At 39.7% G+C, this 72,089-nt stretch overlaps 1 protein-coding gene across 2 annotated transcripts; it reads right to left on the bottom strand.

Moving 5' to 3' along the window:
* Positions 1 to 27,630: 27,630 nt before the first annotated feature.
* GFPT1 (glutamine--fructose-6-phosphate transaminase 1) lies at positions 27,631 to 71,421 on the bottom strand. Of its 2 annotated transcripts, XM_069495318.1 has the most exons (20): positions 71,287 to 71,421; positions 58,987 to 59,094; positions 56,732 to 56,839; positions 54,246 to 54,371; positions 51,864 to 51,922; positions 49,917 to 50,051; positions 48,311 to 48,372; positions 47,245 to 47,324; positions 46,966 to 47,019; positions 43,744 to 43,849; positions 41,844 to 42,007; positions 40,493 to 40,588; positions 39,387 to 39,484; positions 36,459 to 36,579; positions 35,941 to 36,098; positions 31,136 to 31,250; positions 30,754 to 30,881; positions 30,003 to 30,170; positions 29,062 to 29,223; positions 27,631 to 28,435 (listed from the first exon to the last, which is right to left on the bottom strand). In XM_069495318.1, exons 1-20 carry the CDS (start codon positions 71,291 to 71,293, stop codon positions 28,391 to 28,393), a joined length of 2,100 nt encoding a protein of 699 aa, XP_069351419.1. In that variant the 5' UTR covers positions 71,294 to 71,421; the 3' UTR covers positions 27,631 to 28,390. The 2 variants fall into 2 exon arrangements, with proteins under 2 accessions (XP_069351419.1, XP_069351421.1); XM_069495320.1 differs by lacking the exon at positions 46,966 to 47,019.
* Positions 71,422 to 72,089: the final 668 nt, after the last annotated feature.

Below are 72,089 nucleotides of genomic sequence, written 5' to 3'. Positions count from 1 at the left end.
AAGTATCTCCAGAATTTGGCCAGAATCTTTTCGGGAAGAAGGAACTGGGCTTGTCTGATTATTAACTGGACAATTTCTGCTTAACAACCACCTTTCTGTTCTTATGCTGGAACGGAATCAGAATGCTTCTTCCCTGCCAATTCCAGGGGATGAGATCATCTTTTCAAGGTCCTTGGAGAGAGATTAAGTCAGGAGTCTTTTACAAAAGAATTGCATGTAGCATGTGAGACTTGAAGAAATTTAGCAGTAGATCCTCTACTAAAGGAAAAGAAAAAAAAACCATGGGGTTTTGTTGCTGTTCTTTTGGGAAGAAAGCTTCCCAGGTTTTTCTTTTTGTTTTTGTTTTTAAACAAAAATAGCAATGAGCCAGGGAGGTTGGCCCTTTATGGAAGGAACATATACCTTCGTGGGTAAGCTGAAGGGTCACAGCTGAACACACTGTCAGTGTTGAAAATTGGCTCTTTATAATAGGACTGGTATGCAAAGTCAAAAGGAAAGTCAGCAAGTATCTCAAGAAAGGAAAGTTATGGAAAACAGCCCAGATTTTAAAGCCTATGAGAAAGACATACACCTTACAAACATTCCAAGTGACAGCTTTCTTCTATGTAGATAGAAATGTTTATAAGGCCAGGAGGCACCATGACTATGCGCTCAGGCTTGAGAATAATCAGACCCAGGATAAGTGTGCAGAAATCTCCTCAGTAGAATTCCTGACCTTTGTCTACAGCCATACCACCCTGAACGTGCCCGATCTCATCTGATCTCAGAAGCTAAGCAGGGTCAACAACAGAAATGTATTGCTCACAGCTCTGGAAGCTGGGAAGTCCCAGATCCAGGCAGCAGCAGATTGGGTGTCCGGTGAGGGCTTGCTCTCCACTTCAAAGATGGCGTCTTGTTGCTGCATCTTCAAATGGCAGAAGGGGCAGGGCAGCTCCCTGCAACCTCATGTATATGGACTCTGATCCCATTCATGAGGGCTCTGCTTCCCAAAAGGCCTCACCTCTCAACACTATCACTTTGGATATTAGGTTCCAACGTATGAATTTGGGGGAACACCAACATTCAGGCCATAGCACATGGAAAGACCACCTGTTTGTTACCTCACCTTCCATTTTTCTCCAGACGTTTCTTATCTCCCTCCTTAAAACAGGTTTTTCTAAACTTCTTCCTTCCTCTTGCCCATTTACTTCCAGGGGGAGATCTGCCTCTTCTACCAGTGAAAGGATCAATTACTCAAGCAGAGTTCAGCCGGTGCCCCTCACTCTGCTAAGTCCTTGTTTCACCACCCAGACACCTTTCCTCCTATCTGTTACAAAGGAAACATGCCTCCCCCCCTACAAAGCTAAGTCTTCTACATATTATGTCACTCCTGAGGCCTTGGACCCCTGGGATCCCTCCATCCATCATCTACTCTCTCTTCTGTGTCTTCAATGTCTCTGTCTCTGACAGCGCCTTACTCTCTGCCTACAAATGTGCTCCAGGGTCTCCAATCCTAAATCTCCTTCTTCGATCCCAGTATTTACTCTGGCTTCTACCCTGTTTCTCTCACTCTCTTCACCTTCATAGACAAACTTTTTGGAGCAGTAGTCTAACACGTTCTCACATCTCATTCATCCCTCAACTCGCCATGCCCATCATGTTGAGAATACTATGGGAATGGCTTTGGGGAAATAAGGAGAGGTCTCAATCATAAAATTTGATGTCCTAGTTCCAAGTCTCCTCTTGAAACAACTAGCATTGCTGACCATGCCTTCTCTGTTGGTCCAAACAGAACACAGCACACACAAGCTGGTTGCCTTGCCCAAACCAGCCCACACCTCTGTAAATAGTCCCTTTACTAACAAGGAATGGTGCCGTGTACTGGAGCCATGACAGAGAGAAGAGCTATGAGAACCAGGGAGAGCAAGCTATGTGGGGAGACCTGCAGTGGAGGGTAAGAGTCGGGGAAATACACACCCTAATCTGCTCTCCTCTTTCCCAACAACCTCCTGCAGCGCCCCCCATGGGCTTGGACCCAACCAGGGTCCAGAAGGCAAGAGAGCCAGCTGCTGACAGTCCTGAGAGTTGCTCCTCTGAGGCGCAGAACACGGGGAGGAGAGCAGGGGGTGCTGGGTCTGGGGGCAAATGGAAGGACCCAACACTCCCTGCTCCTCCTCTCTGCTCTTCTCACTTGGTTTCATCACCCCAACACTCATCCTCCTCCCCTTCAGACTCTTGCCCATGTTTCTAACCTTCATTAACAGTGGCATCTCTGGCTTCTTCATTTCCTTTACAGTCTGGCTAGTCACATCCAAAACCTTGCAGTGGGGACATCTCCTGGGAGATTGTTAGAAATGAAGACTCTCAGGCCCTTCCCAGACCCACTGGATAAGAATCTACATTTTAATAAGATCCCCAGGTGGCCCATGTACACATTAAAATTTAGAAGTGCTAGTGTACAGTATTCTTTATAACTATTCTTCCTTTCAATATAACATTGTAAGTGTTAACATGTGCCAGACTTAGAGGCTTAATATTAAAACAGAAAGAAGTAAACTAGTAGGGACCTGTGAAATTCTCCACTATCCCCATGATTCATTGCTTTCAACTTAAAGGACGTGGCCTTAAGGAGGGCGGTGTGTTTGCAGACTTGACTTTGTGCCTTCTTGTTGTTTTAAGAAAACCATACCTGTTTCCTCAATCTTTCTTGCCTATACCCTTGGAGGATCATGAAAGGAACCTAGATTACCCTTTTTCTATTTAAAAAAAGAAGACAATTTTGGGTATTCAAAATAAGAAGCCCATCATCTGAAAATGCTTCAGTTGATGTTTGCCATATAGAAATATGACATCCAGTTCAATCTTATCAGAATTTGTATCTCTCTGAGCCTCAATTTCCTCATCTTTAAAATGGGGAGATGATAGTAACTCCCTTATAAGTTTCTAAAAGGATTAAATGTGGCAAAATACGTAAAATATGCCCTCCAAATGGACAGCGTTCAAATATTCGCTGAATGAAAAAAGGAAGGTATTTACCTTATCTGGGCTTCAGTTTACTCAAAGGTAAAATGAAGACTCCAGTGCCAAGTTCTGCAAATGTTGGCTCCCACAGCTCACGCACACACACACACACACACACGCGCGCACACACGTGCACAAACACGCACACACGTACAGCCACATGGAATTCTGCTGTCCCCTGCCGTCGCCCACCCGGCTTCCTGCTGTCTGGAATCCCTCCCCGGCGGGCCACCGCTGTCCAGGCCGCACCCACCCGCTTTCCACACCAGCCCAGTGATCTTTCTGAATACAAGTCTGATCGTATCCGGCCTGCTTGAAACCTTCACACTGCAGCAGGGCCACTCACTCTACGTCCCCGAACACACTGTGGTTTTATTCCTCCAAGCCTCCTGCACACTACGTCTCCTCTAGGGAAAAGTCTCTTCTCCCAGTGACTGCGTCCTATTTGTCCGGACTCAGGCCTCCTCCAGCCCTGCCTGAAGACTTCCGCCCCGTGCCCCTCCTCTGAGCACAGCGGGGGACGCAAACCTCTGACATCACTCTGTCCGTCTCCCTTTACACCGCAAGGGCTCCTCTGATGCTGCGGTTTCAGCGTCCACTACCCCAAAGCGTGCAGCGCAGACGGTGGTTACGAATGCGGGTTGCAGGAGAACGTGAGGAATGCTGCTCCCTTGGCAACCCCCTCCCTCGTCCCCCCATCAGTGACATCCACAGGGTCCCCGGCGCTCACAAGAGACGCGAGTTCCACCAGAAGGACCCCATCACCTCCTGTTCCCAGTGGCACACCGGGGCACCGGAACATTTTAGGTCTCATGCTCTGAGTTTGCAACCGCAGAGCCGAGCATAGAATCCGCGGGGTGATCCTGCCAGACGCGGCTGCCCTGTCGCAGCGGCCCTCGAACGTCCGCACCCTCAGCCCGAGCTCCGGGTCCAGCGCTGGCCGGGCCGTGCTGGGAGGCTCCGGAGCGATGCCCAGACTCCTCCCTGCGGATCTCACACGCATTTTCCTTCCCTTCCTTCAAAGCAGAAAAACAACTGTCCTTTCCAAGAGGCAGGAATGTAGTGCGAAGGGGGGTTGTTTGCCCAGAAATAAAGATCCAGATTCCCTGTCCCCACTGGCAGCACCTCCAGGCGCCCTGCGGGGAGCGAGTCTGACCGAGATGCCCTGCAGGTGCCAGCATCGCAGTGTCCGGCAGCGAACGGGCAGGGACGGTGACGTTAGCAGCGGGGGATGTGAGTGAAAGTGAGCTCTGTGCACAGCGTTGCTGCCTGCAGGAAGAGGCCACAGCCCTCTCCTCTCCATCAGCCTCCCCTCTAACAGGTCCTGTCTATGCAAATGCTGTAATAGCCACATAGAATTCCCACTTATGCAGGGAAAACCCGCCACGGCCAGGCACTGCGCAACAGGCTTGGGAGGGCGGTGGAGAGAGGCTCCAAATATAAGGCCTGACCCGGCCTCTGCCCCCAAATACCTATGAGCTCTACCCAGGGCAGGGTACCTGGCGGGTCTGAAAGATTTAGACACGACGGTCCTTGCCCTGGAGACTGGTACATCGCTCTGGAAGCAGGACATGAGGCGCACGCGAGGGGAAATAAGGACCCCCAGGAAGGGGGAGGTAACCAGGAGCTAAACTGTGTGGCACAGACATTACCTGCTCAGATTGCAGGGGAGAAAGGGCAAGAGCTGTGCAGACAGGAATAGCCAGGAAGGTCCATGAAGGGGCACCTGGAAGGATGGATAGGCAAGCAGGAAGGGCATTTCAGATGGGGGAATGGCATGTGCAAAGGCACAGAAGCCTGATTTACCACAGTGCGTGTCTGCAGGAAAGGCAGATCAGCCCTGCTGACGAGGACTTCTGCTCCTGACGTTGGTTAGGGCCGATGGTGACTGATGATCCACTTTGAAATCAGCCCTGCCAAGGCTCCATGTGGCTTCGGAGCCTGGGTGGGTGAAGTCATCTTCCTTGCTCAGCCAGGTAAACAAACCACAGAACAAGGCCAAGCCCCTGGACCGGGTCAGAGCGAGGAGAGGAAAGGCGGCCTGAGAACCACCGCTCTCTCCTTGGAAGTCCAAGACCTGGTCCTTTGAACCCGTGTGCGCCTTCACTGTTGGTGTTGGAAAATGCTGAAATCTACACTAGTGGGAAAGATATTAATAGCTACAGAGAAAGGTGGGAGGAACTACTCAAACATTTGTCAGCTATTTTTCCACCTCCCAACCTTTGAATGATTTGACCGATTTGACCAATTTATCAAAGTTCCCTGCGAGATGAAATATGTCCAGCCAAGAGAACTCTGTGGTCATTTGGCAGCTGCGGTGGGAAGGTTCTAAAATGGCTCCCAATGACCGCCACCTCCTGGTATTGATGCCCCTGTGTGGTCTCCCCGACCTTGCATGGGGGCTAGACCTAGGGACCTGCTTTTAATTAAGAGAATATGGTAAAACAGTGGCTAGGGTGTAAAAGACAGACTGCCATCTAGCTCACTCTGCCGAAGCCAGCTGCCCTGTGTGAGCTGCCCTGCAGAGAGGCCCACATGGCTATGAGCTGACTCTCACCAACATCCAGTGGGTGCACACAGAAGTAGGTCCTGCCCAGCTGAGCCTAGAGATGACCACAGCCCTGGCTGAGGCCTTGAGCACAGCTTGTGAGACCCTGAGCCAGAGGACACAGCCAAGCCATTCCATATTCCACAGAAACTGTGAGATAAATGTTGCCGTCTTGCACCACTGAGTTTGGGGTCATTTGTTACAGAGCAATAGATGACTAATACATTTTCCACTCAGGCTTTCAGCTGTAATGGAGATCACCTGTGTCTGCACCAATGCGCATGCCTGATGGAATCAGAAATGTCTCCTCAACAATCCCTTCCCCCACCCTCGCTGTTAATTACCATGTCTCCTGGTGAGGTGAGCAGAGGTTTTCAGGGTGTTCAACTTGAGAATTGCCTTCTTTTGTGTGTGTAGAAGTGCTGGGTGAAGGAGAAATTTTTACATGACACCAGACTCTTTCATACCTAAGCAGACACTTCCCAAGTTCCTCCGGAGGAAATATTTCTTTTCATAAGAGTCAATAGACCACCTGCTTGCAAAAGTTCAGAGAATAGGCACCCACAGTCCTAGGCTGGGGTAATAATCAACACATCCAACACCAGGTGTGGTAACAGCCAATATATTTAGCAACAGCTGACTAGAATGGACCTGGGCTAAAACGTCCTCCCCCAGGGAGCCCTGAGGAGGGGTGTGCCAGAACTCTGGGATGCTTCACAAGGTTTTCCCCTCCCTGAGACTCCCTGATAGGCAGGCTCTGGGAAAGGGCAGAGCTGTGTGTTGAAGGAGAGCCCAACTCCTTGTCCCAAACCTGGCAACAAGGACAGGATGCTCTTCACCCAAGACCAAAGCAGGAAAAGACACCAAGGGCTCCAAAGAGGAACTCATCAGGAAGGAAAGCCATCCTAATGAGTGTGAAATGGTATCTCATCATGGTTTTTATTTGCATTTCCTTAGTGACTATTTTTTAGTATTGTTTCATGTGCTTATTGGCCATTTGTATAAAAGATATGGATTTTTGAGTTATCAGCAGATAGAAGCTAATTAAAGTCATTAGCCACTGTTGCTTTCCCACTCACTATTTATCTTCTCTTTCTTTCTTATTAACACCTCCCAGTTTTGTTCTGGTCTGCACTGTGCCCAGCTAAATTACTAATTCCCTATGACATTTTCATAGCTAGGGCAGGCATGGGACCTTGTTCTGGAATGGGAGTGGAAGGCACTGAGGGGACTCTTGAGATAGACTTTTAAAAATGTCACATGCTCAGTTGACAGTCTCCTTTTGCTTTCTGCCCTCTGCCCCTCCCCTTCTTCCTGCTTGGAATGTAGGTGTGATGCCCAAGGGTGTGGCTGCCATCTTGCACTGTAAGGAAAAGAGCCACATGCTAAGGACGGCAAAGCAGACCTACAGAAGGACACTAGTCAGCCCTGTACCAATGGCTCACCCTAAAACTCCCTGTTACGTGAGAAAGATTAACCCTTTGTTTGTGTTGGCCACTATTTGCTGGGTTTCTATTACATGCAGCCAAACACAATCCTGACAGACTTATCATAGAGGTGGATCCACTCAGAATGAGTGTATATAGAGTAGGAAGAGAAAAGAACAAAAGAGAGTACCCTGGGAGATACTGAGAGATAACAGAAGGCAGAACAGGAGTCACTCATAGCAGGGATTGACTGGGAGTGACTAAGGTGAATGTGGAAAACATGAGATTATAGAATCAAATAAATGAAGAGCATTCAAGGAGAGAGTGTCAATGTGTCTCCCCTGCTGCAGAGACATCCAGTGAGGAAGCTACTGGAAAGCAGGAATTTGACCCCCAAAAAAGAAGAGGAGATGGGGAGTCTCCTAACAAGGAAAAGTGCAGCATGTGCAAAGCAGGTATTTTTTTAAATGAGAAGCACCTGAAATGCTGACAGAAGCCAGAAGAGAGGCAGAGAGCATATAATACTGTCTCCTTCTTTTGCTTAATAATAGAATCCCCCAGCTCAGCGCTTACCAGCTACAGTCTACATTCCCCAGCCTCCTTACAGTTAGATTTGGTCATATGACTTGTTTTGAGCCAGTGACATCTCAGCAAAAGTTAGGTGTGAAGTTTCTGGATTATTTCCTTACAGACACCTGCTGTGGACACAGTCTCTCCCTTCCCCATTGGCTGGGAAATTGCAGCAACTACTTTGGATCCTCAGATTTAATATGGATGAATTGTAGGAAAATAACACCTTAATTTAGAATAATTAAAGTGAAACAGTGATCCTTGTTTTATAAGAATATTAAGGAAAGTAAAGAGTGCTGGTCATTTTTGAAGACCTATTTTGCAAAATAAAAAGGTGACAACTTGGGCCAGGGCGCGGTGGCTCACGCCTGTAATCCTAGCACTCTGGGAGGCTGAGGTGGGCAGATCGTTTGAGCTCAGGAGTTCGAGACCAGCCTGAGCAAGAGCGAGACCCCATCTCTACTAAAAATAGAAAGAAATTATATGGACAGCTAAAAATATATATAGAAAAAATTAGCCGGGCATGGTGGTGCATGCCTGTAGTCCCAGCTACTCGGGAGGCTGAGACAGGAGGATTGCTTGAGCTCAGGAGTTTGAGGTTGCTGTGAGCTAGGCTGACGCCACGGCACTCACTCTAGCCTGGGCAACAGAGTGAGACTCTGTCTCAAAAAAAAAAAAAAAAAACAAAAAAAGGTGACAACTTTATATGAATCCCCAGATTGTTCAAGGCTTAGAAATTAACAAGTCTGAGAACCATTGTATTAGTTATCTATAGCTGTGTAATAAACTATTCCCAAACTTAGCTGTTGAGAAGAATAGGCATTTATTTTTTCACAGTTTGTGTGAGTCAGGAATCTGGACTGGTGTGGCTGAGTCATCTGGCTTGGGGGGGTCCCTGATAAGGCTGTAATCAGCATGTCAGCTGGGACTGTGATCTCATCTGAAGGCTCAACTGAGGGATCACTCCCAAGCTCATTCACATGTTGTTGGCAGGATTCAGTTCTTTACAGGCTGTTGAACTGGGGAACCCAGTTCCTTGCCTCGTGGTTCTTTCCAGCAGAGTGAGCCAGCTTCCAGCAGAGTGAGCAAGTCAAAGAGCAAGAGACACCAAGCAAGATGGAAGCAAGAGTCTTTTCAGAGGCTACCTACACAGCCATCACCCAGAATATAGGAGAGCCAGGTTTGGCTGGGTGGTGAGTCTTCCCCAGTGTGAGAGGAGAAGGGGAGACGCTGGGAGCCACCACACCTGCCTGTGTAGGTAAGCTGATGGGAAGCTAAGGGATGGTGGGCTGCTGGCTTCTGTTTTCTTCCCAAATTAGGGCAAAAATCCAGAATTGAGGGCAGATGGTGGGGTAGGAGATTTGACGGAAATGAGGAGCTTTCAGAGTTGTTATGGACTGAACATGGTGGCTCATGCTTGTAATCCCAGCATTTTGAGAGGCCGAGGTGGGATGGTTGCTTGAAGCCAGGAGTTGGAGACCAGCCTGGGCAACATAGTGAGACCCCACCTCAACAAAAAAAAAAATTTTTTTAATTAGCTGGGTGTGGTGGGATGAGGCTGTAGTCCCAGCTACTTGGGAGGCTGAGGCAGGAGAATCACTTGAGGTCAGGGGTTCAAGATTACAGTGAGCTATGATCATACCACTGCATTCCAGACTGGGAAACAGAGAGAGACACTGTCTCTAAAACAATAAAAATAAAGAGTGATCCTCTAAGAAAAAAAAAAAAAAGTGATGCTCTATCCGGGACCTGAGTCTGGAGAGTTTTTTAAACTATGCATAAGCTGCACTTCAAGGCACCAGGCAGTTTATGTCCATTACGAGTTGATAGTTAAATCCACCCCACGGGCATATTTGCCTTTTTCTAGAAAAACCATCTTGAATGAAGCAAATGCCCAGATTTTATCCCTGAAGGGAGCTGTGAAGCCACCAGGAACCTGAATGTAGATGTTCTGGACAGACATGAGCTCCTCCTGATCTGGTGGAGGGAAGGAGCTGGGCTAGACTCTCGCCGTCCTACCTGCACAGATGACACCAAAATGTGCTGATGGTGGCTGCAGCCCTGAGGGGCCCAGCCTGCAGGCCCAGGGAGCATGGCTACCCCTGAGGGGGGCGGCTGCTGTCCCTCTCTGGAATTGGATAAACAACCCCTCCGTCAAGTGTCCTAGGCAATGGCAGATCCTCGCATGGGAAATGAAAGGGTCCAAGTCCTGGGTTATAGTAAAAAGTCATTTCTTCTTCTCTCTAGGCCTGGGGACAAAGTAAAGTCTGTCCCAAAGGTGAATTCAAGTCTCCACCCTCTCTCCCATTTGGGACGCTTGGTATACAGAGGGTAGATAGAGTGCTTTCTTTGGGGAGAGATGATGGCAGTTACAACTCTGTGGGGGATGGAGGGTGTCCCCAAAGATGATCCTGTGCCCTAAGAGGCACCTCATCTGGTAGGTGGACACTCTGCATCTCACTGGCCTTCACTTGTCCAAGCTTCCAGGACAGTCCTGTTAAAAATCGCAGCCTAATCTCAGCTGCATTGCAGGGCCTTAAGGGAAAAGCTTACCCATCTCTCTGCCTGGAAGAGCGGAAGGGAGAGCAGTGTCCCTTTCCCAGGCAGGGGAAACCACGTGCTAACGTTAGGCAAAGGCCACAGCCCAGGACCACACGAGACCAGTTCTAAGACCGCCACTGGGTGAGGCTGGAGGGTTGCACGCTGGGGTGGGGGTGGAGGCGAGGGCATGGGCAGGGCCAGGTGAAGCTGACTGGAATGTGGGTTTATAACAGCGTGTGACCGCTAGGGGTCACACACACCGGCCAAGCACAGGCATTTGGGGCTTGGTGTGGCCGGCGCTCCCCACCCCACCCCCTAGCCCAGCTCCTCTCAGAACAGCTCTCCCGCCAGACCACAGACAAGCCACCAGTGCGGATTCACCGGAGACACGGCCACCTGAGGGGCTGCACATCCTCCCTTCCCTCCACCAGGGCCATCGCTCCTGGAGCAAGAGGCAGGCATGAAGTGGGACCCAGAGTTCCAAAGCTACCCTGACACCAAGGAATTCAGAATGGCTTTGCTAAAAATAAAAAATAAAAAACAGAATGGCTTTGAACAACCAGCTTCCAATTCAATGCAAAATCCCACCCACCTGGGACCCTCATGTTAGCTCAGCCTTTGTCACGCCCAGCCCAGCCAGGACTCTGAGGCAGACAGCACCTTACCTTAGAGACACCACCGACATTCTTTCCTGGTCCCTAATGGGCTATGAACTGGGAAACATCCCAGCTGCGCTGACCTCAACTGTGTTCCTTGTGCCAAAAGGGGGTAGAAGCCAAAAAGAAAAGAGGCAGGCGAGAACAATTTTTAAGGAGAAAGATATTCACAGATAGGTTCACTTTCTTGCTTTCAGCCCCTGAGCTATAAAAGCCTTGGGAAGTTGCAATTTGCAATCAAGTGTCAGACACAACCCTCTGGCTGGGGATGCAGTCGTGTCAGCTTCCTGAATTCTCTTCTCAAAATCGGCTCCACAGGGATTTCAGTGGTGGGCATGAGATGGGCTTTATCCACCAAAAAGCAGGAAGCAGCAAGGGCATGAGCCGCGCATAACTGTAGGAGGGCTTTGGGGGGTAAATCCTGCACCTAATTCCCCACGCCCACCTAGGGCAGTGGTCTACCGGCCAGGAAGCCCCTTCCTAGCTAGCTGCTCCTCCTCACACGGGAAGCCAGGACTCTCCCAGGCGACAGCCCTGTCCTGGCTCCAGTTATGGAGGCAGAACGAGAAGCCACAGAAACCTTAACGGGAAGAAAGGGAAACTGAGCTCTCGGAGTGGGTGCGGACGCCTGGGTGGGCGGCCGGTGGCCGGGGCTTGCAGGTGGCAGTTTCTCTCTGTGTCCTGAGCACTCCCGGCAATGAGCGGAGCGAGTCGGAGGGGAGGGGGCTGGTCCAGAGGAAAGCCCTGCTGGCCCTGCCATTGTGGCCTTATTGTGGCCCCAGAGAGAGACCGCTTGGTCCCCGTGACCACGGCCCCTGTGTGCCTGAGATGCCCCCTTGTGACCACCGCGCGCCCCGCAGCTTCACCGTCCCGGTCCGGGTTATCCCAGCCACACCCCGGGTGCGGCAGACTAAAGATGTCGCAAGGCTGGAGCCCTCTGACCGCTCCTTCCAAAGGCAGGTCTGGGGCGACTGCAGCGTCTTCCGCACGGGCTCGGGGGGCTGGGTCTGGGGCTCCAGCGCAGGCGGGGTGGTGGCCAGGTGGGAGGAGCTGCGGGCCACCACTGCCCCTCCCCTCCCGAAGGGACGCCCCGACAGCTGTGCCCCAGGGCCTAGAAAAGTGCCTGAAGCCCAGTGGCCGCTACTAAGGGAGGAGAGACCCACGAAGGGGAGCGATCGGCGGGTGGGCAGAAGGGACCAGCCCAGCCGCCCCGGCAGAGCGTCCCCTGGGTCCTGCTCTAGACGGCTCTGTGTGGATGCTGCACGCACCACACGCCCTGCCTCCCAGGGCCATTCACGCCCCACTTTTGCAGCATGGTGCGACTGCCCCGCAGAGAAAGAAAGAAATATAAAGGATAAAGGGCCTGGCCGCGTGGCCGCGTTCCTGGGCTGCTCGCGAGTCCCGCGGGGCTTCGCGGCGTGTGCGCCGACGGCCGGTGCGGCGGCGCCCCCTTGTGGCGGCTGCCCGTCGCCGCAGCTGCTGGGACGCGAGGCACCCGCACGTTATGTTAATAAGGTCGCCGCTCTGTCCGTGTGGCCCTGTGCTCCCCGCGGTCACACCCACCGGTGGATGCGGGAGGTTCACAATTACACCACAAAATAGCTTTTTTTCTGCTCCGGCCCCACGTGGAGAACTGGGGATTCCAACCAGTTACAGTTGTTTGAAAAGACGCGGGGAGTCTGGGCCTGTCTGTGATGGTCACCATTTCCTCTGGCCCAGGTGCGAGGTGACCGACCCACTCTCGCCCCGTTGCTTTCCCTATCCTCCCAGTACTCCCAGATCTGAGCTCCAGCGCAGCCCCTGCAAAAGGCCCTGGGCACAGCGTCCTGCTGCCCCGCGTCCTGCCGCTCCACGGCCTGTGAGCCCGGCCACGGCTGTCTCCAGACCGCGCGTGGGCCCGGAGGAGAGGGCACTGTGGGTGTGAAGGATGTCCAACCCAGACCTGGCAGAGGACATAATGGATTTGCTCCTAAACTCCTGGGGACTTTGAGAAGTGCCTGTGGTGGAGGAGGACACTGAGGTCCTGCAGTTATGAGGGACTTGAGTTGGGGGAACGAAGCTAATGTGGGAAGCCTCATATGGACCCATAAATCGGCTGCTGCTGGGGAGAGCCGGGGGGCGTAATCCGGACTCTGTCGGGGATCCCTGGAATCTGGTGCTGTGTGTACCTACATCATGCACATTTGATACCCTTGGAATAGAACCAGTTTATTCTTTAGGGGAACCCTGGAAGCGGCATCAATAGAGAATTCTGGTGCTTGCAGCTGGAGAGGGACCCTCGGTGCTTCCTGCTGGCTCTGAGGGAGACCCCAGAGGGCACCAATGAGGCAACAACTAGAGAGACTCGCCCCTACTGCCCTGAGCTCGAGGGCAGGTCTAGAGAGGTGCCTGCCTGTTCAGGAGGGAGAAGCATGCAACCGCCTTACCCAAGCGTGCTGAGATCTCTGATCCCTCTGGGTTCCTAGGGAAAGGATGCCTGAAAGCCCTCTAAGTTTCTTACCTCAGATACTCAGTGTCTAAAAGGACCGAGTCTTCCTAGAGACTATGAGGGTAGGGGGCTGGGGAGCAGGAGGGACCATGTCAGACGTGCCCGAAGCTGGGACCCTCTAGAGATAATGGGCACGTGAGCTGGATCCAGTGATTCCTGAAGCCAGACTACCTGTGCCTTCCCGGTTACACGGTCCCATAATAAATTCCCTTTTGTGCTTCAGTTCAATGGGATAGGGTTTTTGTTACTCATAACTAAATATATCCTCTTACAATACAGGAGCTTGTTAAGACTTCACAAATAATTAGATAGGGGCTAACAAGAGGGTGACATCTCCAGTAATGACAACATGAAGGCTGCCTTGGGGAGACAGAGGAGTTAGATAGGTGCAGGACAGGTTTTGTTGGGCTGAATTAAAGTAGCAGTCTACATACTGCTGAATGCTCAGTGTGGGTGGACTTTGGATCAGTAAGAAGACCGTTTCCATTTTCACACGCAGGACCATCACTCTTACAGTCTCCAAAGCACCTCTCATCCTGCACTTCAAGATGTTAGTACTTAACACTTATGTTGAAGTGTGTTTGGTGCCTGAAAACAACCGCACACAGAAATAAAACTCTCCCCAATTCCAAATGGCACGAACTAGCTACACACAGAGAGAGGGAAGAGGCTCCTGTGGATTGAGGATTATTAAATATGAAGAATGTTTGTCAGGGAAAAAACCTTTGTTTATATAAATAGTAGGAGCGCCACCATGGTAACTCTGCTTGGTTTGCTCTGCAGCCCAAAAGGCCCTCATAGCCAAATTACCACCTCCTTTTTCATTGCCAGCCCACATTTTTTAAAAAACATCTCCAGCCAAAATTCCATGATCTGCCTGCTTGGTTTCCAGGGTCAGAAAACATCATTTTAAAAGGACTTGGGACTCAGTGGAAGCCACTGCCAAAGCTTCTAAATGAAAGCTCATTTCTCTCTCACACACTCTCACACACAAAGACAGTTTGTTTGCCAAACTACAGTATGCTTTTCCTTTCTCACATAACCCAAGTTTCCTTGGACCTCACAAGCCTGCGGGGCAAATGAAATGACATTAACATGTGACCAAGAGTAACCCATATCCACGGCGCCCTGGGTGTTTCTCCCACCCTCACAAACACCGTGAGCCTCCTAGGAAGTGCTCCTGAGTCCTTTAGAGAGTGCTTAGATGTAGCCCTGAACAAACCCACTGCCAGATACAGTGGGGCCCCTCTCTGCACAGCGTCCACGGGCTTCCCCCGTCACCTCTGAGCGCTCCCTGGAAGTCAGGGCACTGGTGGTGTGTGAGGAGGCCATGGAGAACCCCTCACTTACCTTTGTGTTGCACTCAATTAATACACCCCAGACCGGGCTGCTGTGCCCACTATTTCGTTGGCATTGTTAGTGGGAGACCTTAGAGTTTACTCACAGGCCTGTCATCCAAAGAACCCAGCCACAGGTCCAAGGGCTGGTCCAAGTGGTGGCACGTGGCTCTTCTCAGGACTACGCTCCCCTCCCGTGGCCGAGGGCTAACTCATGTCTGCCCCGCCAAGAGGCTGCGCAGGCCCTCACCCAAGGAGTCTTCTGGGTGGCCCACCCGCCCCATCCAGACACGTCTAAGCATGTCTGTTCCCACTTAGCCCCAAGTGGGGACCCCTTATCCATCTGAGAGAGAACTGAGAGAATGCAGCAATGAGAGCCACCCTCCCGTGTGGCTGCCTGAGGCAGCTGAGAAACCGAGCTGGGCCCAAGAAGGATTGCTCCACTCCAGGGGAAAAGTAAATTGACATCAGATTATTTTCCTACATCTTGTCCCACTTCTTAATATTTGCCACATTGCATTCCACATTCCAATTTCCAAAAGGATAGGAGCATTAATAATATAAAGGAAAAGTGAAATTAACTGGAATCGAAAACGTCCATCATTTTCAAGTGTATAAAGCATGAGATTGGTGGCTGAGCATCAAGTATGGCTTTGCCCCGATATGTTCTCCTAGAGATACCAAAGAAACAGCCTGGCATGGAACCAGACCTGCACCGATGCAGTGATGTTGCAATAAATCAAGTTCAAGTTATTTAGTACGTTTGGTCAGTTTTTGGATTTCTGTTTTTCTTACTTGGCTTGCCATAGTTTTGCTTACATTTTAAAGTTTTTAAAGTTCTTCATTTAATAGAGAATAAGTAATGCCGTTTCTCTCTCAATTATCTTCTTCCCATTCAGATTTCTGATGAGTTTTGCCTTCTGTATGTAACATATATTACATCTTACACATATTATAGCATTAAAAGCCCTTTTATAGACACTCCTTTCGAGTAATACGTGTTTAAAAGCTTCAAGACCCCAGTGCATTGTCTTTCTTCATTTTCAACTCAGGCTTCAATTCACACATTTCCAACTCAGCCCAGGGTAGGTGGGAATTAAAAATGACTTTTAAGAAGGGCCAATTGACTTATCCTGGTGTTTCAATCCAAGCATCACACCAAGAAAATGATGACTCTCTTTAGCTCTAGCACCAGCTGAGGATCAGGGAGAGAGAAGCTAAACAATGTTTCAGCACAAATCAGGACTTTCACATCACTATTTTCTTCAAAGTATTATAAATATTTGAGCAACTATATGCAAGGTACTTGTGCTCTCATTATTTCACTGAGAGCCAGGTCTGCATGGGTACACAACTCTCTCTCCCATACCAAGGCTCAAACAGCAGATTTAAGTAGATCTGTCCATATATATAAAGAAATAAATGGTTCTTGAATATTTTAATGAACATTTTCCCTTCCAGGAAGACAGAAAGTCAATGAAGCTGTACGATGGACCCAATGAAACTATAAGCTCCAAAGATGATGTTTCTGAAAGTGTGTACCTCTGCCATCTAGATCATCTTTGGTGATTATTAAAAATGCAAATTCCTGGGCCACAGCTCCACCCACTGAATCATAATCTCTTCTGTTGGTGGGAGAATCATCACTTTTTAATAGGCTCCTCAGGCACATTAAAATTGGAGAGCTACTTCACCAAGGCCTAAAAGGAAACTAAGAAAGACTAAGTACTAGTTTCTTTTTGTAAGGTGGTACTCTGCTGGGAAACAGTGATGACCAGGATACCAATCAGGTCCTTTAGGAGTTATAGTTGTGCAGATTTAAGCCCCAAATTCCCATCACTAGATAGTACAAAACCTCGAGCCATCAATGCAGAAAGTGATTCTGGGACTAGTAGAGTCTTAGGCATCTCACAGAAACAAGTGGAAATTTTCTCTGAAGAAAGGCACCTTCAACGTAGCCTCAAAGAATTCAAGAAAAGTAATTTTCCAAGGAACTCACTGTCAAAACTAATAAAGCACACAGAGAAATAAGGCACCAGGAGTAAATGTTAACAGAAGCAAAAGACAATTCAGACGTTGGAAATATTAGATACAGACTTAAAAATAACTCTGCATATCCTATGTAAAGAAGTAAAAGATAAGCTTGAAAATAGCTTCAAAGAAGAGAAAATAACCACCAAAGTTGCAGATAACCAGAAAGAACTCAGCAGGAAAAAAAAAAAAACAAAAACGTAGTAATTAAAATTTAAAAGCCAGTGGACTGACTGCAATCAGGCACAAAGAAATTTTCTGGAGTGACAAAAGTGTTCTACAACTGAATTACGGTGATTGCTGTGCAACTCTATAAATTCACTAAAACTTAATGAATTGTACAATGAAAATGGTCAAAGTTTATGATATGTGAACCATTCCTCAATAGAGCTATTTAAAAAAATAAACTTACAGGTTGCTTTAACAAAAAATTAGACACAGCAAAGAAGAAACTAGTGAACCAGAAAACAGATTAGAAGAAATCATCCAGAATGAAACACAGCAAGACAAAAAGATGAAAAATATGCATGGGAGGTTGGGAGGCATGGAGGATAGGGTGAGATGGTCTAATATATGTCTAATCACAGTACCAGAAAGTAAGGAGAAACTAAATGGGGAAGGGGCAATATTCAAAGAGTTAATAGATGACAATTTCCCAATGCAAAATCCATAGGCCCAGTGAACCTCAAATGGGGTAAATAAAAGGAAATTTGCACGTAAGACTCAAAGGAGTGCCAGATGGCTGAAGCTTAAATACTTCAGAGAAGTGGGGGACTATAGGCAATCTTAGATGGGTAGGTAAATAATTTTTAGGGGAAATGACCTGGGAGGCAGACATTATCTTGTAAATGATTCTCTTAGAAAACCAAATGGGATTGGCAAATTATGGGAAGGTGAAGGGTGGAACTAAGTTGTGAACAAAGATTGTCTTATTATGTGAATAAATTTTCCCAGGTAATCTTTCCGAGCTGCTCTCAGAAGAATGGATGAAAGTCTCCCTGGGCGTGGTGACAACAGTTTAGTCTCTTTTCTCTTCTCCAGTGGTTTATCTTTCCTGAGTGTTCGACAGATTCCTAGGGATGGGCATCTTAAGTCAGATAAGGAGATTCCAGGGAGATTCCCTGCTCTTGGGGTTGGAAAGGGAGAAGAGAGGGCCAGAAAGTTCTTGGTTTTGAGGCAGCTTCAAAGATTTTTTTTTTTTTTTTCTTGATACAGAGTCTCACTCTGTTGCCCCGGGTAGAGTGGGGTAGAGTGCAGTGGTGTCATAATAGCTCACAGCAACCTCAAACTCCTGACCTCAGGGATCCTCCTGCCTCAGCCCCCCAAAGTGCTAGGACTTTCTATTTCTTTTCAAAGTGGTCGGCATGCCAAGCACCATATTTTGGGGTATTATTCTTTGTGCCCAAACAAGATAATTGAAAGCATACAGGAAGGTATGCATAGTTTATATGCAAATATGCCATTTTATACAGGGGGCTTGAGCATCCATGGATTTTGGTATCCACGAGGGGCCCTAGAACCAATCCCCTATGGATATCGAGGGACTACTTGATACAAAAATTGTACTTACAATTTCTGCAGTCTTTGCAAATTTGATCCTATTATTTGTCATTTCTTCTCTCACGATGATGTTTATAATTTTGGATTTTGAGTTTATGTTTCTTGGACTATTTGATGGAATGCTTTGAGGCTTATATTTAAAGTACATTCCTCCTGACTAGGTGCAGTGATTCATGCCTGTAATCCCAGCACTTTGGGAGGCCAAGGCAGGAGGATCATTTGAGGCCAGAAATTCAAGACCAGCCTGGGCAACATAGTGAGATCCCCATATCTATAAAAAAAATTAACAATGAACCAGGTGTGGTGGTGGACACACATCTTTAGTCCTAGCTACTTGGGAGGCTGAGGCGAGAGGATTATTTGAGCCCATGACAAAGTGAGACTTTGTATCACTCATAAATAAACGTACAGTCCTCCAGAGAGGATTTGGGTTTGCTTTGGCCAGATGCATGGCAGCAATATCAACTCAGGATCACTGTAAAATAAATTGTTTGAAACTTTTCAGGACATACAGATAGGGCAAACTTCTACACAAAATGTGCATGACAATTAGTTGTGATAAGGAATTCTTATGGAATTCTTTTTCTCCCATCCACAAGCAAGGCTGAGGCCTGCATTTTTCCTTATCATATCCATCTCTGACATGTTTTATTTCCTGGTTTACTCTTTTGCCAAGAATGTTATTTTCTACCTGCTCCAACTTCCCATCTTTCTCCAGCCTATGTCTATGTCCTGTCCCCTATATGCAGCTCATTAAAACTGAAAGGTCTAGTTCATGAGACTAGTGGATCCCCCTTCCAAGTGTAACTATCAGCTTCAGTACTTGCTACTTCTCTAACTAGTATTTTCTTACTTTTTGCTTCTGAGAATTTTCTTTCTTGACAATTCACCTATGTAATTAAAGAGAAGGTTAATTTTTTTTTTTTTTTTTTTTTTTTACATTTTTGTCCAGCATTGTTACGTTTTCTGTCCTAGGAATTTCCAAAGGTTATCTGGTCTACCGAATTACCAGAAATTCATCCTGTAGTTTGTATACATAAACATTTATGTACCCCCAGTTTATGTACAAGAATGGGAGAGGCAGGGAGGTTTCTCAACCTTACTAAAAGGGAAAGGAGAAGCAAAAAGTTCTGGCAAAGAATCACAACTAGTTGGATGCTGGCTGACAGCAAAGGGAGCACAAAATGGATGACGAAAGAGAAAAAATGTATATATGCATATACAATGCATATACTTGATGTATGTGCATATATGTGTATTTATATAAACTATGGACACTCGACAAATGAAGGCTTTAGTAGCAATGCGTAATTCTGTCCTTATTTGATATGTACACATTTATATACTAATCAACTTTTCCTCTCTCCCTTTCCAAATACCCTAACAGGACAGTAGTCCCTCCTTAGCTGCAGTTTCACTTTCTAGTTTCAGTTACCAGTGGTCAACCAGAGTCTGAAAATATTAAATGGAAAATTTCAGAATTAAACAATTCATAAGGTTGAAGTTGCACGCCATTCTGGGTAGCATGATTAAATCTTGTTCCATCCTACTCAGAACATTAATCATCCCTTCATCTAGTGTATCCGAGCTACGTACACTACCTACCCATTCATCACTTGGTAGCCATCTCGGTTATCAGATCAAAAAAAACAAAGTACACATAGGGTTCAGTACTATCCAGGTTTGAGACATCCACCAGGGGTCTTGGAATGTATCCCCCACAGACAAGGGTGGGGATCTCTGCATCAAGGGAGATTGTGATCAAGAGGAATGATTATCACACAGAGATGGATAGAGTCATTTGTGAAACTGTTTATCTCCTCTTCTTGGGAAGAGGGCAAGTGTGTCTTCATTTCAACAGGGATAGCTGCTGCATGTTGGTCAAACTCATGATTATCTTTTTGCTCTTCCTTGGGTTTTTTAACATAAGTATGAGCATAGATGCTGTGTACCGCAAAGAGTGAACTGTGCTGGACGATGTCTGTTGCATATTCTGTACTATCCCCACCCTTCTTCTGGATACTTATCCACAGAGGTCCAATTAGATTTCAGCTATGAGAGCCATTTGTACACAACTGGACGGGAAAGGGGGTACAAATAAGTATTCCCCAGTGGTAACTGCAATCAGGTTAATGGACATTAGACAGCTACTGTGGGATTTACCAACAGCTTCCAGGCATCTTTCTGAAAATCACTCAACCTGGTGCTACAGGCAGCTGAGATCACCAACAGTAGTTCCCTGTACTTCCTACCCTTGCAGAGTTCACAGCAGTCTCCCTGATCTGCATTTCCTCAGGCCTTCTAATGGCTATTAAGCCCAATTCTCCATATTAAATCCTTTCCTGGCCGGGCACAGTGGCTTGCACCTATAATCCCAGAACTATGGGGGGCTGAGTTGGGGGGGATCATTTGAGGCCAGGAGTTCGAGACCAGCCTAAACAACATAGCGATACCCCATCTCTACAAAAAAATCAGCCAGGTATGCTGGCACACGCCTATAGTCCCGGCTACACAGGAGGATCGCTTGAGCCCAAGAATTTGAGGCTGCAATGAGCTATGATGACGCCATTGCACTCTAGCCTGGGCAACAGAGTGAGATCTGGTCTCAAAAAAAAAAAAAAAAAAAAATCCTTTCCTACTGGAAATGCCAACAGTGATTTCTGATTTCTTGACCAAACTCAGCAGGTAAAGGCACTAAAAGAGAAAATAGGGAATAAAAATGCTATCTACAGCATAATGTCTGGCAGCAAGTACCCTATTAAGCACCTTCTACGGCAAAATCATTGTGCTTAGGCACTGAGAAATACATAGATTATTTAAGCAGAGTCCATTTTTCCACAGGTACTTCTCACATATCCTGTGTACCCCGTACACTGGATACTACAAAGTAAGAGAGTGGAAAAGCAAGAATTGGCTGTTAAAGTTTGTGAAGGGATTATCCAGTTAAATAATGATCCAAGTTTTGAGCCATCCATGGGCACAAACCAAGCCATGGTTAGGTTAATTTTAAAAACAATAAAATTAAAAATCAGCCCTATCGTCTGATAGGATGAGCCCTTACTTAGTTTCAGCAATATTAAGCCCAAAGGAGTTGAGAACCATTAACTCTGGAACATCACACTATTGGGAAGGTCAAGCTGTGGAGTCCAATGTGTCTGCAAGTCAGCTGGCTTTTCTCTGTCCTGGGGAACCCCAAGCACTCTCCTTCATTCTTGTGTCCCGTCCTAGGAAGAACCAGGAATGCATAAACAAATTTATGCAAATCTGTCCCTGCTGAGAAAACAACTCAAAACATTTAAGTTACTACTGTTGTGTCAGTGAAGTCAACTCTGTATTCAGAGGCCAGCATATTTTCCCACTTCACTTAAAGCACCAAAAAAAGACTACAGATATGAAGAAGTTTCAAAATTCATTTTTTTCAAACAAACAAATGCTTTAAACTTTAGTAACACCACATGGGTCCAAGTTAACAACCAAGAACAAAAGCTAGAAATCCTACAAAGATTTCCCACAGTTCCTAGGTTTCTACATAGCAGCAATGAAAGTAAATTAATAAAATATTCGGTTTACATTTTATTCAAAAGATAAATACAAAATTAAGAAAGCAAGAGATAAAGTTCAAAGGAAATATGTTTGGTATTTCAAAACAATTCTATATAACAAAGTATAATAGGAAAAAAACCAGAAGCTCCCATAAATCAAACTGGTCAGACACATTCAAATCTAACAGAAAGAAAACTTAATGCAACGTTATTTCTCTTGCCTAGAAACTAAGCCTTTATCATCTCAGATATCATCCATCCCATTACTTGAAAACAATAATGCATCACGCTTTCTAATGAGTTCATCTCACATTGAACTTGCCATAGTAAAACACCAATGATGGACTCAGACTAGAATGAGGACAACAATGTCACTGAAAGGGAGCTATTGGCAGAAACAAACTAGTGATCTTGATACATCTAGACTTTTGCAGACCTTTAGGTTATGTTATGACAATCTAAAATTCACAGATATCAACCTTAGGTCTCACAAATTAAGAACATACTAGTTAAGAATCAAGGGGTTATACCCAGTTTAAGATAGTGTTTCCTTCATTTGTCCTTTAGTATAATGGATCTGGAATTCTCAGTTGAGTATTATATACTTTAGGAATTCTGGAAATTTTCCTTTCAAGACTTCACTATATTTATCTCCATTTCAAAACATACAAAGCTGAGTGGCAGAGACAGAAACTAACTCCTTTAGGTGCCCATGATATAACTTATTTGGTGGTTCTGGTTTTTGGATTGTTGGATGCTTCTAAATCACTCAGCAGAAATTAAGAGCATATGAAAATATGCCAAATGCTTTCATCTTAGTAAGCATCAATAATTTTATAAATAGAGAGGCAGACTGATAACTGAATGGGAAGGAAATAACTATAATTCTTTTGAAAGACCATTTCTATAATTTCTTACAAGCTCCATTTTTGATTCTATATTTTCAATTATACATCCATACTTCATACTCAAAATCTCCTGAAGCATAAAAAGAGAAATATGGCTACATAACAGCATTCTCTATGAGAAAATACATAAGTGACCTTGGAATTTGAGTCAATGAATCATGTTAATATGAAGTTCACAAATGTGCCTTTTCAACCTTGGAAATAATCTGTTGTATACATGCTAACCAAAAAAAGAACAGTATAATTATCTTATTACATATATACTATCTGGGAAGGGGTCAGCTGATTTAAATAACTTATAAGCTGGTAACTTTTCTGTGTATTACTGCAAAATTAGTTCAAGCTCCATGCTTGTTAAGCTAATAGAGCTCGATCATCTAAAAAAAAAAAAAAAAAAAAGATGGAAACTATTAACTCTCAGATTGATGAGAAAAACTTAACCTTTACTTCTTTCCCTCTTCCAAAAAAGTTAAATTAATGTTTCTCTAAATGCCACTCCATTGAAAAACAACCTCTTAATTTTTAGGGAAATCATTTCTTGGCCTTCAGTAAGCACTCAGTAAGTACTTACTGATAGCCAACTGAGGAGAATTTAAAGAAAACTGTCACTAGAAGTAAAGCTGAATTTTAGGCCAAAAATGTAGCCTGTGGAAAAAATGATGCATGCTGGTGGGGCAGCCTTAGGCTTTGCCACAGAGCATGAGAGAGAGGGAGAGGTGGGGGAGGGAGAGAGAAACCAGAGACTGGGCTCAATTCTATGGGAAGGCAAAACAGCACATCTATTCATTCAAACCACCGTGGCCTGTCTCTGGCAAAACACAGCAAGTGCTGTAAGGTCTAGGGATAGAGATGCTAGCTTGATGTTTATAAATGGATTCTGTAAAGGGAATCTTTGTTTTATAATTAACGGATTGCCAAATACTACAAAAACTTTAAGATTGTCTTGCTACTTACTCACCTTAAATATCCTTCTTTTGTAACTATCAATTCACTTAAATCACTGCAAAATCTGGAAATAACATGCTACAAACAACAGGTTATTGCAAAAAATTTTAAAAGACTTGAGAAAATATAGTATCTATGGAGTGTGATATCAGATAGAGTAGAGCCTTTATCTAATGATCCTTTCCTAAACAACTGGGAAGTTGGGGTAGAGACATGTGGCTTTAGGCAATCATTTCTTATTTTTAAAAGCAACAATAATGAATAAATTTATGACAAGAGAAATGTTTACTAACAACTAAAGTAGGCATTGGCTACATTCTTAGTACAATTTTTAACACAACTACAAATATGTATATGCTTCAAATATTAACAAATTGCTTCAAAATGAAATTCTCAGCAAGTTTTTGGTAATTTATTCACAGTTCAGGCTTAGAGTCACTGGACTTAACAAGACATGAAGAAGAAATGACCAACTGGCTCAGTAACTAAACATTCATTTTAAAGAACACAAAACCAAAACAAAGCAAGGATGATTCTGAAATTTCCACCTCACAAGAAGTATAACTTAAAAAAATACCAAAAGTTGTATGTAAGCAAAATGCATTCAACCACAGAACATTCAAAAAGCTAAAAGGATCATTTCTATATTCATTCTGAAGGCTAGTATAAGAAAGGTAATTTGAGAATTTCCTAAGAAGTTCTTGTTAACCATTATTTATAATACAGTAAATAACATTTTGACATCAAGCTATTACAGACTTACATATTAATATGGCATAACTTGGCCGGGCGCGGTGGCTCACGCCTGTAATCCTAGCACTCTGGGAGGCCGAGGCGGGTGGATCGCTCAAAGTCAGGAGTTCGAGACCAGCCTGAGCAAGAGCGAGACCCCGTCCCTACTTAAAATAGAAAGAAATTATATGGACAACTAAAAATATATATATAGAAAAAAATTAGCCAGGCATAGTGGCGCATGCCTGTAGTCCCAGCTACTCGGGAGGCTGAGGCAGGAGGATTGCTTGAGCCCAGGAGTTTGAGGTTGCTGTGAGCTAGGCTGACGCCACGGCACTCACTCTAGCCTGGGCAACAAAGTGAGACTCTGTCTCAAAAAAAAAAAAAAAAAAAAAATATGGCATAACTTTACAGTCTTGCTTTAACTATGATTTTTATCTTAACCCTGCATGATACTGGTTTGAAGCTGATGTTATCAGTCTTATTAGCTGTCGTTGTCACAAACCTGAAGATATGTTTAAATTCACAAAGCTAGGAAGATATTGAAATATTAACAATCCTTAAATATAGTGCAGGGAAAAAACTGATTTAAGTGTTTAAACTTCTAAATTTGAGACTCCAAAAGTAATCTGAAATGTTTTCAGGGGTAAAACACTCTGTCTGGTAATCTTGTACACAAATTTTACTAAATATGTGAATATCATAAAACTAAAATATCTTTTATCACTCCCTTCAATTTCTTTGGCCTTCACAAATTCATTGTGAGCTATGAATTCTTTTTCAATAACTACTCTTCAATGACATTGTGCTTTTTTAGAAAAATCACTTAGTTTGTAGCATACAATAGTTAACATTAGTCTTTCTCTTTTATTGCTATAGTATACCCTAATTTTTTAAAAAAGAGAAAAAACTTATCCCAAAGGACTTCCGAAAATATGTGTGTTAAAGCAAACATTTCAGCTAGTTCTACTTCTTTGAAGAGTAATAGAATTAAATGTCAGAGGAGTATTACCAAGGAGCCAAAAAAAGCTTCCTTTCCTCCCATCCTCAGAACTACCTCAAGACAAGAGACCTGTATTGAAAAAGATGAGACAGTATCATTTCCGAAACAGCCTTTGGAGTAATTAAGAGCGTATGAATACCTGTGTTAGCTCCCTTAACCTCCAGCCCCATCTGTACAGCACCATGTGTGAGTGACCTTCGGGTAGCAGTAATGCCTGATGGTTTTTCATCTTTGCATATTAATGACTGCTGTTATAAATTTATGGGTCTTTTATAGCCTGTGATAACATAATAGCTCACTTTGCAAATACATTTCACTTCTTATGAACACAATATGCTCCAAAACTTGGACCGTTACTTAAGTAAACAAATCCACTTATTCACAGCATTTAACAACCCACCTCCACTCCATCTTCCCATCCTTTCACCCTGTCCTTCCACTGAACCTAGTCTTCACTAGTGATGAGTCCCCTGGGGACAAATGGATACTGCTTTAAGGATGTAATTTTTAATGCCTAGCACAGTGACTTTCACATAATAGGTATTAATAAATACTTGTTGACAGTTATAATAAACTAAAAATAGTTAACAAGTTTTCTCTCACCTTTTATTCCTATGGCATAGGTGATTTTTGTTTGTTTGTTTGTTTTTGTTTTTTAAAGATAGAAAAGCTGACTCCAAAGTAATAATCATTTACTGGGCTATATGTTAGATGCTACACATGTCCCCCTGCCTAAAAAGGGCTCATGAGGTAAGAAACGCTAAGTTACATGAGTCAATTTAAATGTTAAATGTACTACAAGAAAGAACTTTTTATACAAAGGACTCCTTTTGTAGAATATCTTTTTTGAAACATCCAATCTTCTAATCCTGTATTACGTTGGTCTTCACTGGACCTGCTCACTTAGTGGCTTGCTTCACTGCAGTACCTCTTTTGTGTTAAGAATTTATAAAAGCATTTAAAAATCACTACATCAAATGGGATGGAGAACAAGAAGGGAGAGGGAGAGGAAACCATGTTTGTTTGGAAAATATCATTTCTTTGTTCTTAATTTTGGCTTTTGATATTCAGTTTAGAACTTCCCCCAGCTTGGAGTGAGAACATGTGTGTGTGCATGTGTTCTTTAAAGAGACACATACAGAGGGAAAGAGACAAACAAGAGAGAGAGAGACTATGCAAACTGATTCTGATTTCACATATTTTAACCAAGAATGCTGAACCAAACTTTAGACTGTAGGAAATGCTATAAACCCACACAAATCATGTTTTGTAAAATGTTAATATACCAAACTTAAGAAATGACACTATACACATACCTAAACTAGTTAGCTTATGCAAAATAATCTTAGAAACAAAGTAGGTAAATATAGCTGTAATAGCTATATATGTAAGGTAAATAGTGACCCTATTTAAAAAAAATAATCATGTTTCTAGTCTCCATCTATGAGAGTCCTTCCAAATTAGCTCTAAATGTACCATTTCTTTCTCTAACCCTAACATACAAGCAGAATTGTATGCTTCTCTTGCAGCAGTAATAGCTATTAGGAAATCTTAACCTCACCAAGAAGTTTAGACACAAAAAAAAGAAAGGAAAAGATTGAACTCACTTAAATAATTGTACTAAATATCTCACCTTCATAATTTAAAAGTGAAAACTTTTGAAAAGAGAAGGACTTTGCCAAAACATAAACACACTCTCCTTTGGCCCCTAAGATCTGGCCAAAAAAGCTCTTTGAAGAAATTATTACTTCTAATTTGGGGGGCATCAAACTAATATTTTACTTTAAATATTTTAATCAAAATTGTCAACTTCCATTTCTGACACTTACCAGCTGAATGTACCTTAAAATCACTTTATTTATATCTTCTTCATTCCTAAATATATTTCAAGGGTAGAGCACAGAAAATACAGAGAGGAAAAATACCTGGGAAGTAATACTAAATTTGAGGCCTATCAGTGTAAAGCACATATAGCTTTTTCTGAGCTTAGCCCACCATACACATTTAGAGTCAAAGATTAGTCAAAGACTTGCAGATCTTCCAGGCAATTGCAAAGAACTTCCAAACTGGCACTAAGGGACCAGTTTAATTCAACAAGTCAGTGAAGGAAAGTTAAAATTAACTATAGGAAATTCTTCCTTGGGACAAAGTTAAAGAGAATACTGAATATATCAATATTGATTTAATTTAAAACATCTGACAGCAGCTTTGTGTTGCGATTTCAAAGAACAAGATAAAATATGTCATTCAGCAGTCATTTAAAAAATAAAAGACTACAGATACAAGGAAATAAAAATCACTTTTAAGAGATGAAAACACAAGGAGTAGGATACCCACATGAACATTATCGCATCTTCAAATTTAAAATCTTATTGTCAGTTGTCCAAAGCAGCTCCAATTTAAAGTTTGTGCTATGAAATTGTGCAAATATCTTCTCTCAAGGGTTGGAGAACATCAATGCACTACTACAGTTTGCTTTCTAAATTACCTTCATCTACAGATAAAAGGCAACAAGTTTGAGAAACTAACACTAACTGAACTTACAGACATAAATTCCACCAAGAACATTTTTCAGTTTTTAAGTTTTACAGTTTGATTTAAAAACAAAACAGAAACAAGCTTCAAAATAAATCACAGCATCTTTTCTTTATATATAACTTAGCAAAACCTTCACTTAACATCCAAGTATGAGCATACATTGCCATTGGCTTTAGATATTCCAATTAAATGCACTACTCTTTCATTGATCTGAATGAAGAGAAGCATGGTAAACAAATGCTAATTATTTTTAAAACATACTATCCTCTCAGATTGAAGTGGAGGGTCCAGAAACTCAACACCCAGCATTCTTTAAAGAAAATAACAGCTAAATTCTTTCTGATACAGATTCCAATATAGATTCCATTATTCAAACTCCTCCACGAATTACTGGAAAAATATAAGAGGTAATTTCACAAAAATCACAAATTGAGTGAAATAATTATAACTGATATATAAATGAGCATTTACTTTAAAAAGGCTTCAAGGGTAATATTTTAAATCAAGGTTTTAAATACAAAAGGTGTCTTGTGTTGCCTAATCATCCAGCGATCCAGATGTTCTTTACTCTACAGTTACAGATTTGGCAAGATTCCGTGGGAAATCAACCTGCAAAAAAAAAGCAAGATTTGAGAGATTTATACAGATTGGGGAGAGGAGGGTTTGCTATAAGCAAATTATTTTTGTTTATAAAAACAGAAAACAGTATGTTCATTAACCATTTTTATTATAGACTACAAAGAATTAATTAGAAAATAAAATCACACAATGTATGATTGTGTGATTTCTCACACAGAAAGAGTTGCTGTGGTTCTCTATGGAGGTGGCAGTCCTCACAGGCAACATTAAAAACATAAGAACAGAATGTTTTGGTGGCCACAATGACTGGGGGGCAAAGGAATGCTAAAACTCCTGCAATGTGTGGGACTGTTCGAAATACCAAAGAATTGTCCTGCCCAAAATGCCACCAGCTACTCTATGGAGAGAACACATGGAGGTTCCCCAAAGAGAGTCAAAATCTTGGAAGTGACTTCCAAGGTTCCTTTTCAAGTTCTATGGGTAACAAGACGTAGTGATGTAACCTACAAATTGGGCCATGAGAATATAACAGCTGACAGATACATATTTGAAGGATTTCTCAAATGCTAATATTAAAAAATTTAAGAAAAAAAAACTGTAAGAATGTACTCAAGTGAAAAACCAACCCAAGATTTCTGCAGTGGTAGACCACTTACATCATAGCCTCTCAGCACAGCAAGGTGGAAAGCCAGCAACTGCAAGGGGATCACACTGAGGATGCCCTGCAAGCAGTCCACTGAGTGGGGCACCTTGATTGTTCTTTTTGTGTTCTTAATGGTCTCAGTATCCTCCTTATCACAAATCACCACAGGGCGCCCCTGGAAAAGAAAAGCACACACATATGTCTATGCACGCACACATATACAAAATCACCGGTAAGCAATGGCAGGGCTATATAGCATGTGAATGTGCAAATTTTGCACTGCATAATCCACATGTGGCCTCAGTGACGCTTATTTAAACCCTTAATACTATATGGTAAGTCTAACGTAACGTTACAAAGAAATGGAAGATTTGTGGCATTTAGTAATTTGTTTAAACTCACATTAAAAAATACCAGGCTTATTACTTAAATCCAGGTCTGCCTACCTTCGAAGCTCAAGTTCATTACTACTACAAAGCTCATGGGAGTCATATCTTTTGGGATTTATTTATAAAGCCAACTGATCTGAAGAAAACACAATTAAACACAGCATTTGTAATTTTTTTTTTTAACTTCTGACTTACATAATTGGAAAGCACCTGTAATGTTAACGTAAAATCTGTTAGGTTTCTTCAGAAATACATATTTAAGAATATTAAATTAAAATGGAGCAGCATATGTTCATTGAAAGAGGACAGGATGTGGAGACTAAGACCTCAGTTTTGGTCTCAGTTCTGTCCATTATGAGACCTATGAGCTGGGTCCTGTCAAAACTCGGAGTATTTGATTTCTCACATGTAAACCTCAAAGGCTGTATTCCAAAGCAAATGAGTTAACAAGAGTAATCATGTTTTGTAAGTCACCTATCTGGCACTGGTGTCATGAAATTCAAATAAGCTTTAGTAAATCCACCCTTAGATCCCCAAGGTGTCCTCACAGCCTCCCCTGGCTTACCTGCCGAGCAACCACCTGCTGAAAAGCATTCTGACACTTGGCATAAGTGTGATCTCTCATGATGATCATGATAACAGGCATCAGCTTATCCACCAAAGCCAGGGGGCCATGTTTCAACTCCCCAGCAAGGATGCCTTCAGAGTGCATGTAAGTAATTTCTTTGATTTTCTAACAGGAAAGAACCAGATTAGTCCTTAGTCTGTTTTTCAAAAATCCATCCTTCAGTAATTATTATATAAAACATATAAGTTAAGCCACTATTTATCCAAAAGTATTAAAAGACCACTGATCTGTAAATATAACTAACAAGTGAATATTAATAGATCACTATATTTATTATGTCAACAAGTACTAGGAAGTTTTAAAGCTCCACAAGGACTTTTTGAAGGTTTTAGATTATCATGAACATATTCATATTTCTTTATAACTGTTCTCCTACTTGTTTCATGTTTGACCTCAATTAAATTTCTTATCTAAAGAACTTAATCCTTATTTTATTCACATTTGGACAACAGATTAACCTGAGTTACTTGCTAAACCCAAGTTATCATGCAAAAATTTATTCTTCTTGGTTTCTCAGTTTTAAATTAAGTTCTCTATTGCATTTTCTCAAGGTAAAACAAACTACAATGCATAAATAGAGAGGCATTTTTAAAAGTTCCACCTATTTCATTGATTTATTTAAAAGTACAACTATGTGCCAGTTCCATAAGTCAAGAGACTGAAATTAATTGTAAGTGAGAAAACTTACCAGCGCCCCTTCAAGACAAGTAGCATAATGATAGCCCCGTCCCATTATCAGGACTGACTTCTGATGATAAAGTTCTGTTGCCAGTTTCTGAATTTCATCATCCATGCTTAGTACTTCCTTAATCAAATCTGTTAAAAAGTAGTATTAGCAAAATATATGAAAAAAGGACAATAAACTGAACAGCTATAATAATATATTGGTAGCAACTAACAAAAGACAAATGTTTCTGTTCTTCTGTAGTATCAGTGTGGGATTTTTTAACACATGGGAGCAAAACAGAAAGATCTTACTAAATAGCTACAAGCCCCAGATTCAAGGATAAGAACTTTATCTATTACCCACTCTTAGACAACTTAAATGTAATATGTGAATATCTTTGTACCAGGCAGCCGTTTCAATCCGAGCATGATCTCTTTGCGTCTCTCTTGCATGGAGATCCTGTCATCACACATCATAAGGGCAAACATCACAAGGGATACAAACTGGCTGGTATAAGCCTGAAACACCACAAAAAAGCAGGAGAATTAGATGCAGTTGCATCTTAGGAATTTATAAATTTTAATTTTAAAAATGATTAAAATAAACAAAATTCCCATTGGTTTTACAGTATATATTGTCCATCTTTTAAGAACAACATTAGTAACAGTGAACTGAACCAGTACCTAGGGAATCTATCACTATTCTCCTTTTCTGAATCTCTAACAAATGACTTACTTAACCTTTATTTCTCAGATGTAAAAGCAAAACACCTTATAATGCATGGGATTCTTATGAAATCCCTAATACTCCTGAGAAAGGAAAGGAAACATGTCAAAGGAAGGTGAGCTGAGAGAGCAAATTTCCATGTGCCTAACCAAATTCAGTTTTTGATATAAGTTCAAAGGCAGGGGCTTGAGGAACTCTTCTTGGAGTACTTGCACTGGTATTGTTGGATTTTTTAAAAATTACTCTTTACCTTTGCCTATTGCCTGTCCTTCACCCTCACTTTTTTTTTAAGTTTGGCTAAGAATTTAAAAAGTAAGTTCAATTGTAAAAAAGTAGATACATTAAGAATAATCTTCAATCCTATTAATAGGAATTACATTAATATGCTATTAATAACATTTGTGAATGTTATTACCTTCTAGTTTTTACTTTTTTCTTTCTTTACATTGTCAAGAAAATTAATTATTAGGTACAATTTAACTTGCTTTTATTCCTCATTAACAGTCCGGTACAAGTACTTTCCCAAGACAGAACTCACTCTCTCCTTTCAGTGGTGTGTAAATAACCTTGAGCAGTTTTCATTTCTTTAGGTCTCAGATGCACATGCACTTTCATATCTTTCCCAAGTAGATATTTTCCATTTAAAGAGAGAGAGAGAGTGTGTGTTTGTGTGTGTGTGACAGAGAGAGAGAGAGAGAGAGAGAGGCTTACATGCTGAATTTCTATTACTCTTCTCTGGATAAGGGATTACTTCATTAGTGAATAATTCCCTGTCATAATGTGGATAACGGGACTCCATCTATAATAAAATCAGCCTGCTAATGGGCCTTACCTTCACACCAGTTAAATAAGACTCCCTGTTTCCTCCTGCTGTACTTCCCAACTTCCAGCTATTCATCTGGTCCTCCACAACTACCTGTCCCTGTATGCCTATTATGTTCCACTGGCAGATAGGAATTTTTCCCCTTAGCACTGAAGTAGATTTGGAATCCCTTACCTCCAAGTCTAATTAGCACATCTATAATTCTAAATTCCAGTCCCTCTAGTCTATCTCTTCCTATTGTGGTTTACTTTTCAATAAACCAATTAATCACAAAATATACTACCAAGGCAGAGAGACACACACAGTATCTTGGATCCCTGGAATACCTAAACTGTTTCCAATCCAAACAAGTATTCCAGTTCCTCCAGTCCATATATAACTATTAATAAAAATGTTATTCTACAAACTAGTGTTTCTCTGTTTAGACTGAAAACATCTCGACATTGGTTTTTATGTACAAATATTGAACAGAGTTAACTTTAATGTATTTATTTTTCCACTGCATTACTATTAGTTTCATTTCTAATTTCAATTTCATATTTTTCGTGTCATCAATACATACCAGAAAATTATGAGAAAAATAAGCTACTTCCCACATTTAGAATCTACTGAGGTTTGAAAGAATTTACCAGGAAATGTTGATTCTGAACTTTTAAATTTGGGTTTTTCTTTTTATTCAGCCAAAAACAAAATTACATTGGTTTTTTTTTTTTTTTAAATCAACAAAAGTCAGCACTGTGGTGAAATTCTAAACACCTGCAATAACATAAGAAAATTGCTGAACATGCACGCTTATACCCATCAACTCCTACAGAAATATCAAATTATCTATGGTCTGATAATATGAGAGTCCATAATATCCCTCTAATCCTGACAATTTTTCAGGCAAAGTTGGGCATTTATAAGCAAGATCACAGAATTCTTCTGCTCGCTCCATCACTGGGCCCAGGGATCAGGATCTATGATCAACTTCTTTGATTATCCATTAATATAAAAACTTACATCTTCCATTCAGAAATAGTCTATGACTAAATATCTCAAAACTTACTTTACATTAACTCCAAGCCCAGAAAATCTAAGACAGTTAAAGAAAACAAAATTACTTCAGAATCCAAGAAAAATGAAAGTAACACTAAATTACCATACCTAGTTATATTTTTGTGTCATTTTTTAAAGAGATTAAAGTATATACTATAAAAAATGCTTATTTTTCTCCTGCAAGATGTAATCATTGGAGGAAAGTGGGTGAAGAGAGCATGGGACTTCTCTGTGCTATCTTTGCAACTTCCTATAAATCTATAGTTATGTCAAAATAAAAAGATTTTTTAAAAAGAACTTGCAAAAAGAAAGTACTGACCCAATGAACAAATGAACGAATCTCAAAAACTTCTTGCTAAATGAAAGAAGCCAGACACAAAAAATATATATTATACAATTCCATTTATAAGAAATTTCTGGAAAATGACATAATATAGTAAGAGAAAATAGCAGTTGTGAGGCTAGAGGGGGAGTGAGAATTGACTGTAAAGAGACACAAAGGAATTTTTCAGAGTTTAGTTTCCTAAAAGCGGACTGTGGTAATTGCCGCACAGCCAAATAAATTCACTAAAACTGTACACGTTAAATTGATGAATGTTACGGTATGACAATGAGACCTCAATAAAACTGCACGAAAAAAGTTAATGGTAGAATCTAGGTGGTGTGTATATATGGGTGTTAATGTAAAATTTTTAAAACTCTGCTGTATGTTTGAAAATCATCACAATAAAATGTTGAGGAAAATTAGAAGTTCTCATAAACAAAAGAATTAGAAATTTTAAAAAACAGTATTTCCCTTGGCACTTCACAGTTCCAGAAAGATTTTATAAAAAGCTAAGTCGACAGCATCCATTCAGTCACATAATCCCATATCCCACATACATCACGCTGAAGCCCTTGTTTGACAATGTTTTATGAATGAAGGGCCCTGGGGTTTCAATTCCCCAATCAATGTTGTCTGTCTACACATTGCTTCAAAAATCCATAAGCTGCTGCTGAGAGCAACTGGTTATTTATTCAGCCACGGGATAGAAACCCAAGCACAAATATCTTATGTGTTTTAATTAACTATATGGGGAAAATTCAAGTTTCAGCTATCTATAAGTTATAGTATTAGCAATATCAAAACACCCAAGAAATAAAAGCCTCACTCAAGAGTTTTTATATAAGAATCACAAATTTTCCATAAAAAATTCTCCATGAGATTCTTCACGAGAAAAAAAATTTAAATGTGGTTATGTACACAGTAACATCATCTTCCACAGCCTTTAATTAAACTCAAATCCACCAATACCCAAATATCTTATTAGATAATCAGCAGGCAATAAAGCAGAAAAACATATATTGAGAAATGAAAATTTGAAATCATAAAAAAGAATAGACTTGTGGAGGGATAACATCTTTTGCATCTATACAACTTTCTACAATTCCTATTTTTATTATGATTACTAAATTTATGGACATCCCAATTTCAAAGGGCAAAGTAGTCTGACTAGGCCTTTTTTTTTTTGAGAGATAGGGTCTCACTATTTTGCCCAGGTTGGATTCGAACTCATGGGCTCAAGTGATCCACCTGCCTCAGCTTCCCGAACAGCTAGGATTACAGGCATGTGCCACTGTGACCGGCTTTACTATGCTTAAAAAAAAAAAAAAAAAAAAAAAGAAAAGAAAAGAAAGTACTTTTAAACCTCCACAGGGTAGTATCTAAAGAGAAACAGATATCATCACACAATACTCATTTTTTTTAATTTTTTCTAAATTGCCAAATTTTATACAAAAGGTGTACTTCTCCTTACAAACTTTCAAAATGCAGTAAGTATATTTTGACATATTTATTAGAAACCATAAATATGTAAATAAAAATTTAATAAATTATTAGATTAAACTGGATGTTTCTAATTTTTAACTTTTCTAATTCCTAACTACACTCAATTTAAAAAAGAGGATGTCATATACTTACTATGTATACCACTGCATCTGGCTGGAGGATAATAAATGATGAATGGAGATAGCCAGCAGAGATCTTTTCAAAGTGGACTTATGTTATATACATTTGTTCCTTTTAAAATCTAAGGATTGGGGCTGGGCTTGGTGGCTCATGCCTGTAATCCTAGCACTCTGGGAGGCCGAGGCGGGTAGATCGCTCGAGGTCAGGAGTTCGAGACCAGCCTGAGCAAGAGCGAGACCCTGTCTCTACTAAAAAATAGAAAGATATTATCTGGACAACTAAAAATATATAGAAAAAATTAGCCGGGCATGGTGGCACATGCCTGTAGTCTCAGCTATTCGGGAGGCTGAGGCAGAAGGATTGCTTAAGCCCAGGAGTTTGAGGTTGCTGTGAGCTAGGCTGACACCACGGCACTCTAGCCCAGGCAATAGATAGAGACTCTTTCTCCAAAAATAAAAAAACAATAAACTCTAAGGATTGGGAATGGGGAGGATGACACGTCTCTTATCTATTATTGACCCTTCAGTCTTACAGTAATTACAATGATTAATAAAATATATGAGTTCTGTAACTGCTAACAAATGAAAAATATAATATAGACTAGTCTGCAAACTAGTCTGTTTCACCAACACTATGATTAAGTAATCACCAGAGAAATAAGTCAAGAATTTACCTTGGTACTGGCCACGCCAATCTCAGGACCAGCATTAATGTGAACTCCACAATCTGTCTCCCTTGATATAGAACTGCCGACCGTGTTTGTGATCCCCACAGTTAAAGCTCCTCTCTCTTTAGAGTACCGAAGAGCCATCAGGGTATCTGCTGTCTCACCTGGTAAAAAGTATGACAAAAGTAACACATAGAGCAGTAGCTTATGCTGTTTCTTAGATGCAAAAACAAATTGACCACACTTGCAACAATATCACTTGTTTTAAATAAAATATAAAACATGCACTTAAAAAAATTTATAAGACTTTTAGTAATAAGCTTTTTAGGGTCTCTGTTCCTTGTTTTTGAAAATTCAGCTGTTTGAGCATAAAAGGTGTTCATTATATAATATTAAAATAAACCTATGTTAGTCAAGTCATCTATAATACCAGTTTATCTTACATTATCAGTTTTTGCCAAGATATCATAGAATTATTAGAAAGAATGACTTTCTTTCCCTTCAAGTCTTTAAAATTAACATACCTGATTGACTAAGGAAAAAGCAAACATCATCTCGAAAGACTGGCGTGTTTCTATCCAAGAAGTCACTGGCCAGCTCCACCATCACAGGCAACTCAGTCAACTCCTCAAGAACTTGACGTGTCTGCAAAGAAAAGATGACTTGGTCACAGAACTTTCCTTCAAATACTCTTTCGCTGGACTTCTTTAGACTCAATGCATAGTTTTCACTTTTTCTAATTATAAAAATGATACATTGTATAATGTTAGAAAATATGAAAAATACAGATTAAAGTATGAAAAATAAACTAAAAATAATCAAAATCCTACCACCCAAGAGACAGGCACTGTTAACATTTTAACACAAGTCTCTTTAGAAAACTATCAATGCATACATTCTTGTAAGCAAACACCCATATAAAACATTTTGAGAAGTGGAAAAAGCACTGTTCTGAGTCAGTTTGTGTGTTATCTCTAACTTCCAAATTTTTAATCTCTAAAATGAAAATTCATATAATACCCATGTCACTGAGGGATTTCAAATGAGAAAACAGATGTACAAATACTCAGGGAAAAATTAAACCCCTTAAAAATGCAATATATTCATAAGTAGACCCATTTCCCAAAAAAAGTCAATACATTTAGAAATCCTGTTTAAGAGGGCTTATTATTTTCAAACTTTACATGTAGTATTAGAGGGGGAGGGGAAAAAGAAGGGTTTAGTATGCTTCTGTTAAAAGGGTGCCTTAATATCCATTTTACTAAATTTCCATTCTGATTACATTTCTTTCACTCTACACATCAGAAAATTAAAAACAACAGAAAAATAAACTTTTAGGCAGCAAAGACTTCAGGCCTGACCAATGTATACATTTACTGTTGCTTTAATATTAACTCTAGAGATCACCTATCCGACAGCATTTAACTGGACAGCATTTAACTGGCGTCTGCAGGCAAGTGGCCCTGGCCATCCCTTATGCATCTCTGCATTCCTCCTTCCCGGCAACAAAGACCTTAAAGGTGCCCTTACTTCACAGCCCTTTAACTTTCGCTTGCCCACAAATTTAAACAGAATTGTTTTGTTCTATTTGGTTCCCCAAAGGATATTAAATAACTTTGGTTTGGCAAAGTCATTTTAACATTATAACATCCTGTACAGAAAGTCTTTGAAGATAAAATGCTCCTGTTTTTAATTATCCTTTTCCATTGAAGTATTTATTTACTAATTATACACAAATTAAGTTACTGACATTAAAATACTAAATGTTTCCTTCAAACAAATGTAAATTGAACTTTTTACTGCGGTTTACAATATGTTACATTGGAATCACAGTCTCCAAAATAAAAAGAGAAAGATACAAATCTGGCAACTTGCCAGATATTTAAAACTAACAGACCCCAAAAAAGTAATCTCAGGATTTATCTGTACAATAGGTGGTTCTTTCAGTGGAAGCAATTCTTTATAAACACACAGAATGACATATTTTCATCATAAGAGAAGAGTAACCCTATAAATTCCATTGCATGCTGCTATAAAACCTAGAGACAAAATTTTGAAAAGCATACTAACTATACTTAGAATAGTTAGAGTGTAGTCAGTTATTTTTCAGGATACAAGGATATACGAAAAGAAAGTCATGCAAATGTGTCCATTCACGTCTGGTCCCACGAAAAAAAAACAAAAAAAAAAAAAACCAGAACAGAATTAATGGAATTAATGGCTATTTTGAATAATAAACCACAGAGGGGATTTCTAACATTTATTAACTATAGTCCTGGCATCCGCACAAACTATAATTTAAAAAACCTTCTATCATCTCCTATTTCAGAATTAGAGAATTCTAACAGCATATAATTCCTATCTCAAAATTCAGGCTTACCATTAGATGAAGCATTCAATCAAATATATTTCTGAAAAGAGGGTTCATTTATTAATATAAACCACCACTAAATTAGCCCATCCCTTCTTTAATTTATACTAATATCTTTAATTCATTATTTCCATGCTTAAAATAATGACTTTTTTAGACTTCTCCACTTCAACACCGTACAGACTTTCCTTTTAGGACCATGTACTTTCTTAGGGGGAAGGAGAGCAGGAGGGAAGGGGCGTGAGGTGAGAGGTGGGGGCGGTGGGGGGAGGATGGCAGGTAAAGGCTTTAGAGAGGAACAAAGCTTATTAAGATGCAAAGGCTACTGACCAGATAGTTTCACTCACTAGTCAAGTGACTGGCTCCCGATAAATATTTATGCTCTAGCAAATAAAAATTTATGTCATAAACTTTGGGAATCAACCTCAAAAGCAGAAACTGAATGCAAAGGTCTTCCATACTTATGAGTTTACATCAACAGCACATAAATGGTCTCTTTATAAGGAAACTACATGTATATCTGATTTATTGGACTAAAAGACTAATATTTCTATGCTTCTGCACTGACAACCGATATACATCTTTAACACAGAATTTCAGCTTCCAAAATAACAATTTAAAGAACAAAGTCTGACAAAAAGCAGACTTCCTTTCTTTGCAGAAATGTGCCCACAAAATAAAATCATGTTGATTTTAACACGTTACCGGCCATCTGTCTGAGGCAAGTAAACAACACTAAGCAAAACCCACTGACTGCTCTTGAACAAGAAGGCATGCTCCCTAGGCTACAAGTCTAGGATGGTACAAAATCTCTCCCCTTCTTGGCTTTTCATGAAGTCACTTGCAGGTGGTCTACCTGTATACCTAAGGACCCTTCTATAGATCTTCCCTTAATAAATAATTCCAAGCAGCTATTAAAATTTCTCCCTCTACTTTCTTGATTTTTGTCATTGCAAACATGAAAAAACACATTTTAACAAAGGTTAGCTTTATTATACATGGTATGTTGATAGGGTACTACTGTTCTGCAGATATCCCCTAATATCCAACTTAACAATTAAAACTTTAGGAAGCCACTTACTGCTACACCAGCATGGTAACTTGTTCCACAAGCAATAAGAATCAAACGCCGACACCTCTGGATTTCCTTAATGTGATCCTTCAAACCACCCAAATTCACTGAAATAAAAGTTTGTGTATATAATTATTTAGGAAATAACCATGTGAAATAGGCAATCATTTTTTATGAGCATCCACTGCCAATATGAGAAATAACACTGCCCTGTTAAAGAATTCATATTCCTCTTAGGAAGCAGAGTTCTCTAGAGTTTTGAAAAGTAAATTAAATAGGTCACAACTTAATTGGCCACATGAACTTATAACTAACCTAACTCACCCTCCTACCTGCCCACACAATTACAGTATTTATCTCATTCCACTTGGTCATTTTTACAATCTTCTCTTTAGATTAAAGGTTATCTTAAAGGCAAAATACAAACACAGACAACAAACAGATCAGTAGATGCCAAAGGCCAGAGTTGGAGGAGGGGCTGACAACAAAGGGGCACAAGGGGATTTCTGGAGTGATGGAACTGTTCTACATCTTGACACAGTAGAGGTCAGGATTATGACCATGGTGTGGAAGTTTGTCAAAACTCAGAATTATACACTAAGAACAGTGAATTTGATATCTCAACAAACCTGCCTAGAAAAAAATGTATCTGTTATGTTCATTTCCCCTCCAGTGCCTGAAACAAGCCTCTGTCTGCAATATAAACCCACTCTCCTCCCAGCCTTTGCCATCTCAGAAAATGCCATCACCATTCACCAAACTGCTCCAACCAGAACGTCAGTGTCATCCTTGACTGGCTCCTATACCTTCACATCCACCTTCAAAACAGAGCTCTGAGGCTGTCACCTAGACCAACACTGCTCCCTGGATGAGACGATGCTCTCTTCTGCTCTCCCCCATTCATCTACTTTCTGTCTCTATGAATCCAGCTATTCTAGGTACCTCATATTAGTGGAATCATATATTAAAAGGACTTTTTAAAGATAGCTGGGCCCTACTAATGGCTGGCAGCCATAGTTATTCTCCTAGGCTATAAAGGACAATGAACTTTCAGGTTGTTAATGGTACCTGCCACAAGAGACTTTGAAATAATAAAATAATTCATATGTAATTACCAGTATAGTCATCAAAGTTGACTCTTCCTCTCATTGTGTTCACGACGGACTCTGGCTGCTCAAAAATTTCCTTCTGCATAAATGAACTAAAGTTGCCTACAGTAACAGAAACCATATAATTAAAACAAAATTTAAAAAAACAAAGAATAAGAATAGAAATTGGTAGACAACTAAAAGTCTATCTCCTTTAACATAATCCTGGTAAATGACATGAAACAAAAGGTAATGCAACACAGAACAACATTTATATATGACTGCCTAAAGGACTGGATGAATGTATCTTACTCTATGTGAAGAAAACGAGCAAGGAGGAAAAATCCTTTATTAACTTCTTTGCCTAAAATGTGCAGTTAGAGCAAAACAGGGGAATGAGACAAGCATAAGTTTTGGAGTCACAACTAGATTTAAATCATGGTTCCAACCTTCACTATCTAAGATGGGGAAATTCCTTAATCTGTAAAATAAAAACAGCAGTTACTTCATGGTGTGGGTAAATGTAGCAAGGGATTCTCACATATGGTAGTTATGCCATAAATGTTAGCTGTTATTCCTACCACAGCCCAGTAAGAAAGGAGAATAAAAATCAAAATCATAATAATCATAATAGTTAACAGAAGCAAACACTACGTAATAGGCTACGTGTCAGGCACTGCTCAAAATAACCTTAATGAGGTAGGTTCTATTATCTCTATTTTATGTAAGAAAACTGAAGCAGAGAGTAAGAGAGTAAGAAGGAAGAGAACACAAACTATATTTATGTTTATAAAGTATCTTTAAAATATCAGGTGTTATTTAAATAATCCATCCCTTTTATTTTAAAATTTATTTATTTTTGAGACAGGGTCTCATTCTGTCCCCCAGGCTGGAGTGCAGTGGCATGATCACAGCTCACTGCAACCTCGAACTCTTGGGCTCAAGAGATCCTCCTGCCTCAGCCCCCAAGGAGCTGGGACTACAGGTGTGCACCATCACACCTGGCCAATTTTTTTTTTTCTGTTTTTTTTGTAGAGGTGGGATTTCACTGCATTGCCCAGGCTGGTCTTGAATTCCTGGCCTCAAATGATGCCCCCCACCCTCAGCCTCCCAAAGTGCTGGGATTATAGGCATGAGCCACTATGCCCAGCCTCAATCTCGTTCTTGTAATGTTAGAAACTACCATGAATTAGTGTGAGGAATATTGTAGGACCAGCAGATAATTTTTCTAAACAATCATCCCTTTTCCTTGGGTTTTCCCTTCACTACTCATGTAGAAGACTCCACTCATCATTATTATTAGATTCAAAAACTAGGACAATAGAATGACTCCTTTCCATTAAGGACGCCAAAGCTATAACATGACAAAAACTTTCACCCTTCATGATCTGCTGGAGTTCCATCTGGAGTGTTTGCACAGCTCGTCCAGGGTGATCTCCTGCAGTTCGTTTAATTCGATGGATAGAAAGACGGCCATCCACCACTGCTGCAACATCATCATCTTCTAGAAAGATAACGCGATTGGTGTGTTCTATAACGGCACTAAAATGTTCAAGGAGATGAACAATCAATAAGGAAGGATCATTATTACAAATTAAACTATCATTAGGACACAACAACCAACTTAAATACAAACTCTACCATCCTACGAAATCTTTGATAAGCTTGTGGCTATCAAGGCCATCCCCTACAGAGGACTGAGAGGGAAGCAGTCATTGTAGACAAAAAATAAATGGATTTCTGCACAGCAACCTAAACCTAATTAGACTAGATCAGAAAGCATGGTTATTTTCTCCTCATTCTATCCATCACCAAATCCTGCAATTTTAACACCCAAATATTTCTCAGAGCTTCCCTCTATGCCCAGCACCACAACCCAGTTCAAGCTACCATCAGCTCCTTGGCTGGACTGCTACAGCAACCTCCTAATTTGTCCACCCATGTTCTCTCTTATCTCCCTCCATCCATTCTTCATTGCTGCCAAAATTGATACTGAAGACAACAACTCTAATCAAGATTTCTACTTCACCCAACAAACCATTTGACGGCTTCCCTTTGGCTCTTAGGAAAACAACAAAATGCCTTAGTGTGACCCTGACACCTCTTTCCTTCTCCAGCCTCATTTCCCACCAAACTTCCTCTCAACTCTATCCCAGCCACACTCACACCCATCCTCAGTGCTCACAGGCTGAGCCATCTGCAGAGAATGAATATTCTTCACTCTACCTCTTCACTTAATTAACTCATAATCTCTCCTCAACTCTCAATTAAAGTATCATTCCCTTAAGGAAATTTACCCACAGGAGGGTGAATCACTTTGTCATAAGCATTCTATAGCTCTTGTCATAACTAGAATTCTACACTTGTGTGATTGTTTAAAATTTGTCTCTTCCATGAAGGAAGAGCTCCTTAAGGACAAGTAATATTTTTATTTTTACTCACCATTATCTCCTGAGGCTACCATACGGTTTTGCTCAGGGTGTGCAGGAATGAAAGAAAAAAGGCTGACAGATCTCTGCAATTCCTGGTTTATTTAAGCCCAAATTGTCAACTCTGTAACAACCTTACTTAATGACATATGTTGGTATTGACCTTACACACCCGCAAAAAATTAAAAAACAGGGAAGCTTCTTTTCCCACTGAATTAATACATTCCCTGAAGTCCTTAATGGCATTATTTTCTCTTTTTTATTATTTCCTCTTATTTTCAGGCACAGTAAATGACTCAAATACTTGTTGACAATATGAGTGATTTTATTTTATCCTTGTTACTATTACTATTCCATTTATAAATGCATCTAAACATCCCACGGGATTTTCCCAAAATGTCTTAGTCTAATACTATTCCTTTATAAAAGTGATTATACTACAATTCTAAATGTAAAATATAAGTGTCCACATTAGACTAAAACTACAACAGTTTGGCAACTATATTTGGTATGATACTAAGCCATTCTACTCCCCAATCTAACATCTTTCCTCTCTACAAAACCTAGGTAAGCCTCCTGAAAGATGAAGAAAGAAACACAAGAGCTTTAAAGTAAATACACTAGAACAAGTTTCAAGGAATATATGTGTTCTTTGTAAACTGACCTAAGTGCTCTGAAGTAAGAGAAAAGTATTCTTATAGTCCCATCTCCAAACAGGTTACCTATATTTCCGTAATTAAGAAAGTTCTCTTATACAGCATGGCTAGATTTATACAAAATAACTTCTCAATTTCCTATAGCTTGAGAAGTTTTACTAAAATTCTCCATGAATCAACTGAAGAAGCTCACCTTGCATCAGAGGCAAAGTAATACTCCACTGCTTTTTCTTCAACAGGGAAAAGGCAAGTTGTGCTGTCCACACGAGAGAGATTGCAGCTTCCTTTCTTATCTTTGCCTGGAGCATACAGTTAACGTGAATTGGCAAACATGTAGAAAATCATGGCCAACACAGAAATATATATAATTTTCTACAATTTCAACAAAAAAACCATAGCAACACAAAATAATTTTAGCAATTTTAAAATGCCAGGTAGATCACCCTACTTCCATGCAATAAGCCAATAAAAACAGACAAAAAGTACAGAGTAAAATAGCAACTATCAAAGAATGCATGGCAGAGAGCAGTGCTACATTATGAATTTTTTAATATTTCTGTTCCAGATAAAAGACAAATAATTTATTAATATTGTTAACTGGCTTTTTAAATTAAAAGTTAGTTTAATCTTTTTTTTCATAGCCCAAGTCATAAAAGCCTATAAATTAATCTTAATTTAACTTTATATACAGATAAGTCTATACCTATGCTTATCACAAAAATTACATGAAAAATATCAAAACTGTGTAAAGAAAAATAAAATGAAGACTAGTAGCAAGTTAACTTTTTTTTTGAGACTAGGTCTCACTTTGTTGCCCAAGCTGGAGTATAGTGGCGCGATCATAGCTCACTGCAGCCCTGAACTACTGGGCCCAAACAATCCTCCTGCCTCAGCCTTCCAAGTAGCTGGGACTATAGGCATGCACCACCACACCCAGATAATTTTTCTATATTTTGTAGAGACAAGGTTTCACTATGTTGCCTAGGCTGGTCTTGAACTCCTGGCCTCAAGTGATCCTCCTGTCTAAGCTGTCTAAAAGTGCTGGAATTACAAGCATGAGCCATCACACTTGGAAAATTTTTATTGCCTCATAACAAAACTTCTCTAGATTTTAACAGCAAGTCACCATAACAAATCAAGCTGTAGTCTACACTAATTCTAATTTTAAAAAAACAAAGATACATATCACTCTCTAACCATGGTATATCATGTGTGGCACCTACTGTTAGAAACAGGAAATACATAAACCAAGAACCCTCATTTCTTATGGTCCTTTTGCAATGGCAAAATCCTTTTTCATTCTAGCACTTCAGAATTCTGGCATCTCTACTGAATTTGTCAAGTCACTGATGAATACCAATTTTTTTCTTTTTTGCTCATTCACAACTAAAATCAAAACTGGAATAGTGAAATTTGACAAATTAGCCAAATATAGAAAAAATCTATTAGTTGAAGTCTATGTAAATGTCCTAGAAACTCAAAAAAGCATCTTTCATTGTCTTTTGACTATTTGGTAAAGAAAATATAAAAAAATAAAAAGTATATTTTAAAAAAAGCACCCTTCCCGAAGGCCAGGACATAGTACACTTTATAACCTAAGGCACAATTGCCAGAGAATACCACAAATATATTTGTAAAACCTCATATTGTAAATATCCTCTAAAATCCACATATAAAGACTTGGCATAATTATTCTTAGAAATATACATCCAAATATGCTAATTACCATGATTTAATCATTACCCATTGTATAAATGTATTGAAATATCACACTGTATCCCATAAATACGTACAATTATGTGTGATTAAAAATAACAAAAGCAAAAAAAAAAATAAATGTACATCCAAAGTTCTCCATCATTTGTGATTAGTTGGTGAGTTTTAAGTAATGAAAACAAAATAGTTCTTTTCCATTCAAATTCAACAGGATAGAAGATACCAAACTTTGAAAAATAAGTATAAGATGACATCCTAGAAAAGGTAACACTATAGAAAAATAACAGATCAGTGTTTTCCAGGGGCTGGAAACAAGACAACGGTTAACTACAGAGGACAGCTTGAGGAACTTTTTGAGTGATGAAATTGTTCTGTATTTTGATTATAGTCATGTTTACACAATTGTTTGCATTTGACAAAACTCATAAAACCACATCAGAAATAGTGAATTTTACAGAATGTACAAAGAGTGAATTAACAGGTAAAAGGAGAACTCAGCACCTGTATATTTTTAAATAAATAAAACTAGTTTTGGTTATAAAATGTCTTAGCGTTGAGTTTCACTATGGTCTTTCTTCAAATATTGATAATTTCATTTTTCAAGTAACCAAGTACATTTTAAAAATGTAAAAGAATTTGAGGTATCACTGCCTATTTAAATGAAAAGAACATTTTTACTTGACATCTGTACGGTTCTCACAATCAACATGCTGTCTTCGCATATTATCTCATCCGATTTAAGTGGAATACAACTTCTATCATCCCTGTCCTACAGATAGAAAGATGGCTTTATTTGGTCAGGGCTCACATTTGGAAAAAACAGCAAAAGCCTGAAAGCCAGAGCCTTTACACAGCCTCTTCAATGAGAGGCTATTCTTTTTAAACTCAACTTCACTGAGCCACAAAATTATTTACCTACTAGGAGCTAGATAAAAAAGGATTTACAGGGAGAAGATAAAAAGAAATTCTAACAATATCTCAGGATTGAAGGTTGTTTGAGTAAATAACTTTCTGCTCTAGATAAAATAGTGAAAGCAGCCACTATCTAAAAATGAATAGGTTTAGAGTACTTTGCTAAATGTTTTTCAAGAAACCAAGAATTACACAATACGAGTTTCAATTTCCTCAACGTAGCACTCCCTGTCTTTTACATGGAAAGTATTTAGTCATAAATAAATGGAAGGAGCACACTGTTGTTTTTTCTATGTAATTGCATTAATAAAATGACCCAGAGTCTGTATAGTGAACGATGTAAATGATTCTAAATTCATATAAAGCCAATCACAATATCAAACATAAATCTAAAAGTAAAATGTCATGCATAAAAGACCATTTAAACATATTTCAGTTAAAAGTTAGGCTAAATTACTCAAATAACTACCATTTAGTTCAAACTATAATAACTTAGCACACAATGCTCTTTTCCTACTCTAAGCATATATCCTAGAACAAAGAAAAAAATACTTTACAACTTCAATTATATTCTCAAATCTAGAGATTTTAATGAAAAGAATTATTAAAAGCGGATTTCTAATGCCAAAAGCAGACAGACAAAATAAATATGTTCTGCAAATTAGAAAAATGTCAAAATGTTTCCCCATAAAAATAAGCATTTTCTTAGAGGCCCAGCACATTCATCCACTCCAAGAACAAAGAATTAGTAAAGAATGAACAAAAGAGTGCAGAGTGCATTTCCCACCTCTTTCTCCCTGTGATCCCCACCATGTGAATTTTGATCCAATCTGAGTCCTAGCTAAGGATATATAACAGAAAAAAAATTCTATTCATCAGAAACTCACAAAAACAAATCTTTTTCATGTCTAGATAGAACTATATATACATACATATATATATATATATATATATATATGGCTCTGACCAAAGGGGTATTTATTCCAACTTAAGGAAAACAATTCTTTATATCTATTGCAGTCAATTTATACATTTTCCCCATGGCATCATGTAGGTGCACTTTTACCTGTTCTGTAGAGTATTGGAATGTGATCAGTAGATAGTTTATGTTCACTCCGAACACCAATCAACAGAGGGCTACCTCGCCTGTAAATGCAAGATTACTCAGAATTAAGCCATTTTTATAAATAATGCACGAATATAAAATTTAAATTAAATGAGCCAACGCTCTTCAAATAATGTTTAAATTTTTTCCATCCAAGCTCAACTTCAGATATAACAAAAGTAGTACATAAACAAATTTTTTTAAAATATTCTATAGCAGGTGTTGGCAAACTGACCCACAGGTCAAGCTTATCTATTTTTGTAAATAAAGGTTTGTTTTATTATTTATTTTTTAGTCGACAAATAAAACTTGTATTATATAAAGTCTTACTGTAACACAGCCATGCCCATTCTTTTATATATTTTCTGTGGTTGCCTTCACACCACAACAGCAAAGTTGAGACTATATGGTCTAGAAAGCCTAAAACACATACTATCTGGCCCATTTCAGAGTTTGTCAACCTTTGGTCTATAACAATGAATTTAAAATTTTTCTCCTTAAATGGAACCTTTCTTTCAATTGTACACAGAATGCCAATATATGAATGTTTAGCACCTTCTCCTTAGTCACTCTGCCTTCAGATTAAAGATACCTCTTTCTTACCAAATTTTAGGGCTCCTCGCTATTCTGAAAAGGACTTCATGACCAAACCTAATATCCTAGCAAAAGGAGTGATGGTACAATTATCAAGGAATCTGTCTAGAATGTATGTTTCCCAAAAATATGAAGGAAGTTAATCTTTTGGACCTGAAGTGGAGAATATTCAATATCCAAATTCATAAAGTAACCATGGTGGCCCGCCCAAAGACAAAAGGCCAATTACAAATGTCAAAATATATTTGCTTTATTAATGGATTCTGTGGAATGGAAGAGTGGTAAGACAATAGAAAAGGAGCATATGAAAATAAATACACTCACACAAATATCTCTAAGAAAGGGCAGAGCCTTTACAGTCCACAGAGAACATGTATAACTCAAATGTTTCAAAATACATGTAATTATTAGTCATTATTAGATTTATACGTACCTTGTACCAACCGCTTGCCCAGGAAAATGAACACTTTTAAATACAAGTGCAAAAGCACCTTCCTATGGAAGGAAAAAAATGCATTAGTAATGTTTATTATAATCAATTATCAAATGTGAAATGCCTCAAACATACTGGCTTCAGTACAGAAATTTTTGGTTTACTCAGTGCTCTTTTGAACTAGTTTATAAACAAGTTTAAATTTTAGGTAAACAGTCCTGAGCTTTGGTATATCCAAGACCTACTTTTTTAACCAAGCCCACTCTCAAAATATGCTAACTAGATTACAGCTCCAAATACAGATCATATATCATATCTCTCATTCTATCAATTAGTAGGGGGAAGATAGAATTAGAAAAGATACCAAGCTCAAAATCCAAAACCTATTCTCTGCCCTAGTAATTGTATACCACAGTTAACTTCTATTCTTTTTGACCTTGATATTAGAGATAATATATATACACAATCACAATTATTAACATGTATATGATACCACCCCATCAACCCAACCTCCTCAGGAATAGGGCCTAAAGAAATAAAGAACAGATAAAGGAGGAACATGAGATAGGTGAGGGAAGAGCCACCATAGAGCACAAACTGGATTATACAATGGATAGAAGAGAAAGCCTACTACAAACAAGAAAAGGCTGGGAAGGCACACTACTCTGCCTTGGCTAAAGAGAAGAACAGGCCTCTATGTTCTCCATCTTTCTGATCCATTTTGCTAAGATTTGGGCAGGGGTGGGAAGTGAGCGTTGGACCTTAGTAGGAAGCGGTAAAGGGCTTTTAAATAAGAAAGCTACAGTTACGAGTGGGGGAGGAGAGTGTCAGTATTACTACAAACTTGGACTTCTGTGAATCTTTGATGTCTTTAATCTTTAATTAGGAAAACTGGGATGGGATCAAAAAGAATACTGCTTTTCTCTTGGGCTGGGAAATACTTTTCTATAGAGGCACAGAGCCAAGGAAAAGTACCCAAAAGGAAAAATAAGTAGCTGGCTATGCTGGCTCAGGAACATGCAGACATTAGCCTAGAATAAAGACTATAATTCACTGAAGCTGCTCTTGTGCTAAGTTATTGGTTGGGAAGAACACTTGAGGGAGCAGGAAGCAAGAGAGTGATGAATCTTCCATGTGTGTACTGTGTACATGTTCATGTGTGGTGTGTTTGGGTTTGTATGTATGTATGCAGTTTTTAGACAAACTTAGATTTTGGATTATTTTTTATTCCTACGACACTAAACTATAATGAAATAAGTAGAATTTTAAGTAGGGGGGGGTCAATAATTCAAACAACCAGTCTCTCTCAAAAGTATACAAGTTGAATAGTTTTCACTTATTTACCTATTTATGTGTGTATATATAGTTACCTATTTATGTGTATATATGTATTTACCTATTTATATTTACCTATTTATGTGTGTGTGTGTGTGTGTATATACACACACACACACACACACACACACATATGAAATAAATATATACATATGAAATAAAAGCCAAAAATTCCCAAGGAATTAGCATAGTTCATGCTTATCAAACAATTTTAACACAGTTTCTTGTGATTAACATTGGCATAATTATCTTTGAAAGCATGGTTTAATACCAGTTGTTGAATAACTCTCTCCACCAAGGTAGTAAAACTGGTATCTTGACTTTCCCGATTGTCATACATATACTTAACAAGCTTGGCAATTGTCTCTGTGTCTGTTTCAGATTCAAAGTCATAGCCTTTGCTTTCCTGTGAAGGGAAAAAATTGACACATTTAAGGAAATATTCATAACATTCAAATCTTTTCTACAGAATTGCTCCCTTAAAACCTCACTAACTAATTTCTAACATTTTTTGAACACCATATCCCATTAGGTATTATTTAAAATTTAGGTCACCATGTGAAATATAATGAAATATATAATGCTCACAAAGTTCATAAAAAATATGATTTGTTTTCTGATGATATTGCACTATCCAATAAAATAGCCATTAGCTATAACGTAGTTATTTAAATTTAATTAAAATTAAAGAAAATTTAAAATTAAGTTCCTCAGTCATTTTAGTTCAACAGCCACATGTGGACACTGGCTACTGTATTAGACAACACACAGATACAGAACATCTCCGTTACTGCAGGAAGTTTAACTGAAGGCACTCATGAAGATCATTATTATGACCATTTCTACACAGTATATAGCTATTTAGTTCATAGAAACGTCATTCAATCTGCCCTGATTCTTCTTATACATACTAGAAACTTTAAAAAACAACAAACAGGGTCTCTTAAAATGCAAAAGATATCTCCCCAAAATTCCAATTTTATTTGAACCTTTTATAGACTCAAACACCATTTCCTTTTTGTGTAAGAAAACAGAATTATTAGTCAGGCGTAGTGGCTTATGTCTGTCATCCCAGCACTTTGAGAGGCCGAGGTGGGATGATCATTTGAGGCCAGGAGTTTGAGACCAGCCTGTGCAGCATAGTGAGACCCCATCTCTACGAAAAATACAAACATTAGCTGGGCCTGGTGTCACGTGCCTATAGTCCCAGCTACTCAGGAGGCTGAGGCAGGAGGATAGTTTGTGCCCAGGAGTTTGAGGCTCCAGTGAGCTATGATCATGCCATTACACTCTAGCCTGGGTGACAGCAAAACCTGGTCTCTAAAAAAAAAAGACAAAAGAAAACAGTATTGTTCCACTGTTAACAAAGAAAAGTCCAATAGGTAGGCCGGGCACAGTGGCTCATGCCTGTAATCCTAGCACTCTGGGAGGCTGAGGTGGGTGGATCGTTTAAGCTCAGGAGTTTGAGACCAGCCTGAGCAAGAGCGAGACCCCATCTCTACTAAAAAAAATAAGAAAGAAATTAGCTGGATGACTAAAAATATATACAGAAAAAATTAGCCGGGTATGGTGGTGCACGCCTGTAGTCCCAGCTACTCGGAGGCTGAGGCAGTAGGATTATTTGAGCCCAGAGTTTGAGGTTGAGCTAGGCTGACACCACGGCACTCTAGCCCGGGCAACAGAGCGAGACTCTGTCTCAAAAAAAAGAAAAAAAGAGAATTCCAATAAACCATCATACCTTTGTAATTGTCTTTAGTCAATTACATCAGCGGTCCCCAACCTTTTTGACACCAGGGACCGGTTTCATGGAAGACAAGTTTTTTTCACAGATGGGGGAGAAGGGACAGGGCAGGGGTGTCACTGCCTCGGCTCCACCTCAGATCTTCAGACATTGGATTCTCATGGGGAGTGTGCAACCTGGATCCCTTGCATGTACAGTTTGCAGTGGGGTTTGTGCTCCTGTGAGGGTCTGATGCCCCCCATGGGGCCGGGGCTTGGGCAGTGACACAAGCCAGATGGAAAGCAGCAGTGGGTGCAGGTGGGGCCGGTTCCTGGTGGGGCACAGAGACTGGTGCTGGTCTGGGGTCTGGGGTCTGGGGCTTGGGCACCGCAGAATTACATCATACCCAGATGGTGTTCCACATCCCAACAACCAACCTCACAGCTCTTGTTAAAAGTATTCACAAAGACTGATGTTTTTTGAGGTCACTTTACTTACCAAAAACTTTTTCAAGTCTTTATAGTTGGTAATGATTCCATTGTGAATAACGATAAATTCTAAAAGAGAGAAAAAGTCCTGATGAAAAAAATGTTAGAAGTCTGAGAAATGCTGTAAGTAGATAATACTGTGACTAGATTTTCCTCAAGTCAAAAAATTTGTAACATGCTGTACTTCCAGGTATGATCAAGTAGTATCTGCTTTTCATTATCAGATTATCATTAGGTACATCAGCAGCATTGTTTATGCACATCAGCAGAAGTACACAGTACTAAGGAATGTGAGTATAGTGGGAAAATACGATAAACTGGAAGTCCAGAGACATCACTTTCAATTGTGACTAAACTACTAACACAATGTTAGCTACCATGTAAAAGGAGTAAGTTTACTGGGCCTGTTTCCTTATTTGCAAAGTTCATTTCTCTGTCCATTCATTCCTGAGTATAACTTTAAAGAGAAGGCCTTTCAAACTAAAACAATGATCTGACTTACACTAAATGAGTTTAAGAACTAAAGAAACTAAGAAAAACCAGTTATTCAGTTCTATAGTTAAATTTACTTGTTTGAGGTCCAGAATATTCCTAGAATGTCAGATAAATGAATGTTAAAATATCATTCTAAGAGCAAATAAGTATGATCTTCTGTTAATTTCATCATTTTTAATTAAGTTTGAAAAATTTAAGAATGGATAATCAAGAGTTGACAATATAATTATTTGTAGCCACTGACAGTACATAAAAATTATTAATACCAATGTTGATTTATTGTTTAAAGTTCATATACATCAGGAGAAAAATTACTACTAAATTCAATTTTATATCAAATTATCAAAATGTTCATAATATACTTAAAGATCTGTCATTTTGGTCTGACAGTAAATGAACTTGAACTGAAATACACTTAGAAACCAAATAGTAAATACTTTCACTAGATTTTTAAGAGAGAGACGATGATAGCAACTATTAATACAAAAATGAATTTAAAAAAAAATTTAATGTCAGAATACAGACAGTCATAAACAGCTGATAAAAAGCCTTAACTTAAAGCCAAATTCTCAAAACATAATTGAAATACAAATTTTTAGGAATCTCTTATAAAGATCTTGTCAGTGTTAAAAGTCTCAGTGGTTGCTAGCATTCTGATTCCATAATAATTATTGAAGCACAAGAAACCTAAATAGGCAGTTTCTGAATTAAATTGTAAAATCGAAAAGGACATATACATACACACACACACACACACACACACACATATACATTTGCCTTTTTTTTTTTTTTTTTTTTTTTGAGACAGAGTCTCACTCTGCTGCCCCAGCTAGAGTGCCGTGGCTCATTCATCATAGTTCACTGCAACCTCAAACTCCTGGGCTCAAGTGATCCTCCTGCCTCAGCTTCCTGAGCAGCTGGGACTACAGGCACACACCACCATGCCTGGCTAATTTTTTCTATTTTTTTGTAGAGATAGGGTCTTGTTCTTGATCAGGCTGGTCTCAAACTCCTGACCTCAAGCAATCCTCCCACTTTGGCCTCCCTAAGTGCTAGGATTACAGGCATGTGCCACTGTGCCCAGCCTCTGCCTTTAAAAAAAATAATAATAATAAGTAAAGAAAAAGGCATCTCTCTCTCTCACTGCCTTTAAAAAAAACAATTCATCCTACCTTTCCTATACAATCTGTACCTCAGGGTAACCAAGCAATTGATATGGAGAAGTTTCTCTCTATAGAAGTATTTGAGATAATACATGAAGAAAAAATGATAGCAATGAAAAATAACCATTTTACAACCTCTAGAAATAATTAATCTTGGCAATGATCAATGGCTGCTAACAACACAAAAATAAAAACATCCAAACATTATTGTACCTCTAGATGCAAATAAACACTATACCAATTTATAGGAAATACAAGGGACAGAGAAACATATTAAATGACACACGAGGACATATGCAATTAGCAAGACAGACTGTAGGAAACTATGGGACAGACAACACATTAAACTGAAAGGAAAAAGGAGAGAAAGAGGGAGAAGCTATAGATTAAGTGACTGAAGAGACATCGATCTACTAAGTCCTTACCCTTCAGGGATACACACTTAAATATATACAAATTAAATGTTATGATATCTAGGTATCTGTGATATATATATATCTACTGGCTTCCAAAACAATCTGAGTGAGCAGGACACAGATAAACTTAATTGATCATGTATTGATAAATGTTAAGGCTGGGTGATGGATCATTAGGTTCTGTATACTCTCTACTTCTGAATGTTTTAGATTTTCCAGATGAAAAAAAATTAAAGTAACAAAAACCTAAGAGCTGTCATTAATTTCCCATCATCAACCTTCTACAATCATTCCGAAGTACACAGAATCTGTCCATACCATTATTTTTATCAGAGCGCTGCGGGTGGCTATTGACAGGACTGGGCTCTCCATGTGTTGCCCAACGGGTATGAGCTATTCCAAGGTGTACATCAAATTCTATATCCAAATCCATATCCTGTTGCTCTGGAGAAGATAAAATAGAAAATTTCAATATTAAATTGTGCTACAGAGATAGTTATATACTATATTTAAACGTAATTATTACAATGCTGCTCACCTGGAATATACAATTATTGAAACTGAAGATCAAGCAAATTCAAAATAGTAATTAAAAGACGTAGTTCCAATTAAATAAGTCAGAAGTTTAAAAAAAAAAAAACTCAGGAGTTAATGCAACTGAAATGTTTAGGGCAAATGGTTTCAATAACCACCAAAAAAGTGTCTACAGAGAGTTCAAGCGAATATGACAAAATGTTAACAACTGGTAATGCTAGGCAAAGTGTATATGGGCAATAATGTACTATATTCTTTCAATTTTTCTGGAAGTTTGAAAATTTTCAAACTCAAGAGTTAAAGACAATAGAAGAATTAATGTAATTTTAAAAATCTACATTTAATCTTTGCCTTATGGCCGGGCGCGTGGCTCACGTCTATAATCCTAGCATTCTGGGAGGCTGAGGCAGGAGGATTGCTTGAGCCCAGGAGTTTGAGGTTGTTGTGAGCTAGGCTGACACCATGGCACTCACTTGGGCAACAGAGTGAGACTCTGTCTCAAAAAAAAAAATAATAATCATAATCATAATCTTTGCCTTGAAAAAAAATCACTATCATTTTAATTAGACATGTAAAAATAAATTCATTTCCTCAATGCCGCAAACCTTGTGACTACAATTTCTTTGGTTCCCAGTGAATGTAAACACATCTCACAATATAAACTGCAATTATGGGCACTTTCAAATCAAAGAATAGGTACTTGTGAATGAAGCAATGCTATGAAAATATGGGGTTACTGGGAAATCCGCATACGCTGATGTTCTTTCATCTTAAAAAGCAGCTGACTCTTAATTTTTTTTCCCTATAAGCTATCTCTTCTTGCTTCTTCCAAAGGGGGGGGGGAAAAATAATAGCTCTAAGTAGTAACTAGTAATGCCTTCCTCCTAATTTCCAAAGTATATAATTCATTTGGCTAAGAAACCAGACAACAAAGTTTATGAGAACTAGGTCTAAATTAAGAGCAAACTGCTCAGAAGTCTGAATAGCAAAGGCCATGCACTTTAGCACAGTCTTGGTGGTTTTTATACTGGCTATCCAGAGGTCATTCTAAAGCACAAATCTGATCAGGAAACAACACTTAAATTCCTTGAACAGACTTCCATTGCTTAATGAAGTGTTTTGCAACCCTAGCTGCACACATAAACTATCCTAAACCCAGTTACAGAAATTTATAAAAAGATCCTCAAATTCAAACACATAACCAGAGAACTATTTTCTCACAAGACAAAGCCCTGACACCTTCTCAAGGCATACAAGGCCTATCATCATCTGGTCCCTACCTACCTTTCTACCCTCATCTCCCATCCCTCTTCAATTATTCCTCAAATCTGTCAATACATTCTTTTACAAATAACAACAGCTAACATTTACTGAGAACTTACTTCATGCTAGGTACTAAAGACTTCTCACCACTCTATCCCTGTGAACCAAGCCACCATCATCTCCCACATGGACTACTTCAAGAGAATCCTAGTTGGTCTCCCCACGTCCATCTTCCCTCCCTATGCCTGGTTGGTTTCCGCACATCAACCAGAGCGGTCCTTTCAAAATAGAAGTTAAGTCATGTCACTCCCCTATGCAAAATCTGCCAATGGCTTCCCATGACACACACAGAAAAAACCATCATGCTTAAGTCCCTACATGACCCAGCCCAGTCCCAGCCACCCGTTCAGTCTCATCTCCTCCCACTCTTCTCCTCACTTAACTGTGCTCTAGCTCCACTAACTTTAGCTGTAAGCAGGCCGAGCATATACAGGATCTTTGCACTTAGTATTCTCTCGGCGCAGAATTTTCTCCTTCATATAATCACATGGTCTCTGACCAAATATGATCTCTATCATAATTTTTCTTCATAGTAATGATCACTACCTAACATTATGTATTCATTTGTTGTCTGGTCCTCTCATTAGACAGAAAGCTCCACCAGGGCAGAGAGTTTATCTTGTTCTCTGTTTTATCCTCAGGACCAAAAACAGTGGCTAATATATAACAGGTTCTCAATAAATATTCATTTAAAAAATTAAAAATAAATACTCATTTTATTATTGAATCTTCACAATACTCTGTGAGAAGTGAGTATTATTGTTCCTATTTTACAGATAGAAAGTAGGTAGGAACCAGAACACGGTCCTTTTTCTTCCCTCCCTTCAACTTTAAGAACCATTATCATTAAAATGGGCCCCAAAGTATGGGAAAAGGGGTATAATTTAGTGGGTAGGAGAGAAGGAAGAGAAGGGGAACGGGGACAAAAGTCAAAATAAGTACGTTACTGTGAACTTCTTCATCCAGTGCCTTAACTTTTCCTTTCTTCTTAATGAGCTGGATTTTGCAGGCATTGGCTTCCCAATCTTTGTCATTGCCTCCATCAACTCCCACACCTAAATCATCAAGAGGTTAAAACAATCAAGATTTAGAAACTGGCTATTGCTAAGATTATCAATGTGAGGCAAAATTTTTAATTTTAAAAAATTATATGTTCATCTAATTAATTATCAATTCAACCTATTATGTGTCAAGAACCTTGACAGCTGCTACAGACAATAAAAATAACTCCATTCTTGTTCTCAAATTTAATAATTACAATACAGTGTTATCAAAAGTTATCAAAAAAGCACTACAGATTGCAACTGGAATACAATGGAGAAAGACAGAAGAGGGCACCCACCTCAGAAGGGGAGATAAGGAGGGAAGGTCAGGGAACACATCTCTTAAGATTCTACTTAAGTTGCTAAAGAATTTGAAAAAGTTACCCTGAAGGTACTGGGAAAGCACTGATTCGTTTCAAGCAAAGAAGTGATATGACAAAAATGTTTAGCAAACCCTCTCTGGAAACAGCGTAGAGAATGAATTGGAGAAAGAGAAACACAAGGAAGAAACCAACTGTCAGAAGTTATAGCTACCGCAAAGCAGAAACGAAGAGCGCTTGAACTAAACAGTGGTAATGAAGACAGAAATAAGTGATACTGAGAAGGAGAACTGACTAGACGTGAAGTGAGAAAGTGGGAGAGGACTGGGATACCTCAAAGGACTTATTGAATGACTGTTGAAAAAAAAGAGACATAGAAAGAACAGAGTAGAGAGTGGGGTTCAATTCTGAATATTCAAAATATTGTGGCCTATCCAGGAAGAAATTTCTAGGCAGCAACTGGAAATACAAGTCTGTAGCCTGAGAAATACATCTGGATTAAAAACACATCTGGATGGTAAGTCACCAACATATGAGAAGTTGAGCAAGTCAGAGCTGACCCATGAAAAGATACCAAGTAAGAAAAGTGGGCTTAAGAAAAAATCTTGAAGAACATTAAAATTTAAGCAATAGGTAGAAGAAAAGGAGCCACCAAAGCAAACAGAAAAGAAAATCAGCATCTTAGGAAGAAAATAAGAATAAGTGTAGTCAGACAAGCTAAGGAGAGAATTTTAATAACAAAGGAGTTGAGGAACTGACTTTCCATTATTAAGCAAAGTCAAGGAAGATAAATGCCCATTCCATGTGGCAATGTTAAGTATACAGAAAAGGGTTAACATAGCAGGTCTGACACTGCTGTCCTTACAGAAAGGCCTGCTTTCAAAGTTCCTTCTTGACTGGTGTCTGGGAACTTGGATTTGGGGAGGATTCCTATCACCCTAACTAAGAGTGGCTCACCGTGCAAACAATGTGGCTTATGGTGAATGTCTGCTTTTCTTCTGGGAGTCTAGAATTTTGGTACGTGCTAGGCAGAGGGTGCCTACATGACCAGCCAATAAAAATCTTGGGCACTGAGTCACTAGTGAGCATCCCCAGTAGACATTTCACATGTGTTGTCACAACTCACTGGAAAAATTAAGCACATCCTGTGCAATGCCACTGGAAAAGAATCTTTGCAAGCTAGTGCCTAGTTTTCCTCAGGACTTCACTCCATGCACCTTTGCTGATTTTGCTTTGCATTCTTTTGTTGTAATAAATCACAGCCATGAGTACAGCCACAAGCTGAGTCCCGTGAGTCCTCCTAGGGAATCTCTGAATCTGAGGGTGGTCTTGGGAACCCTCAACAGTTGAAGGAAGGAGCTAGAATAGAACATAAAGTTGCCAGAAAGTTATTTTTATTTGTTTTGTCATCTATTTAAGATAGAAGAATCTTGGGCAAGTTCATATGCCTAAAGCATGGAATCCATGGAGAAAAAGAAATTAAAGGAAAGAAAAAAGAATTTATAGAGTAAGGCCTTCATGAACTTTATTCTACCATGAAAATGCCCCACTTAACATTCTTAATAAAAGAAGATCGCCATAAGAAACATTACTCCACATCCATGGGAATACTGTTGAAATTACATAAACAAATCCTTTAAACATGATAAAAGACAAAAATTATTCAGATTTAGATTTACCCAAAACAATAAAACACGTATTACTAAAAAGCCTAGTCTCCTAAAAATAATAATAAAACACGTATTACTAAAAAGCCTAGTCTCCTAAAAATAATAATAAAACACTCTCTATTTAGATTCAAGAACCATGCAAAACTCGTATTTTTTTAAAAGAAAATACCAGCAGAATCATATCCTCTGTACTCCAGTCTCTGAAGGCCTTTGATTAGGGTCTCCAAGATTTCTCGTCTCGTTCGAGGAACATGGTAGTTTAAGTAAGCAAATATACCTGCAAATAAATAAATATTTAGTGGAAAATTCTGACCAAAGAATAAAAAATTTTTAATAATTATATCTAGTGTATACAAAAATGTGAAGCTAGATTCCACCTTTGAAAAGAAAGAAATCTTCATTTCAAATTGTTCAATGGCAGTTAAACTTTTTCAAAGGGAAATTACTCATAAGTATAGAAGACTTAAGTAAATACTGTCAAAATTAATGTTTAGTTTTTTTCAAAGACACTTATAAGGCTGACCACTTATCTGCCATGACTGCCATTTTGTCAAGTGAAATTTAATTTTTAAAAATTGGGCTGCTCAGCCTGGGCAATACAGCAAGACCCTGCCTCCACAAAAAATTCAAAAATTAGCTGGCTGCAGTGGCATGTACCCGTAGTCCCAGCTACTGGAGAGGCTGAGGCAGCAGGATCACTTGAGCCCAGGTGTTCAAGGCTGTAGTACCCTAGTGGTCACTGCACTCCAACCTAGGTGACAAAGCAGAGACTCCATCTCTTAAAAAAAAGGCTAACCAATTAACAAATTTGTGGTTTATTTTATATCCTATATACTGAGCATTAGGTTTAAAGAAAAACATTTTCTGAAATAAGTATTTTAAGCAACACATAGGTACTATAAAACTATACTGATGGAATTAATTTTGCTTACTTCCAATGACCATGCTATAAATAACATTTAGAGATAATGATGTGAATAGTCATAACTCAAATAATTTAATAGGAAAAAAATCAACCAAATATATATTAATATAACTGTCTTAAAAGATAATGGTTTGAATTACTTGTTCACCATGCTAGCAAAAGACAAATAAATACATGTTAACAACTCCTGGAAATTCATGGACAAGGAGCAGTCATTTGGAAAAACAAAACTAGAAATAAAAGGATTAGTCATGCCTGTAATGCTAATACTCTGGCAGGAGGACTACCTGAGATCAGGAGTTCGAGACCCCATCTCTACTAAAAATAGAAAAATTAGCACAGGTGTGTAGCTCCAGCTACTTGGGAGGCTGAGGCAGAAGGATCTCTTGAGCCCAGGAGTTTGAGGTTGCAATGAGCTATGATGATACCACTGCACTTTACTAGGAACAGAGCAAGACTGTGTCTCCAAAAAAAAAAAATGGATTAGTACAATATGAACTGAACCAGAAAAGCAAAGAGGGTAACAGATAAAGGAAATCCACATTTCAGGAATGGCAGCATGGAAATTATCTGAAGTTTTCCATGATTATGCTTTCACCATGGTGGATATAGCTTAAAAGTATAAAAACTGCAAAATATATAAAAATACATGTTCAAGCTATTTATTTACAAAAAAACTTTCCTTTTTCTTAACTACGTTTCACTATAATTCCAGTGATTCATAAGGAGTTTAAATTAATTCTGTGGGCTAGAACTCCAGAATGACTAGTCTTCGTTTCCATCTGAGAAGAGATTTTTACTTCCATAAAGAGTATGGTCGTATTGAAACATTTCAGCATAAAGAAATATTGTATTATTAATACACAATAGTAAAGCCATCATAATGCGTATACTGATCACCATGATCAGTACAGCGCAATTTTCTCAAATAAACAATCATGCCCTAATAAAAAGGAAATCCACACTTTAATACTAAAATCCAAACAACCTGAAACAACTGTTTGAATTCTCCCAAAAAGGTAGTTCCAGGCCAAAGACTTATAGAAATCCTGTATTTCGCTCAGATTTTTAAAAAAATGAAATATAAGAATCTGTTACATTTATATAGATTTTTTTAAGCTTTCGTGTGTTACATCATCTCATTTTCACACACAACCCTGTAAAGGGAGGGTAGAACATCTAATTTATAGATGCAAAAACAGAAATTGAGTTAGCCAATATCCCGGAGATAGCTTAAAAACAGCATTCCCTATCTCAAGGCACAGCAATTCAGACAAGGATACAACAGGACGGTTAACAGTATTTCTAAGGTAAAAGCCTTAGCAACACAACAGTATGCAGTTTTCAAACTTTCAATGGCTCTTGACGATATAACCACTAGAGGGCAGGATAAGAGCCTAACCCCCATTTAATCCAGAAGCATGAGATCTGGGGGTTTTTTTGTTACTGATGTTCCTTCATAAAGTATAACCAATAACCCGAATGTAAATCAAACTTTTATGTGTTCTAAACTCCCCTCCATGGGTCACCAACCTTTGAGAAAGGTTAAACACACAGATAACTATCAGTTAAGCTTCAAATAAACATTTTAACTAGGTCATTAAAAGACAATACATAGAATACAAATCTTTTCCAAAACAATAATATAAATGTGCTAAAAAAAGCACTGATTCTCAACTAGTCTACTCCCCACCACTGTGACTAGCATCAGCTAAATAGTCTGCTTTAGGATACAATCTAGTTCATTTGAAGCCCATTAACTAATAAAGCATGAGGCTGTCAGGAATCTTGTCTGCAGTTTGTCTAGAGCTGCCAAATCCCAAAAATGCAGTACATCCAAAAAAATTCACTCCTAAACCATCGCTTTTTTTTTTTTTCTTTTGAGAAAGTCTTGCTCTGTCACCCCAGGTAGACAGAGTGGCATCATGGTAGCTCTAGCTCACAGCAACCTCAAACTCCTGGGCTCAAATGATCCTCCTGCCTCAGCCTCCCAAGTAGCTGGAACTACAGGCGAGCACCACAATGCCTGGCTAATTTTTCTGTTTCTAGCAGAGACGGGTCTGGGTCTTGCTCTTGCTCAGGCTGGTCTCAAACTCTTGGCCTCAAGCAATCCTCCCACTTCGGCCTCCCAGAGTGCTAGGATTACAGGCGTGAGCCACCTTGCACAGCCAGCCCATCGCTCTCTTTTTTAAAAAATGAAAGTCTGATGCTAAAAGTAATGCATTTGGAGGATTAAAGATTAAATATTATAATCTAATACCAATTTTAAAAACAATTTAAATGCTACTAATATAAAACTGTCGTTGACAAGCTATATATATATTTTTTAAAAAGAAGATTCAGAGTGATGCAATATTAAATTCACTCAATACATGTAACTCAACAACAGCATTCAACTTCAATCTCCTTGGTTTATACTGATTGGTTCACTGTGTGAATCTTGATATCCTGATAACATTTTCACAGAAAAGCATGATCTTCTAAACAGATAACCACGCCTCAAACAAATTCACAAAATTGTAACCATTCGATAAACTAATAAAATTCACACTAAACATTTATTAGCTCATTTAAAAAGTACTCCTGTAAAACATCACATGTACCCTATAAATATATAATTAAAAATTTTAATATGGGCCAGGCGCGGTGGCTCACGCCTGTAATCCTAGCACTCTGGGAGGCCGAGGCAGGAGGATCGCTTGAGGTCAGGAGTTTGAGACCAGCCTGAGCAAGAGCGAGACCCTCGTCTCTACTAAAAATAGAAAGAAATTATATGGACAACCAAAAATATATATAGAAAAAATTAGCCGGGCATGGTGGCGCATGCCTGTAGTCCCAGCTACTTGGGAGGCTGAGCCAGGAGGATTGCTTGAGCCCAGGAGTTTGAGGTTGCTGTGAGCTAGGCTGACGCCACGGCACTCTAGCCCAGGCAACAAAATGAGACTCTGTCTCAAAAAAAAAAAAAAATTTTAATATGGTTAAGATGAAAATATTAAAATAAAAAGTAGTCTTGTACTGAAGAAATTCTATGAATTCCTTTAACTCGTGTGTGTCCCCAAAACTTTCCATTGTCCTACCCTGTCTTAGCTTTCTCTTTGCTGAAATGAATGGCTTTGACTTAGAGATGGTATTAATAAAATAGATTTCACAGGAAGTGTCAACAAGGTATTATTACAATTAGTAGTGACTAGAACACCTTTGAAAAGGATTCAGTGGCCCCATTTCCTAAACAGGAAGGAAAGCCATGACTGATTAACAACACCTACTAAGTAGGAAGTAACACAATTGTCAAATATTTCCCACCTCTGACATTTGAGAATATCTACAGTACCCTCTACCTCAATGTTCTATGGTTTCTGAGGATTCTTCTCTGATTGCTTTAGAGTCATTCCTGATGGATTTGATACTTTTTAATACCTCTACAGACAGCAGTTCTCTTTTGGACCTCACTTTTTTGTTAAAACAAGCATTTACATGAATTTGTTCTGTGTACTTTGTATCTAAGAAATTAAAACTGGAAACCTGGTGAACGGCCTTATTATTTTCAGAGTATATTGTTAAGAATTAATAAAAGCAAAGTAACATAAAATATTAAGAATAGTTTTCTACAAAACCATATTATCACACCTAAGAAGATAACAATGTTCTATTATCACTTAATATAATGTTCAAATTCTAATTTTCCCTATTGCTGATTTGTTCATTCTAGGATCCTATAAAGGATCAATCACATCTCACATTTGATTGTTATCTTTCTTAAGTCTCATTGGATCCAGAATGATCTTCCCCACTGCCTTGTTCTCCCCAAGGTGAATTTTCTTCTTAAATGTCTCTCCATCTGGCTATATCAAATTGTTTCCACACTGTGGACTAACCAGTTCCTCTATCCTGGCATTCCCTGTAAACTGGAAGACAGACCCGAAGGCTTGAGTTCGGTTAATAATTTAAGGCAGAATTGTTCATAAGCATGTATATTGTCTGGTGGTCCCCTGTTAGTGGTGCTAAGGTTCATTACTGGTTTAGGGTAAAGATAATCAGATCTCTGAGGCTATGATACTATGAAAGCATCTTCAGCATACTTCCCAGGGCTTTAAAGATTGACAGCATTGGCTGGGCACGGTAGCTCACATCTGTAATCCTAGCACTATGGGAGGCCGAGGTGGGAGGATCACTTGAGGTCAGGAGTTCGAGACCAGCCTGAGCAAGAGTGAGACCCCATCTCTACTAAAAATAGAAAAAAACGTGGTTGTGGGCCTGTAGTCCCAGCTACTTGGGAGGCTGAGGCAGGAGGTTCGCTTGAGTCCAGGAGTTTGAGGTTGCCATGAACTATGATGACGCCACTGCAGTCTAGCCCCGGCAAGAGAGCAGACTCTGTCTCAAAAAAAAAAAAAAAAACACACATTGATAGCATCGATTTTAAGACATGTACATTTCCTTTCTTTGTGGTGCATAGAATATGGTGCATTTCCCCATCAGCAGCATCTTATTTCAATGAAATATCACATATGAAATTCCAATTCAAAGCACTGTCATTTTTGGTTCACTATTAGAACAAAAAAAAGAGGAGGAACAGGGGAAGCAGAAGTAGGAGCAACATTTCTCCTTACGTAACTGGGCAGAAATAAGGAAGAAAAGGATGAAGAACACCAAGACATATGTGGAGAAATTTTCTAAGATCAAAGTAATAGAGCTGGAACAAGAAGAAAGGGGATTAGCCTAAATCATACCTGATTAGGAAAATGGGAGCCAGGAAGTTAAATCTGTCAGTTTTATAGACCCACCCCTTGACGACACTGTTGACCCACGACAGTCCACCTGCTGGGATTAGTGGGTTATTTGCAATCTTGGGGTGGCCAGGAAAATATAATGGGAGCAAATACCTAACCAATCAGGCATGCAGGACATGTTCACAAGGGGAGCATTCATAACTCAATATGGTGCTTGTTAGAGCAGAAATCATGAGTTCAGCCCCTATTTTCAGGTCTTCGACTTGTCTTTTCAATAAACAGTTCTGCCTAAGGTAACTATAAAAGCCAAAAATCAACTCTCTGCTGCTCTTTGGTTATTCCAGTACCACACACAGTACTTGTCTGAGCATAGGTTTTTCTACCTCCACATCAGCATGAGTTTCCAAAGTGTAAGTTTTCTTATTAATGGAATATGTTTGGAATAAAACATCTCCTTATCTGAAGCAGATGTTTGTACCTACAAGCATCATTTTTAGAAAATGGCAACTTAAAAAAAAAAAAGAAAATGGCAACTTAAATTCAATGACATAAAAGCAATTAAGATTACAAGCACCTTGCTAAGAAAATTTCAGATGCAACCTGGATCACAGACTAGACACACCTGGTTTGTAAGTAAAGACTGTGAAATTTTACTGAAATGAAAATTGAATACAACTTAACTGACTAGTCAAATTATTAAAATTCCTATGCCTGGCTGAATTTGTGTCCTTATGAATATAAAATTTTACTTTACATATTTTTTCATTTAACAATATCAGAAGTTGTAATTGAAACTTATCAGAGATAAGTGTTCTAATTCATTCTCTAAACTTAATACCTTTTGAATCAAAATCCATCTACAATGTCAATTAAAATTTAAATTTGTTTTATTTTTCTTATAATGCAATTTACAAATTAATTCATCATCATTAAAGATTCAAACTACACAGATGCTATAGAATACACTGTGAAAAATCCCCCTTTTTTACCTCCACACAGGTTCTAATCCCTTCCTCAGAGAAACCGCTGTTAATCCTATACACATTGTCCTAGTCATTCATATTTTTCTACATATATGAACCTAGATGTATATGGTTTTAGAGGGCTTTTCTAAAACACATAAATGTGATGATTATATATTTAATTATATACTATATATTATAATATGACATAATATATATTATGTACATATAATATATATCATTCTGTACTTTTTTGTTTTGTAGAGACAGGGTCTTGCTATGTTGCCCAGGCTGGTCTCAAATTTCTTGCCTCAAATGATCCTCCTGCCTCAGCCTCCCAAAGCGCTGGGATTACAGGCATGAGCCACTGTGCCCAGCCTGTACTTTTTTCTTTAAAATGTCAGGGATCTTTCTATGTCAGTACGTACACATCTACTTTATTCTACTTAATGGCTACATACTAGTCTACAATAGATTTATCCTATATTATATAACCATTTCCCTACTGAGATTTTTCTAACTCTTTGCAATTACAAACAATGCTGCAATTAAACTTATACACATCAACTAGATTCTTGTCATAAAAATATTCAATACTGGCTGGGCATTGGTGGCTCACGCCTGTAATCCTAGCACTCTGGGAGGCCGAGGTGGGCGGATCGTTTGAGCTCAGGAGTTCAAGACCAGCCTGAGCAAGAGCAAGACCCCGTCTCTACTAAAAATAGGAAGAAATTATATGGACGGCTAAAAATATATATAGAAAAAATTAGCCGGGCATAGTGGCGCATGCCTGTAGTCCCAGCTACTCGGGAGGCTGAGGAAGAAGGATTGCTTGAGCCCAGGAGTTTGAGGTTGCTATGAGCCAGGCTGATGCCACGGCACTCTAGCCTGGGCAACAGAGTGAGATTCTGTCTCAAAAAAAAAAAAAATTCAATACTGTCATCATGGAGTCACATTTTACATGCAAGATTCCTTTAAAACATGAAGTGTTATTAGTACTTGAGATACATTTTCTATAATCCTAAAAGCACAAAGAAAAAATTATAAAATACAGAGGGACACAATGAAGATTTCAATTATTTGTGTTTTTAATTGCTTCACACTGTTTTCCTATTTACAAAATGCTGGTTTGTGTCTCCCCTACTCTGTCGTTAATTATCTGTTGCCACTGGAAGGGGCTCCATGACACCTCTCTTGCACATTTAACATTCTGGAGCTCAAAGCACTGTTTAAGTCCGAAGATCTCTAATTATACAGTCCCTCACAGGCTACTTATATCATCTTTCTCAATATAAAAGCATTCACATCCTGCTCACAAACCTTCAAATACTGCATCTCCCTCACTTCTCTCTGAACCATTCACATCAGACCACAATTTTTTATCACCCTGCCAAGTCAGTCCCTCTGGGCCCACTGTGCTCTTACTCCTGTGTCTCTGAGCACCTCTGCATCAAACTGTGAGAGCCATGCAGAACTCATCCATCCATTTCAGTCCACTTTCACACGGGCCCTCTCAAATGCTGACCAATCCTGTTAATTCATCTCTTGTCTAACTTTCAACTTTCCCCAGATATTATTTTATTTTAGAGTCTAGAACACACACTACTCTCAAATCCCCATTTCTCTCTTCCTGGCTTCTTTTACATATTTGGTAGATTCTCACATTATAGAACTGAAGCTTCATCTTCAACAGTATAACACCATATATACTTCTCATCCTTCCTTATAAGCTCAAAAGAGAAATACTCCACATATTACTCTCTGAAGCTAGGCTCTCCTACTTGTAACTCTTATAAACTTGATGAGTGATTCTCCAACTTTGTAAATACAGAGAACCCTTTTGTTAACATCAAAATATTCTGAGGCTCCTACACATAGTGGGTTAATTTTATTATTCAATGATCTGGAACAATTTTTATTCATACCACAGACAATGCTTAGAGTATGAATCAAGCAATGAACACCGTGTAACAATTTCACAGCTTACAGGTCAGGAACCACACCTCTAGAACTCTACTTTCCAACACTCCCAGGGGACCTCAGTCCCACAATACTCCCTCTTCTTTTTGCTATTACTTGCAGCCCTCCTTCTGAACACAAACTCAGGCCCCTCTGCCTTCGTATGTGCAACTTCTCTAATGAATTCTTCATAACCAAATCCAGTCAACTTCACTCTGCAGTATTAAACATGAATAATCTTTTTCTACTTTCATACTCTGTCCAAGGCAATATATTACCTTGGAACTCTTTTGCCTTTAACCACTGTTCTTTGGTGTCTTTTCCTGGCACTTCTATTTCCTCCTTCAACCCACCCACCCCCACCCCAGCAGCTCTCAACCCATTTCCGCCTCCATTCATGCCATCAATGATTACTTTTCACGGTATGCTAATTCTCTACTAACCAGCACCATCATCCAGAACATTCCTAGGCAAACACAAATACCCAAAGCACGGAGCTCTCCAATCTCTGAATTTGTACTCATTCCATTTGTGATCTACAACATGGCAATGAACAAGGACTGAGTATTACCACCTACCGCTATTGTATGTGCATTCATTTTGTTTCCTCTGATCACAAAGCAATTCCTTGAAGGCAACTCCCTTACTTTAGTCATCTCTCCAAAGGGCAAAGTGCCAAGTACAAGGCTATCACTTCAAATACCTGCAAGTATTTTCTAACACTTTCTAGGCACCAGAAATATACAGTCAAAAATTCCCAAATCACAGAAACAGAACACTATTTCACAGGATGCTAAAAAAGGATGAGGTGAAAATAATTAAAGGTTTAAGAAATACCAGGTTAAATAAAGTTAACAAGTTTATATTTAGAACTTTCTAGAACCTTTAATCATGGTACCTGTGAATCTCCAAGAGTAGAATTTCCTGAACTTGTGAGTTAAAAAACTCCTTCCCACCTTCTACTGCTCATTACCAGCACCTATTAACTTCCCCCTTTCTGGGGAACACTATTGAGGAAATACCTATTAAGCAATTAATTATTTTCCCTCACAACTTCTTTATATCCAGTATGATTTCTAAGGATGTGTTAACAGCACCAGTTTTATAACTAATCCTAGCAGACAATCTCAGCATCCCTCAATTATCCCCAAAGCCATATTGACAGTATAATTACAAAAGACTTTTGAAAGATTCATTTCAGGATACTTCTACATTGCAAGGACTCCATTTACAAAAATTCCACATATATACACCAACAGATCAGAAGCACATAACCCCACTTTTATAAAAACAGCAAAATCTGTTAAAAGCTGGGGGCAGTTTACATGCCTTGACACCCTCTCAGCAAAACCAAAAGTAATACAAACGAAAAAGATAAGGTATATTCCAAAGAACCAAGAACAAGTGGAAGATAAAATAAATTTGGAAAACAGACACACTATTCTTTTGTGGGAGATCACAATGCTTATTATTCACACATTACAGGTTCCAAGTCCTCTTAAAAAAAAAAAAGTACCACACTATTTAATCTGTTGCTTCTCAAATTTATCTGACCACAGAATCTTTTTTCCTAACACTTACTTACATCCCAACACAAGCTGGTAAACATTATAACAGTTTATCAGTTTATCTGACTGAAAAAAGCATATCATAGAATTTTCAGTCTTCATTCTTCTGCTACAACATTTTGCAATGTTAAAACAAAATAAAATTTCAGAAAAACTTGACTAAGCAGCAGGTAATCAGATGGTAAGTTTCTAAGTTTTCTCATCTACTTTGATTTCTACTCAATTTCCCTGCCTAGAAATTTTTATTCAATAATTAAGATATGGGAAGAAAATAATGACAAACTCAACATTTAGAATTTACATTAGATAAGAAAAAAATTCTGAACAAAATTCCTAGAATCATGCAAAACTCTGGTCTGAGTTAAAAGCAGGACTTTAGAAATGCTTCAGATACTAGTTTTTTGTTTGTTCGTTTGTTTTTTGAGACGGAAGTTTGCTACAGAGTGCAGTGGGAAGAGTGCAGTGACATCAACATAGCTCACTGCCATCTCAAACCCCTGGGCTCGGAGCAATCCTCCAGCCTCAGCCTCCCAAGTAGCTGGGACTACAGGCGTGTGCCACCACATCCAGCTAATTTTTCTATTTTTAGCAGAGACAGGGGTCTCACTTTTGCTCAGGCTGCTCTCCTTAGCTCAAGGGATCCTCCTGCCTCGGCCTCCCAGAGTGCTAGGATGACAGGCGTGAACCACCACACTGGCCCAAATACTAATTTTTTATTCATTCTTCATAACCTGTTTCCTCAGCATTAAAACTCCGTGGAAAGGAGATACCAGGTACATGAAAACTCCCAACATTTTGTCTCTACCCTAAAAGTCTCAACCTTACTTGAACCTTTTCTAAATTAAATCTTATTATTTTTTTTTATTTTATAGTACTTTGACTACCTTTCTTCCTGGAACAAGATGAAGCAATGACCTGTAACCAGAATGTCAGGTACTTGGTTAGGCACATACCTTCCTGTCAGGAACAGTTAATTACCAAATGAAGCATACTGGTGATTAACCAGTTTGTAAATGTGTTTGCAAAACCATTCTACTAATCAGACATTGCAAAAGTATAACTGATTCTGAAGTCAGCTCTACTCTAATAATTTCAGTAAGCTATTTATAGGTGCTTCTGTTTTTATGTGGGTTTTTTTAATCTACTCTAAATTTAAACCTGCTCCTCATTTTCAGAAGCCGAAATGAGCATAAAGTTAAATACAGGAAAAATGTACACTGATGAGTATAATACACCTCCTGTTCAGTTTCTTCATGCAAAAGGCTGCAAAATGCAAGTTTCCCAGATAGTTTCAATTCTATTACAACTTTACCTCCCTTTAAAAAGCTTCTTTCCTCCAGGGATACAGTCAGTTGTAAATTTCAACAAGAAAGGTAAGAATACAATTTTTTTTTACCGACAATGGCCAAGTTAATACCAATTTTAGAGTACATCAGTCATGTCAGGTATGATTCTCACAATCCATTTCACTAACACTTTTAGGTAATAAAATGACTAACTCTCAAAACATGAAATAAAAGAGCCTAACTTTATTTTTTAACTGTTGTAGGAAAGACATGTTAGATTTTCCATAACTAGTATTTTAAATGGGTGCACGTGCAACGGATAAATGATAAATACTTTTTATAGCTGGTATTTTTTAATGGGTGCACATGCAAATGGTAAATGCTATATAATCTATTGCCACAGATACTTCCGTGCCTCCTCCACCAGAGGATCAGGACCAAGCCCATTCACCACGCTATTGATTAGCACTGGTTTCTGTCGAGATGGGGTGGCAGGAAGTAAGATCACGTTTAATGCCACTGGTCGTAGTTCTAGCTAAAGTCTGTTTTCTATTGACCCTGCCTGAAAAAAGGCAACTGAAAATAAATATTTTTGAAAGGTAAACCCTAGAAGAACGCAAGGTAAGAGGACCTCACCCTATGTTCCACAGGTTGCCTCATTCACCTGGCAGACCCTTTTGAAGACACCCCCTCCACACCTCAATTCCCTCAGCCCTCTCCTCGTTTTTCCACATAGGCATTTCTTGGTTCTCTCCCGTCTCGGTTCCTTCTCCGCGCAAAGACGCCCCCATCGGCCCCCAATATCCCCTCTATGGCCCGCCCTTCTCTCAGGTGCCCTCCTCCGGGCCACCAGCCCTCCTCCTGCCCGCGGACGCGGGCTCCTGTCCCCAGCATCTGCAGCCACCGCTGGACGCCCCTCGCCCATCACCCAGACTTCGCACCCTCCTCACTCCCGCTTCTGCGGGCGCCTCGGGCCTCAGCGGCGCCCGCACCGCACCCCAGCACCGCCCCGCAACACGCCCCCCTCCCCCAGCCTCCTTACCGCACATGATGCAGGAGGCACGGCCCGCAGGGCGAGATGCGAACAGCTGACGGGGTCAGGGGCACACACTAGCTTCGGGGGCGATCGGAGTGCTCAGCGACCGGGGTGGCGCCGACACGACACCCTCAAGGATGCGACCGCCACAGCAACAACAGGCTTCTCCACCTCCCCGGCTCAGCCAGAAAACCGCCGCCGGGCCCCGCCCCTCGGCGCGCAGCGCGCCGCCGCCGGCAGTCCCCATTGGGCTGCGTCCGCGCCGCTCACGCGCAGGTCCCGCCTCCCCATGCCGCCCCGCCCCCGGAGCCCACGTAAGCGCTGGACTGCTGGCAGCTGAGACGTGGCAGCGACTCGTGGCCGCATCCGCCTGTAGTTCCTGGATCCGCCGCCCGGGGACAGGGACTGGGCGGTGAGGGAGGGAGAAACTCAGCGCCTGTTAGGGAATGACGGAAAGAGGAGCATGAAATTCTTAGCAAAGCAAATAGCTCGGGGAGCGCACCCAGTGCAACCCCAAGCCCCAAGTTCCGGCACCCCACGGAGCGGGGGAAGTGGAGGAAAAAAAGCAGAAAGAATGAAAAGAGGATCCTGGGGGACAAACAAAATCAGGGTGGAAAAGGGACATAAGGCTGAAGGAAAATTGCAAAGAATTGGGTGAGGTGGGGGGAAGGAGGTACCAAAATTCTTGACTGTAAATTGCCATTCAGGTTCGGTCACTCTTTCTGGTGTTAGGCAATTCAGTTTCCTACTGAACGCTCTGTGTAATATGCTTGACCTCCAGCAGCCCTCAGCACCCCATCCCCACCTTC

The sequence above is a fragment of the Eulemur rufifrons genome, chromosome 19 (genome assembly GCF_041146395.1).
Source record: "Eulemur rufifrons isolate Redbay chromosome 19, OSU_ERuf_1, whole genome shotgun sequence".
Taxonomy (NCBI): domain Eukaryota; kingdom Metazoa; phylum Chordata; class Mammalia; order Primates; family Lemuridae; genus Eulemur; species Eulemur rufifrons.
The sequence above is the reverse complement of the archived record's forward strand: the minus strand, read 5'-3'. Positions and strand labels throughout refer to the sequence as shown.

What these genes read in the sequence shown, in the direction of transcription:
- GFPT1 (XM_069495318.1), bottom strand. An exon ending in ACTGGATGAAGAAGTTCACA is followed by an intron (nt 54,372 to 56,731) that starts GTAACGTACTTA and finishes TATCTTCTCCAG; the next exon opens with AGCAACAGGATATGGATTTG. An exon ending in TTGGCGTGGCCAGTACCAAG is followed by an intron (nt 31,251 to 35,940) that starts GTAAATTCTTGA and finishes GTGGTGTTTCAG; the next exon opens with GCTTATACCAGCCAGTTTGT.